A 72089-nucleotide genomic window follows, 5' to 3' on the forward strand; every position below is an offset into this window, starting at 1 on the left:
TTCCGCCACGGCGTTGTAAGAGAAGACGTGATTCGTCACTAAACTAGGCGCGCCTCCAGTTTCTGAGGGTCCATATCCGAACGTTGGTGCACCACCTGAGTCGTTGGCGTCGATGTTCGTGGCGTAAAACAGGTCCAATAAGTGGTCTTCTTGCACGTAGACCGGCCTCTCGTAGACGGTTCCTAATTGTTTGTGTGGACACTCTTCTCAAACCTGGCACCTGTGTTGCAGTGACGGTAGGTGTGGCTAGCCGATTACGTAGGTGGGTGACCCGGATGAGTCGATCCTGAGGTGGTGTGGTAACCCTTGGCCTACCACTTCGTGGGCGATCTTCAGTTGCATGAAACTGGGTGTATTGGCTCCAAAGTCGGGAAATCGTTGTTTTATGAACATTGAGTTGCCGGGCAACGTTTCGAAAGCTTTGTCAGGCCTCAATACGACCAATGGCGATATTTCGATCTGAAGCACGCAACCGTGGCATATTCGACCTTGTCTTTCGGTGAAAATGAAAGAGTGAATCGCTAATCAACACGTGCTTTTATAAACCAATACTTCTACTGCTCTTTCCATGAATTGCTTGTGCATGAGGCTTTTGGTATGGGCCACGAGAAAATTTTGCTCACTATGATAAAAGTAACAATAAAATGCCCTTGTGCACGAAAATTGGTGTGTTTGGGCGCTTACGTTAATAAACAGTGAGTGAGTGAATGAGTATGGTTTTACGCCGCTTTTTGCAATATTCCAGCAATATCACGGCGGGGGACACCAGAAATGGTTTTCACACATTGTACCCATGTCGGGAATCGAACCCGGGTCTTCGGCGAACGCGAACGCTTTAACCACTAGGCTGCCCGACCGCCCCTAATAAACAGTGTACATGGTATAAGTGCATATCAGAAAAATTGTATTTACAATCAATATCTTTCTTCTTGGGGTTTTCTCACATTTTCAGACTGGGGTTGCGTTTCTTTTTTGAGGGAGTGAATGATGCTGCATATTTAATTATAGTCCGAAACTGAAGTGATAGGTTTGAAATAGAGAAAAGTCATACACTTGTCTGTCTCTTCCAAGTAGTACCCCGCTGAGATACGGCGGGATTATTGCTGAAAACGGCGCAAAACCGGCTCACTCACTCATTCACTCACTCACTCACACTTTAGTAATTCGTAAGCACGCTTAAGTAACTCATGAGCACGCTTTAGTAACCCATGGGACCGCTTTAGTATCTCGTGTACACAATACAGTATTTCGTGCGCACCATTGTAGTATATGTCAGCACGTGTCATACATACAACAACGCTTCTATACATACAGTATGTCCCGAGAACACTTATTTCAGTTGCAAAACCTGCGGCAAAATTATTCTTTTCTGAATATTTTTTTTTTTTTAATTCCAAGCCTCCAACACCCAAGAATATTAAATGGCCGACTCATTATTGCCGGCTATACAGAGCATACAACGCACGTGTTGTTTACCTATGTAAACCGACAATGTAAATATTATCACACACCTTCAAATGCTATCTCTTCTGCCGATCCATTGAATATTCAGTGTGACGTCTTATCGTGATGTTCACAATAATAACGTTAGACTTTCGGCGAAAGCTAAACATAAAAAATACAAAACATGCGGCCCACATACATTGTTTGATTTAGGCTATGTGTGGAAATACAACTGCCTACAGATCAACCTTTTTGTCCTGGGCGTTTTTGGAAATGCGATCACACCGAAGTCAATACAGACAAAGGTATTGTAAGAATCTTGTTTATCAGGCCATTTCAGAGTTGGACGTGAGGATTGGATGGTCACAATGGCCAACTTTGATGGAGTCAGTATAGGATGTATGACCAGCAGGGACGACCGATCTGTTTTTCTGCGTCAACGCAGTCTATAAGCGTTACGACTATCCTACGTTAATGTTAAAGAATGCGTGTAATTTACGGTTGACGTAGCGCTAATATTGCTGAGACTATCGTACGTCTGTGTTAAAGAATGGGTGTAAGCTTGACGTAGCGCTAACATTGCTAGGACTATCGTACGTCTGTGTTAACGAATGGGTGTAAGCTTGACGTAGCGCTAACATTGCTAGGACTATCGTACGTCTGTGTTAACGAATGGGTGTAAGCTTGACGTAGCGCTAACATTGCTAGGACTATCGTACGTCTGTGTTAACGAATGGGTGTAAGCTTGACGTAGCGCTAACATTGCTAGGACTATCGTACGTCTGTGTTAAAGAATGGGTGTAAGATTGGCGTAGCGCTAACATTGCTAGGACTATCGTACGTCTGTGTTAACGAATGGGTGTAAGCTTGACGTAGCACCTATATTGCTAGGACTATCGTACGTCTGTGTTAACGAATGGTTGTAAGCTTGACGTAGCACTAATATTGCTAGGACTATCGTGCGTCTGTGTTAACGAATGGGTGTAAGCTTGACGTAGCACTAATATTGCTAGGACTATCGTACGTCTGTGTTAACGAATGGGTGTAAGCTTGACGTAGCGCTAACATTGCTAGGACTATCGTACGTCTGTGTTAAAGAATGGGTGTAAGCTTGACGTAGCGCTAACATTGCTAGGACTATCGTACGTCTGTGTTAAAGAATGGGTGTAAGCTTGACGTAGCGCTAACATTGCTAGGACTATCGTACGTCTGTGTTAAAGAATGGATGTAAGATTGACGTAGCACGAGGTGAACTTTGTCCGTTTCCGTGTCGGAAGGGGACGCCCTGATATTCACGGGCGAAGACAAGCCTGGGTTGGTTAAGACAAATTCTAACCCGGATCTTCACGGGGGAGAAAAGCATGGGTTGCTTAAGATATATTCGAACCCGGATCTTCACGGGAGGAGACAACGCATGGGTTGGTGAAGACAAATTCTAACCCGGATCTTCCCAGGGGAAGACAAGCATGGGTTGGTGAAGGCAAATTCTAAGCCGGATCATCACGGGTCCGATGTGAATCTTTACTCACACTGTCAATCATTGCTTTTACTCTCTTGTACATATGCGACCACTGGCGTGATATATTGCTGATGCACTCCCACTCTTTTCTCCTCTTTGAACACGCTCCAATTCAGTGAGTGAGAGGCTGAAATATTATCTGCACAGCATGTGTGTATATAATACACAATGACGCTGTTTAACAGGAAACATTAACAGTGAAATAAACATTAAAATTCTTTATGCAAAAAACTTCCAAACTAAAGTTTCTCTCCAATTCATAACCCGCCAGCTACCATAACACGTTCTGCATCTGTCGAAGCCATACAATCACGTCAGACAGCGAGGTCAGTTGGAAAACACATCAAGTAAGGGTGAAACATTCGGAACACATCGGACCGTTACGGCAAGTTCTATTCGGGCCGAGTAAAACAAGGTCATACAAACTAGTAAGGATTGAGCGTCAACAGTTTTTGTTAAGAGCATGTGTAGATACTTATTTGCGGGAGTTTGGCGTGTAATGTACACATAATTGGTTTCATGCTCCCAACTCGGGAAGAGGGCTTTGCGGTCACAGGCCTATTTGATGTTTGTATTGACAGAACTGAGCGCAGCAGAGGATGAGTGTTTATGAGATTGACACCCTCATTCAGTTAAACCGCGGATTACCCCAAGCTGTGCTTTCTTCGCCGTATTTGTATGAGAAAGCTGATTTGTCAGGGCATGCGCATAATGCCAATATTCAATAATTGCAAGTAGCCACTGACGCGGGACATGTACCGCAACAGATGGGATGCTTCATCAGGGGAGGAAGAGGATGTAACGTTAGTGAGCAGTGGTACTCAGTCAAGCGTTGTATCTAAAAGAGGATAAGTCTGGACCTTCATCAAGGCGATGCCATTCACTCACTTCATTACTCTACAGATGAACATAGGATGTTGTGTTGGCTTGTGACGGATTATCGTGGGTCGTTGTGAAGATTCTTTGTCAATAAAGGAAGTACGTGTCGTTTTCTTAAAGTGGTAAAGTGGTTCACGGTTCTCACTGCGCGACGTTAAATGATAATGTGATGTGAATAGACGGAGCCCAGTTTGTGTTCGTCGTATAGTGACCTGTCAACCAAACGCCAAATGGACCCAATCAGAGATTGTGATTCGCTGGATATACAATAACTACGTTCTGAAAATACGTTTCTTGTGGTTTCGTGAACAAAGACTTAAACATGCGTTTTCGTCCAAATGGATCAGAGAGCTAACGAATAACGAATACATCAGGGTTTGGATCAGGAATTAGGTTAATATACCAAAAAGGCCATTTTTTCGGAAGACCAAAACGATGATAGATGTGAATTGAAATTTGAAAAAGAGGTTAACATAATTTCTGTGTGATGAATCAAGTACCTTTCTAGTCACCATGTACATGTTTATATTCCTGTTGGCGTCAGCGGTAAACGCTGTGACCTCTGACGTCCATTACGTTGACCTTCTGCGAGGTCATGACTTTAAGTCCGAGGTCGTGTCCAAGTCTGCCCTTCAGACCGCCCAGCTGCAGATCATCGAGCTCAAGAAGCTTGTTGAAAAACAAGGAAGGGTTTTAGCTCAACTGGTCGCAGGTCAGAACAAACTCGTCAAGTATAAATCCCGAGAATTAAAGAAGAACAAACACACACGGAGATACCTCAAGAAAATATACAAGTCATGCACGTGCGAATCTCGTAGCAACCCTGTGAAGTATTACAGCAAGGATGTGAACGATGCGAAGGGAGACAACTCCCGGCGGATCGCAATTTTCAACAGATCGAACTCAAAGGATGTCAGTAAGAGCAAGGATGTCTTGAATATTTTGGTGGAGAGTGGTAATGGTATACCCGACGAAGGAGGTGCGCGTGTTCCTCAAGGAGACAGAAATGACGTTAGTAGAGCACTGAGAGACTCTCAGGTTGTGAAGGCGCCATCTACCGGCGAGGGTAGCGACCCACATGGAGGTCACAAGGCATCGTATGGCCACACCGAGGATGAATTAAGATCGACATCCACTAAGGTGCCGACAACGTCGACGATAGTGTCTTCAAGTACGTCTACAACAGCTAAGCCACCAGTGATGTTTGGAGATGGTTCTGATGACGTTGATGAAGGTGAGCTGCATCCCTTAAACGTAGACTTACGCCACTCCCGTGTAGCCTGTCTGTTGTTTAACACTCAGTATTCCAGCTATATTACAGCAGCTTGTAAGCAGTCGAGTCTGGACCAGATAATCCAGTGACTGACATCATGAGCATCGATCTACACAGTTGGGATACGATGACATGCATCAACCAAGTCAGCGAGCCTGACCACCCAATCACGTTAGTCGCCTCTTACGACAAGCATAGTCGCCTTTGACGGCAAGCATGGGTTGCTGAAGACCTAAAGTACCCCGGATCTTCACGTTTCTGGGGTAAAGTTAAGATACATGTAAAATCAGTTCAACCGTTTTTCTTAATAACTACAGTAAAGTGAGTTAAGAAAGTCGCTTTAAGCAATATTCTGGCAAAATCACGACGGGCGATATCATCAACCAGTCGAACCCGGACTTTTGATTGATATTATTGCAACGACCGACGACAATCATAAAGGTCGCCGAGCCTGACCATCTATTCAATCCCCTCGTGCGCATGCGCAGGATGCTGTGGAATATTACACCATGTATAACTCGGTCTATTGTGCAGAGTTACTTCCCTTATCCCCTGCAAACTGCGGCTCAAGGTCACAATGCACACAATATCAGAATCACGGGGTTTGTTTGTTTAACGCCAAATTCAGCAATAATCCACGTACAAGATGGCTGTCACATAGGACAACCCGGTCTTCTAATGTGATGATTATTTGTTTTGCTGAGTTGTGTCCCTTAACCTTGCCAGCATCCGACCATGTTGGTTCGATTCCCAGATTTGTTCCGATTATTACCCTTGGTCTGTCAGCGCCTTACCCATGCTCGTTGGTTTCAGTGTCCCTTTGAAATCCCCTAATCTAGACCCCGATAGTTTGAAAACCATATCTAAAAGACCATCAAAGTTGTGGATGTTCCTTGTTATCCGAGATCTGGTAATCATGAACCTTTTTAATCCGGACGGTTAAGTTTCCCTCATAACAGTACCATCTGCCATAACGAGGATTGCCGCTATACGTCTGAGCGTCGTTACGAACGCTGCAACACTGTATCACGTTTTAACGTTAAGATTAACCTGGCTGCCGGCAGTCTGAGTGACACTGTTCGCGCACAGTGGTGTAATTTGCTCTCATCAGACCTGGAGCCAGCACCGTGTTCCCACCGAGGCGCGGGGATGCTGATGGATAGTCAGTTCTCAATGAGTCTGTGGCAAGCGGATATCTCGGCCGGCTGTCACAAAAACAACACTGCACATATGCAAGTGTTGTTAAATTTATACAAATATTTTGTTCTGTTTTATCACTTAACTGTACGTACAAATGTTGTGTTAACACTACCGGTTATAGCCTGAACATATGTCTAATCGTTTGCCAATATATCTCAATAGCCACTTTGTCACGCTTCCGTTTAAATTGTTTAAGATGAAAGATTGCATACCCCCCCCCCCCCCCTTCTCTCTCTCTCTCTCTCTCTCACTCTCTCACTCTCTCTCTCTCCATCTCTCTCTCTCCCTCTCTCCCTCTCTATCTGCCTCTCTCTCTCTCTCCCTCTCTCTCTCTCCCTCTCTCTCTCTCCCCCTCTCTCTCTCCCCCTCTCTCTGTCCCTCCCTCTCTCCCTCTCTCTCTCTCCCTCCCTCTCTCTCACTCTCTCTCTCACTCTCTCTCTCTCTCTCTCTCACTCTCTCTCTCTCCCTCTCTCCCTCTCTCTCTCTCATATTAGTTGTGCAAAACATAAAGCACATGCCTTAATTATCGTAACAATTATATAAAATGGATTTACTTCCTTGAACTTCGAGGAAACAAGATCTGGTGTATTTCTGAAAGAACGCTATTATTACTGATTGAGAATGGTCACTTTTACCTAAGGTGCAGCCATGTGACGGTGGATGACATCACAAAGATTTTTCACACACATAAACACGTTGGTATTTGAACCCGGGCTTACGACATGACGAGCGAACACTTGAACACCTCGACTACCCGGAATCCATACAATGCAGCCACTCTACAGTGACATTCCCTTTGGTTTGGACGTCAGGTGGTCCTGTGTTAGCAGTGACAGCTTTTCTCAGCCAAGGAACAGTGTTCGTTTGCAATAGGCGTCAACATGTGTAGCAGAACGTTTCCACCTCATTAACCTTCTAATGGAACATCGGAGAAGCGATAAAGACGCCATTTATGTGGTAAAGGAATTATGTTACATGCAATTCAGCCTAGTGCTCGGCATGAGGGGATAAAACAAGGACTGTTTGGTTTGGACCACTACCCTCATCCCACACACACTACACATACAACACACACGCATATCACACACCACATACTCACACACATATCACACTACACACATATACACACATCACACTACATACACACACTACACACACGCACAGTACACACACACACGCACGCCACACACACACGCATATCACACACCACATACTCACACACATATCACACACCACACCACACTACACACCATACATATACACACATCACACTACATACACACACTACACACGCGCGCACTACACACACACGCGCATATCACACACCACATACTCACACACATATCACACACCACACATATACACATCACACTACATACACACACGCACACTACACACACACACACGCACACTACACACACACGAATATCACACACCACATACTCACACACATATCACACACGACACGACACACACACAAAACCCACACACACACCACACATAACGATCCCATGCTTGTCGTAATTGTATTCTGTTATTGATGATCAGGTGGTGGTACCCTGGCGTGACGCTGTACCCCGACGTTGTAGAATGATGTTCATGCTGTCAACCACTTGTTTGTCTCGCCGTGGCTATCTACGGGTTGACTGCGTAAAACTACATTCTCTCTACATTCTCCCTACAGTCCTTCTACATTCTCTCTTCAGTCTCTCTCACCGATGTCACGTTCATGTGTTACCCAGCAAGGGAAGACGTAGGACATCATCATGGTGTCACCCTCGATTATCCAGCGTATTATATATCCATGTTTATATTTATCATGTGACAACCGACCATAGACGGAATATTATTGAATGTGGCGTTATCTAGAACTAAATCACTTTTTAAAGCACCTGGTATCAGCTAGACGAATACACCTTGACCTTGTGCGACCCGACAAGCCTATCAATGGACGTGTTGACCTGATAAACGGTCGCGTGTCCCCCATCAATCGCAAGGGCGGGGCGTCTAATTGTGGAAACCCATTCCGGCAACACGTGGTCAGTTTGACGTATTCCTAACCTTGAGTAGCGACAGGCAGGAAATATTTACACCCGGAGAGGGAAACACGCCACATGTGTGTATGTTATGTAACAAAGAGTGTTTCAGATGTGGGTCTGCATACAAACTCAGTCGGTTATGTTTCTCCCTCTCTACGGTGCTGTTATCTGATGAGAAGGGAGCTGTACATCAGAGAGGTTGGGTGGTTCTCATTAACGTTCGCTTGAAACAAATTCAATTTAGCAATACCGTTTTGATGGCAGGCGGCTGAGCCAATGAATGTTGTTTAAAGCCACAGTCAGCAATATTTTACCGAATGTGTGTTAAGGTTTTACATATGACATTATGACGACACAAATATTGATGTTGTTCGTCGACTTTGACTACTTTAAATGTTTCATTAAACCTGAAGAAATCGCTGGCATCCTATAGATTCTCACTGCCAAATATTGTGAAGGATCTACCGTCAGTATCAACCTTGTCCTTCCCAGATTCTCACTGTCAAATTTGTCATAGCTTCACTTTCCACATCAGCTGTGGCGTTCCTAGATTCACACCACCAAATAGTGTTAAGGCTCTACAGTCAACATCAACTGTGGCCTTCCTAGATTCACACCATCAAATAGTGTTAAGGCTCTACAGTCAACATCAGCTGTGGCGGGCCTAGATTCACACAATCAAATAGTGTTAAGGCTCCACAGTCAACATCAGCTGTGGCGGGCCTAGATTCACACCATCAAATAGTGTTAAGGCTCCACAGTTAACATCAGCTGTGGCCATCCTAGATTCACACCATCAAATAGTGTTAAGGCTTCACAGTTAACATCAGCTGTGGCCATCCTAGATTCACACCACCAAATAGTGTTAAGGCTCCACAGTCAACATCAACTGTGGCCTTCCTAGATTCACTCAATCAAATAGTGTTAAGGCTCTACAGTCAACATCAGCTGTGGCCATCCTAGATTCACATCATCAAATAGTGTTAAGGCTCCACAGTCAACATCAACTGTGGCCTTCCTAGATTCACACCATCAAATAGTGTTAAGGCTCTACAGTCAACATCAGCTGTGGCGGGCCTAGATTCACCCAATCAAATAGTGTTAAGGCTCTACAGTCAACATCAGCTGTGGCCTTCCTAGATTCACACCATCAAATAGTGTTAAGGCTCCACAGTCAACACCAACTGTGACCCTCCTAGATTCACACCATCAGTATAGCTAAAATGGATAGAATTATCAAATTTGTAAAAATGGGTCAGTGACATTTGTGTTGATTGCAGTAAATGTTCCAAAACCAATAATGGTGTTTCCTTTTATTTGATAACAAATTCCATCCATGTTTAGCTACTGCCTTCCTTTATCGGGCAATTAATGGAAGACCTCGGACGTCTGCAAATGATAATGCCCTGAAATATAGCGTTACCGTTATAATATAATTGTGTTGAAACGTTTCATTTTTCGAATAATTTGACCTGGTATGAGAGTGAGTGAGTGAGTGAGTGAGTGAGTGAGTGAGTGAGTGAGTGAGTGTTTATGAGGCTTCAAGCAATAATCCAAAGGTATTACGACAGGGGACACCGGAATTGGGTTTCATGATTCTTCACTGTGTGGAGAATCGAACCCGGGCATTCTGTGTGAAGAGCAAACGCATTTGCCACTAGGCTACCCCACCACAACGCTCTGCTTTGATTTTAATACAAGTTTATGATGTTTTGTTTACAGAATCCTATGATGTCTTCGCTAATCTAGACTCCGGGAGGGTCAAGGGTAACCATAGCGACATCATATGGCTTCATCCGCCCTCAGAGGAGTCGTCGTCTTTGTGTGGTCGTCAGGGATTGGTCCGTTTAGACTTCCGTCAGCCGTCATCCAATCAGCGCCACGAAAAGATCAAGATTGACATGTGGTTTGACACGCCCAGTGGTTGGGTTTTCAACGTCGGCGATTCCAAATCTAACGATGGAGGGTGTAAGTCAATTCATTTGTTTAATGAACTTTAATTATTTAATTAAGATTGATATCCATTACTGCATATTTATCGGATGAAAATTTTACTTTTTGTCTTTTATAACACTGATTTATCCTGTTTCAGCCGGCGATGGCACCACACAAGAGAATGATTGTGAGGCGCAAGGTTTGGGGACTTCTTTCTCAATCCACGGTAGTGATAAGTCTCCAAACCCCTTGAAGAAGTTGTTATATGAGAGAACAGACTTCATCAAGTCACGTGTTACACTGATTGTCAAGGATGAAACAATCATATGGAACAACTATTATGAAAATTTTAACTTCTTGCATAGCCCCACCCTATTTGCTCTCAATAACCAATCAGACAGCCAGGGCCCTGTCAATCACGACGTATATCTTTCATTCAACAGGGTCATAGCGGGGACCTACAGAAGTGGGCGTGGTTTATGTAAAGTTGCACTTAAGTGGTTGGAATAAATGTGCAAATTTCGCATAATTTATAAGTGTAATGTGCATATTTGTTGAATATAAACGTCAGTCAGCAGCATATTCAACCCCAAAATAGCTGGGATTCATGCAACAACCTATCGCCAGTCCGGATTTAACCACGCCCCCAACAAGCTAGGGAGATATCACATATGTGATATTTTATCTGTAAACCTCTAGAAACCTGATATATTACATACTTCAGTGTGAAAGGCTGATTTCTTCGAAGTGAAAAAGTGATATTTTCATTGCAGTGAACTTAAGACTTTGACGAAACTTTTGTCATACAAGAGTTACCTCCCCTCACATTGTCTCCTCACAGTGTCTAGCCCGTACACAAACCGTTGACTTCCTTTTTAAGTTAGTTCCACATTGACAAGGCAAAATAATGACAGATGGCCATTTATGGAGTTAATATCGCTTCATGCCGTTTATTTTCTTGAAACATTTTCTTTACAAATTGTAAATTTCTCATTTGACTCGTCAATCGAAACTCAATGTTTCGCAAAGCGCCATTTTTGTTACTTGACGAGCGTGTATTCTTTCGCTTCCAACAGGGGGGTCTCGTAGTCTTAAAGAATATGTTTTTTAAAGTTGATTCAATACATAATCATATCCATATGTATGATACAGAATTTTCGTGACCCTTATAGTTTTTTGTTACTTTTGTATATATGTTTTAAGATTTTGCAAACACGAACTACTTAACACGTATTCGCCCAGATTACCTTTCTAATGGTGGTCAGTGTCCTCTACTGGCATCACTCTTGGCTTGCTTGCAGCATCATGGTAGCCCATCGAGATGCCACGGCGACACTGCACACAGCGAGGTTAAACCCAACTCCGGGTAGTAGTCGGCATTCACAACAAACAACAGCTGGAGTCCTTCACTGCACGTTTCAAACCTTATTCAGTTTGCGAATGAGTGAGGTGGGTTTTACACCGCTTTCAGCAATATTCCAGCAGTATAACGGCATGACCCTAGAAATGGGCTTCGCGCATGAGGGGAATCGAACCCGGGTCTTCGGTCTGACGAGCAAACGCTTTAACCACTAAACCAACAATAGTTAATGAAGGAGGTAGCGTTGTACTTGAATACCAATTAAATGCTTTAAGTCCTGTCTCTTGATTATATATATAATTAACATGTTGCCCTGTTGGAGACAGACGTCGGGCACTCCGAGTGACTCCGGGCGATGCTGGTCAATACGATAGACAGGAATGAACCCTTAAATGTTGGTTAAGCTGCAAATAGTATAACCCTGTGAACAAACACACTATATACCGTTACCCATTGTTTTTTTTAGGGTTTGAATGATAGATCCTCACCAACCAATGTTTATCTGGTCCTGAGCCATGACTGTGGAATATATATATATATACAATGTATATACATACTTTCTAAAAGCCTAGGAATATCTAGATCAAATTAAAGTAGTGTCCTTGATTCCACAAAACAGAGGAAAGGTTATTTTGAATAAAGAAAAATACAATTATTTTAAGAAATGTTTTCATAGACCTAGTGTTAGTCTAATGCCTACCGTATGAAGCTATTTCTGGCTTGAGTGCATGGTCAGGATTGGTGTCATTACGTGTCGTCGTGCCACGACGGCGTGGGCGGTGCTCATAATATCAACCCCTGGGTTGTCCATTTATATGGTCCAGACTAGACTGTCTCGAGGCCTCCGTTATATGGCTGAAATATTGCAGAATGCCGTGTTAAACAACAAACACACTCACCTAGCTAGCCTTGCTGCTGACGTCAGTGAGCTCGACGGTGGTGACTGGATATACGACCCGTGAAGATCCAGGGTTGAATAGGTCTTCAGCAACCCATGACTATGCTTGCCGTAAAAGGCGACTATGCCTGTCGTAAGAGGCGACTAACGGGATCGGGTGGTCAGGCTCGCTGACTTGGTTGATGCATGTCGTCGTATCCCGATTGCGTAGATCGATGTTCATGATATCAATCACTGGATTGTCTGGTCCAGACTCGATTATTTTACAGAAGACCGTCATATAGCTGGAATATTGCTGAGTGCGGCGTTAAACAACAAACACGGAAAAGAAAAGGCTGGGTACTCACAGACGAGTCAGTAGTCATGTGAACTGCATTTACTTCTCAAGCGACAAGCTAGGTGTCACTGTTTCTTAATGTTCTGAGGGGCACGGGTGGCCCAGTCGTCTAAGGCGCCGCAATTCGCTGTGCAGAGTTGCGTCAGTTGGGCACGCCAGAAAGTTATGATTGTGGGTTCGAATCCTTCGAATTGTTTCTAGGTTTGTCAGCACCCTACCCGTGCTCGTGGGTTTCACCGAAGTGGTTAACGTCTGAGACCTGTATCATTTCCTCCCACATTAAGCTGACACATCGTGATATAACTGGAATACTGTTAAAAGCGGCGTTAAACCCAACTTACTCACTCACTCTAACTGTTCTGACTCTGTTGACTGTGTATGTGTTGTGGTTACTAAGAGGTACATGTTGGTGGTGAATAGGCAACTGGTTGGTTGATATGAAGAGCTGGAGATGTTTGAATATGGCAAGTCGTTTGTTTCAGTTAATAAAAATTCACGGTGAAATATGTTTGTTGAAAAAGCTGTGACGATCCGTGTGGCTTGTATAACACTCTACAACCTACAGGAAGACGATGTGACGATCCATCTTGTATAACGCTCTACAACCTACAGGAAGACGATGTGACGATCCATCTTGTATAACGCTCTACAACCTACAGGAAGACGATGTGACGGTCCATCTTGTATAACGCTCTACAACCTACAGGAAGACGATGTGACGATCCATCTTGTATAACGCTCTACAACCTACAGGAAGACGATGTGACGGTCCATCTTGTATAACGCTCTACAACCTACAGGAAGACGATGTGACGATCCATCTTGTATAACGCTCTACAACCTACAGGAAGACGGTGTGACGGTCCATCTTGTATAACGCTCTACAACCTACAGGAAGACGATGTGACGATCCATCTTGTATAACGCTCTACAACCTACAGGAAGACGATGTGACGGTCCATCTTGTATAACGCTCTACAACCTACAGGAAGACGATGTGACGATCCATCTTGTATAACGCTCTACAACCTACAGGAAGACGATGTGACGATCCATCTTGTATAACGCTCTACAACCTACAGGAAGACGATGTGACGATCCATCTTGTATAACACTACAACCTACAGGAAGACGATGTGACGATCCATCTTGTATAACGCTCTACAACCTACAGGAAGACGATGTGACGATCCATCTTGTATAACGCTCTACATCCTACAGGAAGACGATGTGACGATCCATCTTGTATAACGCTCTACAACCTACAGGAAGACGATGTGACGATCCATCTTGTATAACGCTCTACAACCTATAGGAAGAAGCGCTTCCAATTTTAGATTAAGTTTCAACAAATTTCCAAAAGGAGACAATTCGGAAGCACCCTGCCGGCACTGAGACACAAGGCACGTGCATCACCTTCACAAAAAGTGAACGCCTTATCCGCTGGACCATCCGGTCGCCAATGTATCACGGTCGTGCAGTTATAATCGTTTTACCCATCAGGGGCGTTGGGTAGCACAGTGGTTAAAGCGTTCGCTCGTCACGCCGAAGACCCGGGGTCGATTCCCCACATGGGTCAGAATGTGAAGCCCATTTCTGGTGTCGTGCCGTGATATTGCTGGATTATTGCTAAATGAGACGTAAAACCATTCTTACTCATTCACTCACTTTTACCCATCAATGACAAAATACCTTTATCTTATATTTTTGTCGTGTTTTTTTAAAGATTTCCACACGAACGGTCGCATCAGAATAATTATGTTTAGGTATTAGGTACTACTTATTAGTATATGCACAGAATGAATAGGGGCGATCGGGTAGCCTAGTGGTTAGAGCGTTCGCTCGTCACGCCGAAGACCCGGATTCGATTCCCCACATGGGTACAAATGTGAAGCCCATTTCTGGTGTCGTGCCGTGATATTGCTGAATTATTGCTAAATGAGACGTAAAACCATTCTCACTTATTCACTCATTTTACCCATCAATGACAAAATACCTTTATCTTATATTTTTGTCGTGTTTTTTTTAAAGATTTCCACAGGAACGGTCGCATCAGAATAATTATGTTTAGGTATTAGGTACTACTTATTAGTATATGCACAGAATGAATAGGGGCGATCGGGTAGCCTAGTGGTTAAAGCGTTCGCTCGTCACGCCGAAGACCCGGGTTCGATTCCCCACATGGGTACAAAATGTGAAGCCCATTTCTGGTGTCGTGCCGTGATATTGCTGGAATATTGCTAAAAGCGGCGTAAAACCATTCTCACTCACTCACAGAATGAATTAGTTCTGTCTCACAGGACGCAAGGATACAATGACAATGATCACGTGCTTCGCATCCTGCGTACCATTAGGAATCATTTTAAAGTGTGGCTTCTATGTATCTCTAAAATGTCTCAGTTCTATTAATGGAGACCGTTTCGGTGGATATAGAGGACATAGCGACAGCCTGGGGTACGGTAGGTCGGTGGTTGTCTCCCCTGACACGGGTGGTCCAGTCGCCTGGGGCGCTGTAATTAGTTATACAGAGTCGCGTCCCAAGGCGTGCCAGAAATCTGTCATTGTGGGTTCGAATCCCGGATCACCCCGATTATGTTTCTAGGTTTGTCAGCACCATACCAATGTTTGTGGGATTCACAAAAATGGTAACGTCTGAGACCTGCATCACTTCAGGATTTTCTCCCACATTAAGCTGACACGCCGTCAGATAGCTGGAACAATGTCTAAACCGGCGTTAAACCCAACTCACTCACTCACAGTGACGTCAAACACCCTTCACTCACTTGAGGAGTTAACTTGGTTTTACGCAGGGAGTTAAATGTCAGTTGGGTATCAGTGTCTGTGATGCTGCACACTGGATGTTAGTATTTATGTGGTCACATTTACGAACTGATCACGTGACGCATTGCATGACAGGCGCAGTTCACCTTCGCAAATTTAAGTTCATTCGCTGACCTTACACATATGTTCGGGTTTGGATGGGGCAAGGAAATAGAGTCCACAATTCTTACAATGAGAGGGAGAGGGAGAGGGGGAAAGAGAGAGGGAGACACGCAGAGAAATAGGGGAGAGACAGGATAAGGGAGAGTGGAGAGAGAGGCAGGAGAAAGAGAGAGAGACGTGAGAGAAAGAGAGAGAGAGACACGCAGAGAAAGAGGGGAGAGACAGAGAAAGAGAGTGAGACAGGAGAGAAAGAGAGAGCGGAGACAGAAAGGGAAAGAGAGGGGAGAGAGAGAGACACAGAGGAGAGAGCGAGACACACACACACACACACACACACACACAAAAGAGAGAAAGCGAGTGAGACAGGAGAGAGTGAGTGAGTGAGAGAGAGAGACTAGGGCTGGGACGGGTTAACTCGGGTCGGGTAGGTCCTGAGTAGGTCCCGGGTACCCACGGGACTACCCGGACCCTTGGTTAGTCACGTGATATATTGTTTAATGACAAAAACTCACTATATCCCTCAGTGGTTACTCTACAAGTCGCTAATGTTCGAATTTCTTTCTGGCGATGCACACATTCCTTTTGACTTGTATATGTTTGAGTAAGGATAAAGTTTCAGTCAACTTCAGTGAATGCATGATCTGATTGTTTGATACATGTATCTAAATAGCTTTAGCCACGACTGCGGTAAAACAATTACCAATCAGACATTTTGTTCCCTTCTCTTGAGACTTGCAATGGGTACCCGGGAAGGGTCGGGTAATAGGGGTCGGGTACCCGGGTAGTAAATATAGACTCGCCCCAGCCCTAAGAGAGAGACAAACACACAGGAGAGAGAGAGAGGGAGAGAGAGAGAGAGAGAGAGTGTGTGTGTGTGTGTGTGTGTCTGTGTGTGTGTGTGTGTGTGTGTGTGTGTGTGTGTGTGTGTGTGTGTCTGTGTGTGTGTGTGTGTGTGTGTGTGTGTGTGTGTGTGTGCGTGCGTGCGTGCGTGCGTGCGTGCGTGTGTGTGTGTGTGTGTGTGTGTGTGTGTGTGTGTGTGTGTGTGTGTGTGTGTGTGCGCGTGTGCGTGTGTGTGTGTGTGTGTGGAAGGAGGGGCAGCGAGGGAGAGGGGGAGGTATGCAATCTTTCATCTTAAACAGTTTAAACGGAAGCGTGACAAAGTGACTATTGAGATATATTGTTCAACGATAAAACAGATAATCAGGTTATAACCGGGGCCCTTAACAAAACATGTGTACGTACAGTTAAGTGATGAAACAGAACAACATATTTGTACAAATTTAACAACACTTCCATCTGAGAGTTGTTGTCTTTGGGACACACATGTACAGTCATTAAGTTCAACATCCTGTGCAATGATATACACTAGAATAAAGAGCACAGATGGAAGTAAATACAATACGATCACATTAGCATACACATTGAAACTATATCACACCAAAACCATAGCTGTGCACGCATATTACATTCCTCCGACACATAAATAACCCCACAAAAATACATATTAATAAGCATGTATGCGTGCACACTGCCTACTTATACATACCACACATACAGATCCTTGTGTGTGCATATTATGCATGCCTGCACTTATACATACACGCACATGCACACACCATCATGCACACGCATGAACAACCGATTATGCAGTCGTGTATACTTTGTGGAACATAGATACAAATGTACAAGTACATAAAACGCAAACAATGCCATATGTGACATTTTCGTACATGATAAAACTTACAGTTTTTAGATCAAATTGTAAATGATAATTAAAAATAATTTCTTAAAAATTTATATCACAATTACTGCTGAATTAGTAATCCACAATATAGAATATTTCAACATGGAGTTAGATCAGTCCTTATAAAGAAAGCATGAAGTGTTGCCACGGATATTTCAAATAATAAGTGAATAATTTATTTCATTTGGCTTAAAATGTGATACGAGCTTGCGCCAACGCGTGGAACAGATGGTGAATATGACAACAAACCCTGTCATACCGGTGTTTGCTCAATTAACGCCCCATAGAAAAGGATCCGACAACGCCTGAAAGTCACTTCACTGAAATACTTCGTTTGTTGTGCTAGTATATTTCAGTTTTACATAATAATAATTTCCTATGGTCAAGCTTACTATCAAAATGTGTACTGTATGTGTTGGGTGCGTGAGTTTAACACAGCTTTGAACAGATATTTCTGCATTGAAGAGGTCGTAAATGTGGACACTTCAATAAGCAAAACTTTTCTTTTGATCCGTTTCTCAGCGGACTTTGTTGTTTGTTTGTTGTTTAACACCGCACTCAGCAATTTTCCAGCTATATGACGGCGGTCTGTAAATAGTCGAGTCTGGACCAGAAAATCCAGTGATTGATATCATGAGCTTCAAACCACGCAATTGGGATACGATGACACGCATCAGGTGAGGTGTCGCGTCCAAGATTATTGCACTTATATGCACGTGTGTGTGGCTGCTTGTACTAGTCCGGACTAATGCCGATTTATAGTGCTAGCTCACTGAGATACCATGCCTCAGTTTAACATGAATACCCCACTCAGACACAGTATACTGACTCCGAGCCGATCAGTCCTTGTTTTAAGCCCCTTAATGCCGAGCGCCAGACAGGGTAACAACAAGTACCATCTTTTATCGTCTTTTGGTATGACGCGGCCCGGGATCGAACCCCGGACCTTCCGCTCTCCGGGTGGACGCTCTACCAAGACCATGGAGGCGGTTGACATGCATCAACCAAGTGAGCGAGCCTGACCACCTGATCCCGTTAGTCGCCTCTTACGACAAGCAAGGTCACAATTAATGGCAAGCATGGGTTGCTGAAGACCTGAGGAAAGGCCGAAGTAATGCATGTATTACATGTTTATCAGTTTTGGATTTTGTTTCGATACTTGGTAAATTTTCAGCTACAGCTACAAAACCAGATCTGAGATGAGACTGATTTCTTAAAAGAAGAACACTTCAGAACAATTTCTTTTTTTCAACATTTTTCAAGAATTTTTATTAAATATTTACTAAACCGACCGAAAATCGTCGTGACTGAATTGGATCACTGAGGACACTTTCTCTGGTGTGGCACCTTGGGGATACCTAGCAGCTAATGCATATCGTAACAGTCGTATAATGAGGATCGGGTGGTCACAGTACTAGTGTGCCACAATGTTGCTTGCTCATGCTATCAGACTGCCGAGATGTAAGCTGGGTGGGGCGTTACATAACATGGGAAACACTGAGTAGGAAATTTCAATAAAATGCATATTCAATATTTCGCGTAGATTTTCTCCCGACATTTAAATTAATAAAGGTCTACCTGTCGTAGTTTCACCGATGTCGTAGACGTCTACGATCTGTACTTAATTCGTATGATATTATTATTGAATTCCCTTATTTTGACAAATTATGTGTAGTTAAAAGTAGTATTTCTGTCACCATAAAGTGTGTTTAAAAGAAGCAGTGTTTGCTGACAAATTTTGTTTTGACAGGTTTTATGGAAAACGGGAAATATGACGAGATAATATTCACCAGATCTCTTCGGTGTTTTTATTGTTCAAATAATTGAATTTAGAAAGAAAATGAAGTAATCATGCATATTAAAAGATTTTCACATGTAAATATGTCCTGGTCGGAAGATGTCCACGGAAATGCGGTCATTATTTCAATGGGTTATTATTTCATCTGCACCGTAGAAGAGCGCATGCGCTATGACCTATGTCGGCAAGTGCGGGCTGAAAATGGAGGGATAGATCCTCCACATTCAGCCCACAATGATGTTTACGGTCGGAAAACTGATCTTGAAATTTTGCACGCAAGTATAAAGTTGCCCAACATGAAAGAGATGGTAGGTGGCTGCTGTGTTTGCTCGGATGAGAGAGGCTGGGCCGAAAATCCCCTCGTGTACTGCGATGGCCATGGTTGCAATGTGGCCGTTCACCAAGGTTTGTATCAAAATATTATGCGATCTGACATCAAAACTTAAGAAAATGACACTATTCATTTTTTATTTTCGACTGTCAAATTGTAACTCTTTTCGTTTCAGCTTGTTATGGTATTGTACAAGTCCCCACGGGGCCTTGGTATTGTCGGAAATGCGAAAGTCAAGAGAGACAGGCACGAGTGGTTAGTATCAGCGGCCATTTTGAATGTTTGTTTACAATCAGATCCCGTTATAATGCTGTTTTTGTATGTTTGCGACTTGCATGCGACCTGATAAACACCAGAACATGTCCTTGGTATAACTATTCAAACTTCTGCTGAAGCATATTTCAATCCATTTAGATTATTGAATGAATTAACTTAAAAATGTTTAATTTGAAGGACACGACGGATTTACCTCCCTTACATCCGTTGTAGCATGCGAGGTAACTCTTTCATCATGTTCGAAATGGAAAAATGTTAAAGAAATAATAATGACACTTAATGAAAGCTAAAGCTTATGCATGTGTTCTGTGGCCTGTGATTGGAGTCATGTCATTCTATAGTATTAGTATTTATTTTGTCATTGTTTATTATTGATTCTGATTGAAGAAAAGTTGTAATTACCTTTTTATATTGACACATTTTATATTCTGCACCTTGACCAAATATTTCTTAAAACTATCCTGTGCCATATATGTTTGTGTCATTTAGGAGTGTAACTATTCACCTTAAATTCAGTGCATTACAATACAGTGTATGTTACATGCAGCAGTGTGTGAGGTGGATGTAAAAAACCCCTAGTGTTGTGAAATACTATTTTCTTCTTGTACTTACAAGGAGTCTCGGTACATTGTTTCATTTAATGAGCTGATATCTTCTGAATATGTTTTTGATTGTCTTGGTACATTCTTTCATTCTATACATTCCCTTTGTTGAATCATGGGTGGCTCGTTCTTCTTAGGACCGCAATTTATTGTGCAGAGTTCCATCCCATAAGGATACCAGAAGCCTTCAGTGGTTCTGTTTTTAGACCCGTGAAGATCCGTGGTAGAATAGGTCTTCAGCAACCAATGCATGCCATAAAATGCGGCTATGCTTGTCGTAAGAGGCGACTAACGGAATCGGGTGGTCAGACTCGCTGGCTTGGTTGATGCATGTCATCATATCTCAATTGCGCTGATCGATGCTCATGATGTCAAAGACTGGATTGTCTGGTCCAGACTCAATTATTTACCGACCACCATCATACATGTCATATAGCGAGAATATTGCTGAGTGCTGTGTTAAACAACAAACAAAGAAAGAGAGAAAGAAGTTTTGTCAGCACCATACCCGTGTTTGTTGGTTTCACCACAGTGGCAAACATCTAGACCTGTATTACTTCAGGCGTTCCACCCACATCAAGCTGCAACATTGACGTATAACTGAAATATTGTTCAAAACAATGTTAAACTCACTTATTCCTTTTGGTGACGGACAATGTCCCCTAGTATGGTTGCCAAGTTTTCATGAATTGTGATGCAGTCTTATCATCAAGACATCATGACGTTGTGTAGCATTATAACCCTAAGTTATGTATGTGTTAACATAAAGCCTGATTTGGCCCCAATGATATGATCATCATTATTCATGTCCTAATTGCAAACTGACTTTTTACAGAGAGGTGACATCTGTTTTCAGAGATGTGAGTTGTGCCCTCAAAAGGATGGTGCTCTAAAGCGAACAGATACTCAAGGTAGGTGATGGCCGTAATGAGGTGTAATGACAAAGTAGGACTTAAGATCCGGGGTGAATGGGTCTTCAGCAACCCATGTTTGCCGTAAAAGGCGACAATGCTTGTCGTAAGAGGTGACAAAGGGATCGAGCCTTGCTGACTTTGTTGATGCATATCATCGTATCCGAATTGCATAGATCTATGCTCGTAATGTCAATCACTGGATTGTCTGGACCAGACTTGATTATTTACAGACTGTCGTATATAGCCTAGAAATTACAGACTAGTTCAGCAAGGGTGAAAACGGACTTTTTACAGTCAGTTAACTCCCTTGCCTCGGGAAGGTGTATTTTAATCTGAGGGTTATGACTAGGACTCTTTACTTAATTGCTTACTTTTCGAACACTGCTCCTATTATAAATAACATTGAATAGATGAGCCCAGTTCATTAACAAATGCAGAGCTACAGATAAGCTGCGTATTTGCGTAAAATACCCTCCAAAAATATTCAGAACCCAATTACTTTCAATTAACTTGCGTACAGAAACGCATACATTAAATGAAAAACTCAAATGTATCAAAAACAGCATGCGTAAAAACCCAATGATGCTTTTTCAGCATTTGAACAACAGAGCTAATTTCTGAAACACAATTACGAGCTAAATTACTTTCCGAGTCAAGCATTTAGTTTGAACCCTTACTGGGTATATACATCTAAAATATTATTTTCTTTTCTTATAAATCTCAAAATGTTAGCTCATTTGGGGGAAAACCAAATAGAGTGATGAAAAGATGAGTGAAAAAATATTGGTTACCCAATTAAAATGTAATAACCCAATTAAAATAGGAACCTTTGAGTAAAAACTCAGTTGCTAAATAAGTTTTCTGGAGCTCTGAAATGGGACATCCGGAAACCTTGCAACAACACGATACATTATTGTGTTACACCAGAAATAGAATTAAGATGAACTAATATGATTTAAAAACATTCAATCAAGGGTTTCATAATTGATTCCTATTGAAAAAATGAACCAACAGTCATCGATGAAATTGATCAGTTTGAACGATCCTCTGTGGTGATGGTGGTGGTGCTTCGTGAAGTAGGCGAGCCTTGTTCCATACGTTTCCGTGTCATGAAACAAGTGTTGATGAACATGTCATGCAATTACTGGGTCGTACTGACCTTTTTGATGAGTCACCCGTTGAGGATGGTGATTTATATCAGGAAAGAGGAAGTTAACGAGCGCTTGTCATGACCCTAATGTCGGGGGGACAATATATTCAAAATACGATGACAAAAACTGAGCTATCATGGCATCTTACTTCAGATATTGATACATATCCCAATTCTAAATTTAAGCTCTTTTTGCATTACTCCCCCACATTCCTAGTGACCCAGCTGACATGACGTTGTGATAGGTACCAGTTTGTGCTTAACTTGCATCATTGGTTAATGCAGGCTAGTTCCTTTAGAATTATAAAAGAAGCCCCTAGCATTTGCTTCACGATAGGTAATTAGGTAAACCTGGAATAGATAGCATGCTGGCTTATTGACAAATTTTGAAAATATTCTCCTTGAAAATTGGTACGGAATAAGAACATGAATTGGTACAGGTAACCATGGTAACTGTATAATGTACCATATCATCAGGTGTAAATGTGCGATGTTTCGGTGAATTGTCACCCTTCTAACAAAAAGCCACAAGGAACATGTATCCATATTTATTTTCCTACACTGCAGATGTTATGGTGAGGAGAAGTCAAGGCTTAGGTATTCCATACCACGCAGGTGCCCAGTACTGGTAGTGTTAAAAAGTCAGGGGTTAACACCATTGGTCATGTCCAGCAGCTCCACAGCTTAATTTGAAGTGGTGGTTAATGTAATTCAACTAGATTTTAGGATGAACATACAAAGTCATTTGGAAAGTTGTCAAATGTAATTAATGTTATTTTTGGGATAAAACTTTCTTAGTAAAGTACACATACTAGTACTTTCTTGGGTTGAGAGGGGTACATGATCTAGACTACCAGTTGTCAGACTTTCATTTTGTGGAAGCCTCATTGGCTAAGCGGGTTAGATCGCTGACTTTGTGTGCTGGCGATCAGGTGCCCCTCTCTGGCAGTGGGGGTACGAGACCCGGATGGGACTCCTCCCAAGGAAGTACTACTATTCAGAGCTCCAGATAAGCTTTTGGTGTGGTGGGTATTTTACCCATGCATTTTAAAATCATTGGGTATCAGTAATTTTATCTGCGTATTCAAATTTCTGTTACCCACTAGTTTCTACACATGTGGGTATTTAAGTTAAATATTTAAAAACACTATTCATCTAGTCCCTACAAACTGGTGTCGTGTGGGTTCGAGAGCTTTATAGGACTCACAAATACCACGATACTTCCACAAGAAAGTGTGATGGCAAATGGTCATGATGTAACTGTTGGCAAGGTTGACGGAATTCCCGTTTATAATTTCAAAATAAGTTGCTGATTCGCTAATCGAATACGCAGGGTTACTTCACAATATTTTGATAATACGCACAAGTTTGATTTTTGTAGTGTATCTGTAATGTTCGTTGCGTATTTGATACGCTTAGATTATATTTTACTGTGTATTTCTGCATTTCGTATTTCACGCAGATACGCAGCTTATCTGGAGCTCTGACTATTAGAATCTGTACTTGACTAAGAAAGTGTTATCACAAATATAACGTTTGTTACATAGTTTTTAGGCGAAAACAGCAAGTTCCTCTAGATTTTCTATCCTACAAGAGGTTGCAACTCACCCCAATGTGTGTGTAGATTGTCCACCCTGATGAAGAGTAACTGTATGAGTGACTGTATGGGTAACTTCTGTTTCAGGCTGGTGTCATGTAGTGTGTGCATTGTTTATCCCGGAGGCATGGTTTGCCAATGTGCAGACAATGGAGCCAATAGTATTGAAGAATGTTCCCCCGGAGAGATTCAATAAAGTAAGTCGGGTTGGACCTTGATTTCTTAATCATTAGCACATGTTGGAAGTTTTCATAGTTTTTAAAAAAAATAACTTCATGGGGATGTAGGCTTGGGTCTGAAGCAACCTATTGCTAGTAGGAGGTGGATTCACTGGTCTGACTCGATGACTTGATTGTGCATCATCCTAGCTGATGGCATGGGGCATTGTTCATAGCTGTGATTTTACTGGAGACAAATGATGAAGATGATTGTTATCATTTCATGAGGCCCGTAAAGATCTGAGCTAGAATAGGTCTTCAGCAACCCATTCTTGCCGTAAAAGGCGACAAGGCTTGTCGTAAGGGGCGACTAACGGGATCGGGTGGTCAGGCTCGCTGACTTGGTTGATGCATGTCATCTTATCCCTAATGCGTGGATTGATGCTCGTGATGTCAATCACTGGATTGTCTGGTCCAGACTCGATTAGTTACAGACCACCGTCATATAGCTGGACTATTGCTGCGTGCAGCGTTAAACAACAAACAAAGAAACCATGATCACTGAAGACAATCCAGTACCTGATAAATGGTCAGGATTTGATTATTTACACCGTCATATAGCTTGAATATTGTTGAGTGCGGCATTAAACAACAAACAAACCAACAAATGTTACATGCCACAAGAAGTTATGCAGCTGAATGTTTGCTGACTTCAGCTGAATGTTTGCTGACTGCAGCAAAAAAACCAAGAAACAAACACAACCAATGTGTTGCAGGAAAGCTCAAAGTGATGCAGATCTTGGACGCTTCCAACTTGGGTGAAACTCCCGAGCTTGAGTATGGTGCTGACAAACCAAGGATTGTGTCAGGATAATCAGGGACATTACTGGATTTGAACCCATGATAACTGGATGCTGGCACATCAAAGGGATGCAACTCTGCTCAACAGATTATAGCACGTTGTGCTTTGATGTGACCATTTTAAAATATATATAGAAGTATTACCCCTAGGCTGTTTGATAAAATGTACAGATAATTTTGCCAGTAGTTACTATTTTTGTGATGACAGTTATTTGAAGTGAATGTATTTGTTTCAGACATGTTATATATGCGAGGAGCAGGGCCGGGAGACGAAGTCAACCACCGGCTCCTGTATGACCTGTAACAAAAATGGATGCAAGCAGAACTTTCATGTTACATGGTATGTTGTTGTTTCTGAGGAGATTCCAGGTTACAGTTGCTCCCCAGCAACCATGCTGGTTGTACGAGTTGACATACCATTTGGGTGGTCGGACACTCTGACTTTATTGACTGGGTATCATCATACCCTGGTGGCCTGGATCGTTGCACAATATCAATCACTGGATTGTCTGGTCCAGACAATTATATACATGCGGCCGTCATATAGCTGGAATATTGCTGAGTGTGAAGTAAGAATATTGCTGTGCAATAAAAGGAAAACAGGAATAATTTGTCCAGCGTTAGAAATTTGCCATTTTTAAGGGTTTTGCTATATGTTATCACTATAAGGACTAGTGGACTAAAAATGTTAGTTTCTACTGCTGGTGTCATGAAGACAATCTCAGGGTGTCCTCCAAATATTTGATGAATTAGTTTTATAAAATGCAGACAAAACACTGTTTTCAGGTGCATCAGTTTCAGTGGTAGTATATAGAATATGATTGAACTTTATCTTTTGGGATTTAAAGTTGTTCCAAGCTTCTGCAGGGCTTTCACTGGAGACAGAAGGCAATAAGACAGTCTCATGATTTTATCAAATTTTGAGAAGACATTCAATGTGGGGCAATACGGATGACTCACATTCAATGTGGGACATTGTGGATGACAGTCAGTCAATGTGGGACATTGTGGATGACAGTCAGTCAATGTGGGACATTGTGGATGACAATCAGTCAATGTGGGACATTGTGGATGACAATCAGTCAATGTGGGACATTGTGGATGACAGTCAGTCAATGTGGGACATTGTGGTTGACAATCAGTCAATGTAGGACATTGTGGTTGACAATCAGTCAATGTAGGACATTGTGGATGACAGTCAGTCAATGTGGGACATTGTGGATGACAGTCAGTCAATGTGGGACAGTGTGGAAGGCAGTCAGTCAATGTGGGACATTGTGGTTGACAATCAGTCAATGTGGGACATTGTGGATGACAGTCAGTCACTGTGGGACAGTGTGGAAGGCAGTCAGTCAATGTGGGACATTGTGGGTGACAGTCAGTCAATGTGGGACAGTGTGGAAGGCAGTCAGTCAATGTGGGACATTGTGGTTGACAATCAGTCAATGTGGGACATTGTGGATGACAGTCAGTCAATGTGGGACATTGTGGATGACAGTCAGTCAATGTGGGACATTGTGGATGACAGTCTGTCAATGTGGGACATTGTGGATGACTCACAGTCAATGTGGGACATTGTGGATGACAGTCTGTCAATGTGGGACAGTGTGGTTGACAATCAGTCAATGTGGGACAGTGTGGATGACAGTCAGTCAATGTGGGACATTGTGGATGACAATCAGTCAATGTGGGACATTGTGGATGACAGTCAGTCAATGTGGGACAGTGTGGAAGGCAGTCAGTCAATGTGGGACATTGTGGTTGACAATCAGTCAATGTGGGACATTGTGGATGACTCACAGTCAATGTGGGACATTGTGGATGACAGTCAGTCAATGTGGGACAGTGTGGATGACAATCAGTCAATGTGGGACATTGTGGATGGCAGTCAGTCAATGTGGAACATTGTGGATGACAGTCAGTCAATGTGGGACATTGTGGATGACAATCAGTCAATGACTTTATGGATGACAGTCAGTCAATGTAGGACATTGTGGATGACAGTCAGTCAATGTAGGACATTGTGGATGACAGTCAGTCAATGTAGGACATTGTGGTTGACAATCAGTCAATGTGGGACATTGTGGATGACAATCAGTCAATGTGGGACATTGTGGATGACAGTCAGTCAATGTGGGACATTGTGGATGACAATCAATTATGACTTTATGGATGACAGTCAGTCAATGTGGGACATTGTGGATGACTCACAGTCAATGTGGGACATTGTGGATAACAATCAGTCAATGTAGGACATTGTGGATGACAGTCAGTCAATGTGGGACATTGTGGATGACAATCAGTCAATGTAGGACATTGTGGATGACAGTCAGTCAATGTAGGACATTGTGGTTGACAATCAGTCAATGTGGGACATTGTGGATGACAGTCAGTCAATGTGGGACAGTGTGGATGACAATCAGTCAATGTGGGACATTGTGGATGACAGTCAGTCAATGTGGAACATTGTGGATGACAGTCAGTCAATGTGGGACATTGTGGATGACAATCAGTCAATGACTTTATGGTTGACAGTCAGTCAATGTAGGACATTGTGGTTGACAATCAGTCAATGTGGGACATTGTGGATGACAGTCAGTCAATGTGGGACAGTGTGGAAGGCAGTCAGTCAATGTGGGACATTGTGGTTGACAGTCAGTCAATGTGGGACAGTGTGGTTGACAATCAGTCAATGTGGGACATTGTGGATGACAATCAGTCAATGTGGGACATTGTGGATGACAATCAGTAAATGTGGGACAGTGTGGTTGACAATCAGTCAATGTGGGACAGTGTGGATGACAGTCAGTCAATGTGGGACATTGTGGATGACAATCAGTCAATGTGGGACATTGTGGATGACAGTCAGTCAATGTGGGACAGTGTGGAAGGCAGTCAGTCAATGTGGGACATTGTGGTTGACAATCAGTCAATGTGGGACATTGTGGATGACTCACAGTCAATGTGGACATTGTGGATGACAGTCAGTCAATGTGGGACATTGTGGATGACAATCAGTCAATGACTTTATGGATGACAGTCAGTCAATGTGGGACATTGTGGATGACAGTCAGTCAATGTAGGACATTGTGGATGACAGTCAGTCAATGTAGGACATTGTGGTTGACAATCAGTCAATGTGGGACAGTGTGGATGACAGTCAGTCAATGTGGGACATTATGGATGACAGTCAGTCAATGTAGGACATTGTGGATGACAGTCAGTCAATGTGGGACATTGTGGATGACAATCAGTCAATGTGGGACATTGTGGATGACAGTCAGTCAATGTGGGACATTGTGGATGACAATCAATTATGACTTTATGGATGACAGTCAGTCAATGTGGGACATTGTGGATGACTCACAGTCAATGTGGGACATTGTGGATAACAATCAGTCAATGTAGGACATTGTGGATGACAGTCAGTCAATGTAGGACATTGTGGATGACAATCAGTCAATGTAGGACATTGTGGATGACAGTCAGTCAATGTAGGACATTGTGGTTGACAATCAGTCAATGTGGGACATTGTGGATGACAGTCAGTCAATGTGGGACAGTGTGGATGACAATCAGTCAATGTGGGACATTGTGGATGACAGTCAGTCAATGTGGAACATTGTGGATGACAGTCAGTCAATGTGGGACATTGTGGATGACAATCAGTCAATGACTTTATGGTTGACAGTCAGTCAATGTAGGACATTGTGGATGACAGTCAGTCAATGTAGGACATTGTGGATGACAGTCAGTCAATGTGGGACATTGTGGTTGACAATCAGTCAATGTGGGACATTGTGGATGACAGTCAGTCAATGTGGGACAGTGTGGAAGGCAGTCAGTCAATGTGGGACATTGTGGTTGACAGTCAGTCAATGTGGGACAGTGTGGTTGACAATCAGTCAATGTGGGACATTGTGGATGACAATCAGTCAATGTGGGACATTGTGGATGACAATCAGTCAATGTGGGACATTGTGGATGACAGTCAGTCAATGTGGGACAGTGTGGATGGCAGTCAGTCAATGTGGGACATTGTGGATGACAATCAGTCAATGTGGGACATTGTGGATGACAGTCAGTCAATGTGGGACAGTGTGGATGACAATCAGTCAATGTGGGACATTGTGGATGACAATCGGTCAATGTGGGACATTGTGGATGACAGTCAGTCAATGTGGGACAGTGTGGATGACAGTCAGTCAATGTGGGACAATGTGGATGACAATCAGTCAATGTGGGACAATGTGGATGACAATCAGTCAATGTGGGACATTGTGGATGACAATCAGTCAATGTGGGACATTGTGGATGACAATCAGTCAATGTGGGACAGTGTGGATGACAGTCAGTCAATGACTTTATGGATGACAATCAGTCAATGTGGGACATTGTGGATGACAATCAGTCAATGTCTAGATGAGAAACCAATCTGAAACCATATTCTTGATCATTTTAGTCCAGAATTTACTTAACATATTCATGGGAAACGTATCTTCCTGAATTTGTGTCTGGCTTTTGATACATTGTTATTAGAAACTCATTATTTCAATAAAAATGTTGTTCAAGGTTTAGGCTTAACATACAGGTCTGTGGCTGAATTTGTAAAACTTGGTGCAGAACCCTTGACTTGTGAGTTTGATGTAAACCTGGGATCCCATTATGAGGCTTGACCATTTGTTTGTTTCAGTGCCCAGGCACAAGGTTTGCTGTGCGAAGAAGCTGGTAACTATGGCGACAATGTCAAGTATTGTGGCTACTGTGCTTACCACTACAAGAAACTGGTATGCACCGCTTCTGTGCTCCTTCAACTAGTAACAGATGGTGTCCTTACCATGTTGTAGTATGTCCAGGGATTGATCTGGAATTCCAAACGAAGTGCCCAACATGCCCAAAGCAGGCAAATTGGGAGAAAAATCATTATAGTTTTCAGATCTATTTTCTGTTCATATTTCTATAAAATCTGAGGTTTTGGGAAAGTTTTAGTTCAAATTTGAAAGTTTATTACTGTCATTTGCTTCTGACTGGGGGCCTAAAAACGGCCTTTTGCTGGTCGAGATAAACCCCTTCTGTCACAACTCTGTTGGCGAGTGAAGACCATCCCTGGTTGGTTGATGTTTCATGGTATGGCTGTAGTGTCTCCTCACCATCAACATCAAGGGGGATGCAGCATTACTGAATATGTTAACTCTTTCAACACCGTAGGCCGGTTATCCGGCCAAGAAGCATCGAGTCCCCAGACACCGCAGGCCGGTTATCCGGCCAAGCCATAGTCACGTCAAAATAGTATATATTTTTATGGACCTACCTGTAATGTCATTCATTTATTAAATCTATCACATTTCACAATGTCTGAAATACATATTCCATTTCAATTTAACATTTTTTATCGTTAAATTAAAAAATTATTCACTATTTCTCGCGATGTTATTGAAAATAAAATTCTCGGACACACATTTCGACAACGGGTCCACATCGAACACGTCAAAGAGGAAAATAAAGCCGTTTTAAACAAATCTTTAAATATATAATTCAAAGTAATAAATAAAATCAACAAAAATATATCTAAAAGTAATCAAACTTACATCTAAGTTATTATTTCCATCTTTTCGTGCGATCGCGTGTAATGTAAGTCAAATGACATCTCGGCTTTCGTCGCCTTGAATTCTCGGCTCGGACACGATGTTTAATGCAAAAATATATGCATGAAAAATCTTTGTCACAGCTCGTAACCTAGCACGATACATTCACGAAGTTCCATATTTTTAATATATATCGTGATTTCCTGCTCAAAACGTTCAGAATAACACGATTTAACAAAATTCTTTCGCAAACTTCTGTAATTTATCGAACATGAGCTTGGTATCACAGCTGTAATTTGATTGGCTGCCTTAGGTCACGTGCTCAAAATTGACCAATCACGAAACTTGTAGCAGATTTCAGCAAGAAAGCGTCATTAGAAACCAATTTTAATCCAATGAAATCGCTTGTTATAACTACGAAAAAACAACAGTCGATGTTACGAGCGTGTAGATGAAGGAATAAGCTTTCCAGCGATGTGTCATATGCCATTCTTCGACGAACGTGTTATTCACACGAAACCTCGAAAACGGGGGTATTTCTTCATTTTACTGAGCGGACAGTCGCTGTTATCGGGAAATGGGTGATGACAGAAACTATTTATAATTCTTTTTAAAATGATTTTCCAATTACGTAAACAATGAAAATAAAACAGAAATAGGTACGTGGATATTATGAAATCATATATTTGCCGAAAATCGTCAAGTTTTCGCTTTCTTGGTCCTTAATCTGGATGTTAACAACGTGTTAGCGTACATTTTTTATTTACAACGAATTTAATTATGTTGTAAATGCATTATTTTAAATAATGTGAAAAACATAACTTTCACATTTATCAACCATAGGATCAGACCTTTCAAATGGTGTATAACATGTAGTAGCAAATATATTTTACAAGCAGATATTTTCTTTGATAAATGTTGGCTTCATCTATCACACAAGAGTCTCTGGGAACTCGGTGTCCCAGCAGTAAACACTTCTGGTTGACTGGTGTTGAAAGAGTTAATGTGTGAAGCCCATTTATGGTGTCCCCTGCCGGGATATTGCTGGAATATTGCTTAAAGCAGAGTAAAACCATACTCACTCGCTCACTGAATATGTTATGCTGTTGTCACAATTCACTCTGGTTTTCCATGAATCCAGGGTGGTCTGCTGCTGGTATCAGTCCCAGACAAAGTCTGCAATTCCACGATCACTGAAAGATTTGCAGAAAATTTTACTTACCAAATTTTCTTGAGTATAGAGCGCATTTTTTTCTCCAAAAAACACTGCTGTGTAGAAGGGGGTGCGCATTATACACGAAATAATGAGTTTTTATGTTTTTTCCCCCATGGAAAGACATTACCCTGAGCACGTAACACCGGAAATACCATGTCAACAAATCCATACTGAAGTTCGCAAATTATTCATGTAATTACACTGTCTGGCTAAGAAAAGTGTCCTTTGTATATCTGGACTTATGTTTGTAACTTATTTCATTAATTTTATTCAAAATTCCTTTGAATATTGTATTAATTAATATTGGCGAAATTGTGTGTGAAGCAATCGGAAGATCACACAACTCACCGTTATTAACAGCAACCACGGTCAGATTACCGCTATTGACGCCTTGAAATGAACTTTAGTTGACAGAGAATGGATACATATATCATAAATGCCATACTTTGATTCGTTAAAAGTCATATTTGTTCTATGTCAACACGTAATTCTCGTGATCACGTGTACGGGATCCTTGACGGTGACTGGTCAGACTGGTTCCATGTAAAAAATAATACCCGACAATAGCGATCAGGGTTATTATTTTTTTAAGCTGCATCTAAATTAACAAGATTAACAAGATATTTGAATATATTATTCCTGATAAAAAAATAGTTTCAGATACAACTTTTGCCGATCCTTGCATTAAAATACTGTAAAGTTATATCATTGGGTGTGTCTTGACCGAATCACCGGTAGATTCCAAGAAAACGTGTGTACAGCTGATTGCTGTTTCCGGCTTAGTTTACAAGAAAATACACAAGGTAATCTTAATCCCTGGATATAAAACAATGCCTAGCTGAACAAAAAATACAATTTAAACGGTAAATCAACATGTCTGGTGATTTTTTATCTCAAATTTCGAATTTGTACTGACAAAGTTTCTCATCACCTGTTCGTTTGCCGGACTTTGCTGAAGGGGTACGGTGTAATTTTTTTCTGCACATATTATTCAAATTTCGTTTTTTCCAAAATATTGAACCCGCTAGAGGGGGGTGCGCATTATACATGGGTGCGCACTATACTCAAGAAAATACGGTACCACATAATTGCAGAAAAGTCGCAGAAATTGTTTCTTTTAATCAAGCAATGCACTATTTTTGGTTATTTGTAACCTTTCAGCCAAATTTTGTACTTGAATGATGCCCAAACATTTAACACGCAACTCAAACATGCAAAATATGAATCCTAACATAAAATGAAATTTGAAATGGATAATTCCCACTCTTAAACGTTCTTGTGGTATTATGACTACATAAAGTTGACAGGTTAAACATATGTGTATATTTGACCATGATGGTATAATCTTTGCAATCCTAATGGGTCAACACTGGTCCTTTTGACATGTCTAACTTAACAGTGAAAACAGATGACAATATCCAAGATCATGTGGACTGGATTTTCACAAAATTTGAATTGTCCACTACTTGATATTTATGTGATATTTTTTGTCAACAACTATCTCGTCATGTGTCAAGTCTACAAGATTCACCTTGTTGCACTTTTGGGTTAAGATTGAATGTATTTGTATTACTAGGTTAGCATCAACTGGACCTATCACCATAATCACTAAGGCAACTATGCTTGTTGTAATAGGCGACTAACGGGATCGGGTGGTCAGGCTCGCTGACTTGGTTGATACATGTCATCGTATCCCTATTGCGTGGATCGATGCTCATGTTGTCAATCACTGCACAGTCTGGTCCATTCTCGATTATTTACAGACCGCCGTTATATAGCTGGAATATTGCTGAGTACGGCGTTAAACAACAAACAAACAAACCATGATCACTGAAGACAAGCCAGTACCTGATAAATGTAACTGTTTCTATTAGTTGATAGGAAACCAGTCAAAAATATATTTTTTCTTTAGAAAAAGGATGCCAACATAAAGACCATTCCTGCATTCAAACCGATCCCGTCCGAGAATGCTACCCCTGACTCGACGCCGGAGAAGATAGCTCCGGTAAAGCCAGACAAGGAAAAGGCAAGAAAGGTATGTATGAGTGCTGGTAGGAGCTCCGGACATCTGGCACGGAATTCTGTCAGTTTGGAGTCAAATCAGGGTCACTGGATTCTTTAAACGTCCATATCCTCATCTGCTTAACTGTGATGTTCTTCAGCCACATCTGTGGCAGATGGATACTTGAAGGGTTCACCACGAGGGGGGAGGGGGGCAGTAATGTCTTTCCTTGGCTTCAGTCTCAAGTGCATCAAGTAATGACTATTGCCTAATATGCTCAGCGAAAGAAGTCCTTTGTGTCGCTGATATATACTGAAACTGATGCCAAGATACAGTTTGGGGCAAGATGACTTGAAGGAAATTGACTTTTTGACAACTGTCTCTGTGACATAGTGTAATATTATCTGGAAAGACTCACCATTTGAAATTAAAGTAAATGGTCATCAATGCAATATGTTTCTCAATGCAGAGATAAAAATTAATCAAGAAAGTCTGCAAGTCCCAATAGTGATAACATACAGCGATACCTCCCGAAGTGTTGAAATTCTACAAGCCCTTAGGATACCTTTACCATTAACAAGACTGTTCTAGGCTAGCGAGCCAGTGCTAATTTCCATCCCTGCGACGAGGAAGGCTATTACGTAGAGAGTTCCCATCATGTCCCACCCTTGTGGTGTCCCTGAACCTGTGGAGCTCCCATGGGGCAGCTTTTGTAGCATGCTGTTCTGTTTGAGTAAACACTGATGTGTTGATGTCTGTCTGTCATGTTTATTGTACATGTTGTAAGTAGAAAGCTTTCTTGATCTTTTCACATGACCCCTGGTGTTAGGCCGTGTTGGGACCAAGGGTAAAGTAGGTTGCCAGCTCTACTACATCCGTTATTATGCCCTCAGTGATCACCTCTACTGATCACCTGAAGACCCGGGGTAGAATAGGTCTTCAGCAACCCATGCTAGCCGTAAAAGGCAACTATGCTTGTTGTAAGAGGCGACTTAACGGGATCGGGTGGTCAGGTTCGCTAACTTGGTTGATGCATGTCATCATATTCCAATTGTGTTGATGGATGCTCATGGTGTTAATCACTGGATTGTCTGGTCCAGACTCGATTTTTTACAGACCGCCGTCATATGGCTGGAATACTGCAGCGTTAAACAACAAACAAAGAAACAAATCTTGTGGGCAGACTACTTCATATTCCACACGCCGGGTGGGATTCCGGGTTAGAATAGTCTGCTGGTCAAAAGACAGGACTACGTGGATTGGGTGGGCAGGTTCGATTAGCTGTTAATCAAGACAAGGGGGGGTCATTTGAGATCGCGAGAACCATGGGAATGGATCCAGGGGTTAGTGTTGGTTAATGAAATGCTAGCCTGGAGATATAGTCCATGTCAGACTCACTGGCTTGCTTGTTGCGTCATAGACCCGATGTGTGAATGTCTGTGTCATAATGTCCAGACAACACGCAGATAGTTGCTCATCCAGATTTTGTTGCAATGTCGCTGTTACTTTGCCGACTTTGGCTTAAAACAACATTCACTCACTCTGACAAAGATGATTACATTTATTCTATAGGATTTTTTCATGCTTACAACTGAAGCTTCTGTTATCATATAACTGCCAGCTGCTTAGAACATATTTACCCTGCCACACCTTATTTACTTGTACTGTTTGTGTGCCGGGCCGGGGTAAAACTTAACCCTTCGACTCCTAACCAGTCCTATCTATTGTGCAGTAAGTATTCCTTTTTATTAAAAATCATGTTAAACATTTTCAGTCTCTACTGTTCAGAGCATAAGAAATAGCCGAGTAAACTAAACATTCAAGTTATGTCTACTAAACATCCAAGTCTGGCCTTATTTCAAGTGAAGCTATGCAGTATTCCTCTTCTACATTGTCTGGTGTTGCCATCCATCCCTCTTTACTTAACAGTTTCACAAATCATGTCAAGATACAAAATTTCAGGCATCTCTTTTCGTGTGTACAAATCCAGATAATATTTCCTGGGAAAAAGCACATTTAATTCCTAAAGATGATAGTCATTGAATAGTGTGGACTCCATGAACCTGTGCTGTATCGAAAACACTAACCATGGTAAAATTGTCTGTGCATTTATTCTTGACAAGCTTCACATACTACTCAAATAAAGTTAAGGCTCCCCCCGATTCATTCATCATACTATATATATTTATATGTCATAGCATGATAGATTATCTACAACAGTTTGAAAGATTTGGGTGGACCTAACTATGTTTTTGAGCGGAACAGATTTTTCCAAATCATTGTCAAACATAGTTCTGATTTACCATGTTTACTGCAGTTTAAGTTGGTGGACTGAATGACTGGGTTTATCAAAGCTACAGATAAACACAGTATTTGCGTAAAATACCCCCCCCCCAAAAAAAAAAATATGCCAAACCCAATTACTCCCTATTAACTTGCGTACAGAAACGCATGCATTAATTGAAAAACTCAAATGTATAAAAACAGCATGCGTAAAAACCCAATGATGCTTTTTCAGCATGCCTACAAAGGAGCTAATTTCCGAAACCCAATTACGAGCTAATTTATACTTTCAGAGTCAAGCATTTAGTTAGAACCCTTTTAAACATCTAAAACATTATTTTATTTTAAATCTCAAAATGTTAGCTCATTTTGGGAAAAAACCCATAGAATGATAAATAGATGAGTGAAAAAATATTGGTTACGCAATGAAAAATGTGATAACCCAATTACAATAGAAACCTTCGAGTAAAAACTCAATTGCTCAAAAACTTATCTGGAGCTATGGGCTCATGCTGCAATGATTCGGCTCAATATGCAAAGGAGTGTTAAGGGTTGAAGTTCTACCCTAGAGCTGTTGACAAGCCCCCTTGCTCTGCTATTGTGTGTTAGTTAGTTAGCTACTGATTACTCCAACGCTAAGCCTCTCACTATATTGAGATGTGCTGGTCCTGTAATCAGTATAGAGAATATAATATTTAATTTCCAGATCTTCACAATCTTTTGTGAGCAGAGCAAGGAACGAGCCAAGACAGCGTTGGACCATGCAGTCGTTCAGAGCCAAGCATCGGGAAGTTGTGAAGTGGTTAAGCAGAGACCTCAGGCAACGCCTCCATCTCATAATAATAGTGCTATGTCAGATTCATCGTCGATGATGTCACCAGAATTTGCTGGATTCACGGAGGCGGATCTGAAAAATCATCCTGCGAACTCTCAGATTGTGGAGTCGATTAATAAACCTGAGATGGCTGTGTCATCGTTGAGCAATTCTTCATGTAGTCCGCCAGGACACGACCAAAAACTGATCATGGACGCCCGGTTTACGGTGACAGATTCGAACTGTTTGTTTTCCACAGCCTCGTCGCCCTTTACTAATGCTAGCCCAGCTAGTAGTTCTGGGACTGGCGAGGTGACGAGTCCACACAACCAGGGGTCATTCTCAAACTCATTTGAAAAGTTTCTAAGTGGAAGTGCGCCCAATACTGCTGAGGAGGACAGTGGCGGGAAGGGAAGTGATGGGGAACCGCCCCCTGGGAAACGGTCACGGTCAAGGTCAGTGTGTCTAGAGTCAGATGTAATTTGATTTGTATTATCAACTGTAGTAGAGCCCTGCAAAAACTATCCATACTCAACTCATTCCATGTTTTTTTGTTGCCTTGACTGCTAACATTCCATTTTGTCTTACCTTGCACATGAATGATGGTTTCTGATTAGCTGAGACCCATTCTGTTATTTTCAATGTACCCTGCTAATATGTAAGGTACATTTCTCACATTCCCTGCTTGAATTGCCGAACTGTTGACTTTTTTTTTGTATCTTGAATTAATGGTGTAAGATGGCTTTCTCTTGATAATTACAATATTTTCCTAATGAAATAGATCAAGAGGAACTACATTTAATTTTGTTTTCTGATGTCTGCTATTTTGCCATCTAATGCCTAATTGTGGTATTCTTACTGATTCAGATTCATGCATAAGACCCGGGAAGATCCGGGGTGGAATAGGTCTTCAGCAACCCATTCTTGCCGTAAAAGGCGACTATGCTTGTCATAGGAGGCAACTAATGGGACCGGGTGGTCAGGCTTGCTGACTTGTTTGATGCATGTCATTGTATCCCAATTGCGTGGATCGATGCTCATCTGGTCCAGACTCGATTATTTACAGACCGCCGTCATATGGCTGCAATATTGCTGATTGCGGCGTTAATAAACAATCAAACAAATCATGAAGAAGACATACCTGCAAAGTAATTAGATAAATTTGTTGTCCTCCAGTACCTCTGCTGACATGGGTTGATGAACCCTCAATGTTAATGTACCCTGGACCCAAAGGGAATCTAAACTAACTAACATGGGGGATACACGAACCCTTAACTTACCTCCACGTCACAATGATGAGATCTGATTGGTCCATGTGATATTTATAAAATACTATGCATCCAGCCTGGAAGAGAAATAAATCTCTGAGCGGGAGATAAAATCCCTTATACCCCACCATGAAGAACAGAGACTCACACTGCACATGGATTTCCGAGCACACCCATGCTAATGGGTTTCACGAAAGTGGTAAATGTCTGAGACCTGCATCACGGCTTTTGTCTCACATTAAGCTGACACACTGTGATGTAACTGGAATACTGTTTAAAGCAGAGTTAAACCCAACTCACTCACTCACACAACTCTCATGTTTAGATCTCAGGAGAAGGAGAAGAAAAAGGTTCGGCGAGGGAAGATATCAAGTTGTGTTGGTGGCAAGGGGAAGATGAACAAGGACATGATGCAGACAGGGAAGGCCGTGTTGACGCCCGGGGCCAAGAAACTTTCCTTGCGGAAAAAGTCCAACAGCTCCTCCAATGGACTGCCCCCTGGGATGCCAGGGGGTCCCAACTGCTCCGCAGGGGCTGGCCCAGGGTAAGTGAGAGATAACACAATTTTACCTTGACTTACAAAAGTTTGGTCCGGTGGACCCCTATGATTAACTTTAAGGGTCCTTGCAGGCAATATGAGGTTCCTGTAAAGTATTAAAATGCATGGATAATTCTAGATTAAGACCTTGTGCTTTTAGCCCCTAAATTTGAAAAAAGGTCCACAGTTTCAAATACAATGGGGCATTTTAACATTGTGCTGTAAGGGCAAGTGTGGTTGTACCTCTGGAATATTTGAAATTTTCACATAAAGGTCCCTTGTCAGAAGATTCCTAGAGTGAACCCTGAAAATGGTGTAGTTTAGTTTGGATAATTACTATAATATAATTACTTTAGACCTGGAATCAATCAATGATCATGTGGACAGTGGTCATGGTTGATAGATGAAATGACAGACACCCAGAACTGCTCTTGATGCGCTGTAGGTACAATGATTATTGTGCGTAGTAGTATATTATTTTTCCGCACCCAATCTCAACATTTGTGCGTACTTGATGTATATTTGTGCGTCATGTAAAACCCTGAGATACAGTCCTGAATAATACTAATAGCTTTCTCACAATACATCCTTGTAGATGTTTCTGAGACCAATACCCAGCGCAGGTCTGTTGGTAAACAAATCCCATATTGGAATTAAACATTTCCCATTGCATGATTACATTAACAGTGGTAGAAACTAACAGTTTCAGTCCACTAGTCCTTATAATGATAACATATAGCAAAACCTTTAAAAATGGCTAATTTCTACTAGTCCTTAGGATACCTTTACTATTGGGCAGTTTGGCAAGGACTATAGGACTAGTACCAATTTCTAACCCTGCATTAAGGAAGAGAATTCATGGATGTCAACTTCTTTATTATGAGGACCACAACGTTTCGGAGTAAATGCTTACTTCTTCATCAGGTGAACTTGGGTTCGATTCCCGACATGGGTACAATGTGTGAAGCCCATTTCTGGCATCCCCCGCCGTGATATTGCTGGAATATTGCTAAAAGCAGCATAAAACCACACTCACTCCTTCCTTTGAGTGCAATGCTAGCACTCTCTTAATTCAAGAAACTAAGGAGTTAATCTGGACAAAATAACGCTTTTACATGCCAGGGGCTTTGGTTGAAAGATGCATGTATACATCCCAGATGAATTCTGCAGTAAAATAATCAAAATTCTGCAGTGAAATTATCAAAATTCTGCAGTGAAATTGCTGTAAAATTATTATCATTTCCCCGTCTGAGACTAATACTAACTCAGTATTTTTAATTACAAACTTTAGTCTCTTGCATTTAGACATTTCAGGTTTAGTTTAACATGTTGACTTTATGTAGTCATATTACAACGAGAACATTTTGAAGTGAGAATTATTTATTTCAAATTGCATTCTATTGTAGAATTCATCTTTCGTATGTTTTGGTATCAAACAAGTGGAAAATTTGTTAGAAAAGCTTGAAAATAATGAAAAACAGTGTATTGATTTATAAAAAACAGACAAATTCTTTGATTTTCTGCAATTCTGCAGTAAGTAACATTTTCTGCAAATTTTTCTGTTTTCGTGGAATCAGAGAGTATAGGGAAGATGTGTGTAAGGAAGATGTGTGTACAGGGAAGATGTGTGTAGGGAAGATGTGTGTACAGGGAAGATGTGTGTAGGGAAGATGTGTGTAGGGAAGATGTGTGTACAGGGAAGATGTGTGTAGGGAAGATGTGTGTAGGGAAGATGTGTGTACAGGGAAGATGTGTACAGGAGAGATGTGTGTAGGGAAGATGTGTGTACAGGGAAGATGTGTGTAGGGAAGATGTGTGTACAGGGAAGATGTGTGTACAGGGAAGATGTGTGTAGGGATGATGTGTGTACAGGGATGATGTGTGTACAGGGAAGATGTGTGTACAGGGAAGATGTGTGTACAGGGACGATGTGTGTAGGGAAGATGTGTGTACAGGGAAGATGTGTGTACAGGAAAGATGTGTGTACATGGAAGATGTGTGTACAGGGAAGATGTGTGTACAGGAAAGATGTGTGTAGGGATGATGTGTGTACAGGGATGATGTGTGTACAGGGAAGATGTGTGTAGGAAAGATGTGTGTAAGGGGAAGATGTGTGTAGGGAAGATGTGTGTACAGGGAAGATGTGTTTACAGGGAAGATGTGTGTAGGAAAGATGTGTGTAAGGGGAAGATGTGTGTAGGGAAGATGTGTGTAGGGAAGATGTGTGTACAGGGAAGATGTGTGTAGGGAAGATGTGTACAGGGAAGATGTGTGTACAGGGATGATGTGTGTACAGGGATGATGTGTGTACAGGGAAGATGTGTACAGGGAAGATGTGTGTACAGGGAAGATGTGTGTACAGGGAAGATGTGTACAGGGAAGATGTGTGTACAGGGAAGATGTGTGTACAGGGAAGATGTGTACAGGGAAGATGTGTGTACAGGGAAGATGTGTGTACAGGGAAGATGTGTGTACAGGGAAGATGTGTTTACAGGGAAGATGTGTGTACAGGGAAGATGTGTACAGGGAAGATGTGTGTACAGGGATGATATGTGTACAGGGATGATATGTGTACAGGGAAGATGTGTGTACAGGGAAGATGTGTTTACAGGGAAGATGTGTGTACAGGGAAGATGTGTTTACAGGGAAGATGTGTGTACAGGGATGATATGTGTACAGGGATGATATGTGTACAGGGAAGATGTGTGTACAGGGAAGATGTGTGTACAGGGATGATGTGTGTACAGGGATGATGTGTGTACAGGGATGATGTGTGTACAGGGAAGATGTGTGTAAGGGATGATGTGTTTACAGGGAAGATGTGTGTACAGGGAAGATGTGTGTACAGGGATGATGTGTGTACAGGGATGATGTGTGTACAGGGAAGATGTGTGTAAGGGATGATGTGTGTACAGGGAAGATGTGTACAGGGAAGATGTGTGTACAGGGATGATGTGTGTACAGGGATGATGTGTGTACAGGGAAGATGTGTGTAAGGGATGATGTGTTTACAGGGATGATGTGTGTACAGGGAAGATGTGTGTAAGGGATGATGTGTTTACAGGGATGATGTGTGTACAGGGAAGATGTGTACAGGGAAGATGTGTGTACAGGGATGATGTGTGTACAGGGAAGATGTGTGTACAGGGAAGATGTGTGTACAGGGATGATGTGTGTACAGGGATGATGTGTGTACAGGGATGATGTGTGTACAGGGATGATGTGTGTACAGGGAAGATGTGTGTACAGGGATGATGTGTGTACAGGGATGATGTGTGTACAGGGAAGATGTGTGTAAGGGATGATGTGTTTACAGGGATGATGTGTGTACAGGGAAGATGTGTGTAAGGGATGATGTGTTTACAGGGATGATGTGTGTACAGGGAAGATGTGTACAGGGAAGATGTGTGTACAGGGATGATGTGTGTACAGGGAAGATGTGTGTAAGGGATGATGTGTGTACAGGGAAGATGTGTGTACAGGGATGATGTGTGTACAGGGATGATGTGTTTACAGGGAAGATGTGTGTAAGGGATGATGTGTGTACAGGGAAGATGTGTGTAAGGGATGATGTGTGTACAGGGAAGATGTGTGTACAGGGAAGATGTGTGTACAGGGATGATGTGTGTACAGGGAAGATGTGTGTAAGGGATGATGTGTGTACAGGGATGATGTGTGTACAGGGAAGATGTGTGTACAGGGATGATGTGTTTACAGGGAAGATGTGTGTACAGGGAAGATGTGTGTACAGGGATGATATGTGTACAGGGAAGATGTGTGTAGGAAAGATGTGTACAGGGGAGATGTGTGTATAGCATTGGTATCTGTGTGTTGCAGGCAAAACAGCTTCTGTAACAGTGTGTTTGGTGGATCTCCCTACTTCCAGAGTCTCAGTGCTCCAGGCCCGGTGTCACTACCCAGGTTCGGACAGTCAGGTGAGTCTGGATCATGTCACACTGGGAGATCATGTCACACTAGGAGAAAGTGTCACACTGGGAGAACGTGTTTCACTGGGAGTTTGTGTCACACTGGGATATTGTGTCACACTGGGAGAACGTGTCGCACTGGGTGTTTGTGTCACACTGGGAGTTTGAGTCACACTGGGATATCGTGTCACTGGGAGATCATGTCACATTAGGAGGTAACATTGGGAGATCACACTGGGAGATCATGTCACATCTTGACATCACACTAGGTCACACCACACTAGGAGATCATCCCACACTAGGAGATCATCCCACACATCAATATTTCCTATATTAAATATCTGGAGACCTTGCCTTAAGCACTTATTATCACTCCCAATGTTTCAATTTGTTTATTTTTAGCAGCATAAAACAGCAAACAACCTTTTAATGATAATATCATATGACACACATTTTTAATGTCATCATATATTTCATAACTGTTTGATATTTTATGTCAGATATGTGTGAGCAAGTAACAGGACTAATCCACAAAGTGAATTTGGTGCGTAATCAGTTTTGTTGTATCACTGATGGGGATGTCGTTCTTGGCAGGTTTTGATGGAAGAAGCTCATCTGCATGTGACTCCAGCCGGGGAGGAGGGGATGCGGACAAGGACCCAGTCAATGGTTACCTGTGTCCCCCCAAAATGTTCCCCTCCTTGTCAAGGTGTGGAGAAGGGCCAGGAGGGTGAGTTTCATGGCGGCCATTGCTTGCTTTCAGTTGACTCTGTGCTTGCCGCAAAAGGTGACTGATTGTTGTAATAGGTGACTAACAGGATCGGTTGGACAGGCTTGCTGACTTGGTTGATGCATGTCATCATGTCCCAATTGTGGAGATAGTTGCTCATGATATCAATCACTGGATTGTCTGGTCCAGGCTCAATTATTTACAGACTGCCATCATATAGCTGGAATATTGCTGAGTGCAGCGTTAAACAACAAACAAACAAAGAAACAAACTGAGAGTTCCAGGTTAACCTAGTCTGGGACTTGAGTCACCTGTCAAAAGGGCGGGTAAAGACTGATGCTGTCTATTGTGTAGGACCCTCAGCTGAATCAGAGATTGTTCCGGAATCAAAGAGCAGTTGGATTTGAAAATGATGGTATCAACTTTTGATCAGACATTCATCAATTTAACTCAAACACTCATAACAATATCTATTCAAAACAATCACAATACTGCATTTTAAAGCACTAAATCAGTTAAAGCACTAAATTTGTCAGGCCCTCGTTAACAAACTGCAGCTTATTGAGAAAAATTATTCCAGACATAAATTGACTGCAGACCATAAGGACCAATACAAATTTGAAACTACGGGTCCAACACGTCTGCCTGCCATGGGCCTACAGGCCCAACACATCTGCCTGCCATGGGCCTACAGGCCCAACACGTCTGCCTGCCATGGGCCTACGGGCCCAACACGTCTGCCTGCCATGGGCCTACAGGCCCAACACGTCTGTCTGCCATGGGCCTACTGGCCCAACACGTCTGCCTGCCATGGGCCTACGGGCCCAACACGTCTGCCTGCCATGGGCCTTCTGGCCCAACACGTCTGCCTGCCATGGGCCTACAGGCCCAACACGTCTGCCTGCCATGGGCCTACAGGCCCAACACGTCTGCCTGCCATGGGCCTACTGGCCCAACATGTCTGTCTGCCATGGGCCTACTGGCCCAACACGTCTGTCTGCCATGGGCCTACTGGCCCCAACACATCTGCCTGCCATGGGCCTTCTGGCCCAACACGTCTGCCTGCCATGGGCCTACAGGCCCAACACGTCTGCCTGCCATGGGCCTACTGGCCCAACACGTCTGCCTGCCATGGGCCTACAGGCCCAACACGTCTGCCTGCCATGGGCCTACTGGCCCAACACGTCTGCCTGCCATGGGCCTACTGGCCCAACACGTCTGCCTGCCATGGGCCTACTGGCCCCAACACGTCTGCCTGCCATGGGCCTACAGGCCCAACACGTCTGCCTGCCATGGGCCTACTGGCCCAACACGTCTGCCTGCCATGGGCCTACTGGCCCAACACGTCTGCCTGCCATGGGCCTACTGGCCCAACACGTCTGCCTGCCATGGGCCTACTGGCCCAACACGTCTGTCTGCCATGGGCCTACTGGCCCAACACATCTGCCTGCAATGGGCCTACAGGCCCAGGATGTCTGCCTGCAGGGTTTCCCCTGACGCAGGATTCTTGCGTTTATGACTCACAATTAAGGAAAAATATGTCCAGAAATAAATGACTGACGCAATTTCAAAATATCTATGTTGTTGTTTACCAGCTTTGCAATGAAACTACTCACCTGAACTTAATTTATGACCATTTTCCGAAGACAATATATGCAAACATCTTAAAATATACTGCTAGTTTTTAATTAATCGTCGTTTTTAGAAGTAACATAACTTCGCATAACACCACTGCCACGGGCTAATTTGCATAGCCTGTCACAAGACCAGACTTTTCACTCGTTTTAAAACAAACACTAAAATCAGAACAGCCGGGGGCTTTGCATATTGTTTTGCATAATCATATAGATATGCTTCTAAAACTGTGCGACTGTGAGGTACACGACAAAATATATTTATTCATCAAAGTGAACGTAACTCTCACACTCCGTGTGGCTTCAATGACAGCACGTGATGTAAACAAAGGAAAACTTCGCAAATGGACAAAGTTTTTCACGTTTTGGCATATTTTCTCACTAAAAGTTAACCATGATATATGTTTATCTAGATGTGTAGACTCGTAAAAAATGAAACAGAAGAAAATATTATAATTGTTGCAGTGAATAATGTGATTTGGCGCGGTCACGGTATGTAGTTAAGAGGAACCTAAGGAACGGGGTAAACGGAAGTTGTAAGTATCGGAGGGACACATGTTTTTGCCGAAATTTAGGTAAACATTATTGAATGAAATTTTAAATAAAATTAATAAAATAGATGACAAACATAAGGTCAGATATACAGAGAACACATTTTTATTACCAGATAGTGTAACAACTTGCGTAATTCAGTTCGGATTTGTTATGCTATTTCCGATGACGGATCAAGACAGCCTGAAATGAGACTGAAGAAAAGTCTCTGCGTATTATACATGAAAGACATTTTTTTCAGGATTTAATTGCCCATAATTAGGGGTGCGTATTATACACGAGTGTGTATTATACACAAATAAATATGGTATATACAAAATGTAAAGCTTAGGGCGCGTTTGTTGTTGCTAATAAACTGTATTCAACCAGAAAATGTTACGAGTGTTTACAATTCTTCAGTTCAACTTCACTGTTGATAGATAAAACAAGATAACTAGATAAAAGATGTAAATGAGTTAGTGGTATTAAATTATAATCTGACATGAAATGTATTTTAATATCCATCCATGATTCAAAATTATGTCTCACAGTTGAGACTGATGTTATTTATTCATCCTGTATTAGTGTCACTGTAAATTGTTTCATGAGCTGTGAAGTAATTAAAGATGGTGAAAAAATAAAACCAACAAACTTTGTTTTTCATTCATATATCCTTTATCCTCTGAAGTACAATCAGCTGAGAACATTAATTAGCACTTGTTAACTTAAACTAAAGACATAATATTTAAAAGATACTTAACTTTAAGTGTAACATTAACAGTGAACACTTTAAATTTCATTAATCATACAATAAAACATTTCCTAGGCTGAGTCAAGGTGACTCTCAGATATTGGAGTCTAGGGGGAACCCTGTGCCTGCAATGGGCCTACGGGCCGAACATGTCTCCCTGCTATGGGCCTACGGGCCGAACATGTCTGCCTGCTATGGGCCTACAGGCCGAGCATGTCTGCCTGCTATGGGCCTACGGGCCGAACATGACTGCCTGCTATGGGCCTACGGGCAGGCACTTATTTCGAACACTGCCTGAGGACAATATGGTTAACTGTTTTAAGTTTGAAGTACCATATTTAGTGCTTTAAACTCATTGTCTACTGCGTACTCTCCTGCACAGCAGTACAGTACACATCATACACAAAACATACACAAAACAAAGTTGGCGGGGGATATAGAAACGGGCTCCGTCCGTCCGTCACGTTTCGTTTCCGGAGCATTACTCATAAACCGTTCAATATTTTTTCATCAAACTTTGCAGGTTTGTCAGGTACATGCTGATCTGGTGCCTTTTGCTATTTAGAAATTTTAGAAATTTTTATATTTTTACGTTTCCATGGCAGCAAGATGGACTTAGGTTCCAAACTCTTCTTTTTTTTACAATTTCCATGACAAGTTCCACCTCGGTTAAAAAAGGTTAGGGTTTGTTTAGATTTAATTATGTCATAAATTCTGCAACAGGGGCGGAGGATATAGCCACGTTAGTGGCAAACTCTTGTTATTGTTGAATGTGGCTTAGGAACAAATTCTTTTAATAATGTCACTTTGAGTAAGTTTGTGATTCTATGCCATGATGCCTCCTCCTCCAGATTCCCGACGTCGATGGAGCAGTTGCTGGAGAGACAGTGGGAGCAGGGGTCACAGTTCCTCATGGAGCAGAGCCAGCACTTTGACAGTCAGTACATCACGTAGAGATCCGCAATAGAGTAGGTCGTCAGCAACCCATGCTTGAGGCGACTATGCTTGTCTTAAGAGGCGACTATGCTTATTTCCAGCAATGAAGATATGGGTTAGAATAGGTCTTCAGCAACCCATCCCTTTTGTTAGAGGCGACTATGCTTGTAGTAAGAGGCGACTATGCTTATCTCAACCTGTGAAGATCCAAGTTAGAGTACGTCGTCAGAGACCCCTGCTTATCATAAGAGGCAACTATGCTTATTTCCTGCCATGAAGATACGAGTTAGAATAGGTCTTCAGCAACGCATGCTTATTTCCCGCCATGAAGATACGGGTAAGAATAGGTCCCGTGAAGATTCCGGGGTAGAATAGGTCTTAGGCAACCTATGCTTGTCATAAGAGGGAACAAACGGAATTGGTTGGTCAGACTTGTTGACTTGGTTGATGCATGTCATCGTATCCCAATTGTGGAGATCGATGCTCATGATGTCAATCACTGGATTGTCTGGTCCAGACTCGATTATTTACAGACCGCGGTCGCATAGCTGGTATTTTGCTGAGTGTGGTATTACACAACAAACAAACAACATCCTGTAGAACCAGACACGGTTCAAGGCCAAAGACAGGGTGGGAGTTGTTGTTTTTTATTAAATTTTTCTTTTCTTTGCAATATGGTAAATTGCAGTGTGACTGTCAATGGCAATTAACGTCACCATAATGAAGATAATGACTGGTTAGTTCTTTCAAGTGCAACAAATTGAGGCATAACATATGGTACCGCTATGGTCTTGAGAAAAACAAGAAAAAAGTTGTAGGGTTGGAGGTTCCAGATTTGCTCACTCACTCACTCACTCGCCATTATGAAAAATGCTTAACTTTTGTATCACTTTGGACTTTGCCTACAATAAGATGACACGACTAAAATACTGTTGAAACTATGTTGAAGATGTTTCACGGCAGAATACTGTCACAATGTTAAGTCGTGTTTCCGCATGTCTACTTTCGATGATATACTTTCTACTTCTCTCATTCTAGTAGCGTCGCTGCTGAACTGCCTGCACCAGCTGAAGACTGAGAACACGCGGCTGGAGGAGTATGTGAAGTCCCTGACGGAGAGGCGGAACCAGCTGCTCACCATCAACGCCAGGCTCTCCCTCCCCTTCAACACCGTCAACAACAACTCCATGTCGCATTCACCACCAGACTCACCTCCCGACATCAAGTCACAGGTGGGGGACTCAGGTTGATGTACCTTATGTCAAAGGAATAAACCCCGTGAAGATCCGGGTTGGAATGGGTCTTCAGCAACCCATACTTGTGAGGGGCAACTGACGGGATCGGGTGGTCAGGCTAGCTGACTTGGTTGATACATGTCATCGTATCCCAATTGCGTAGATCAATGCTCATTTCGTCAGTCATTGGATTTTCTGGTCCAAGGTTCATGTCATTGTATCCCAGTTGTGTAGATCGATGTTCATGATGACAATCTTTGGATTGTTTGGTCCAGAATCTAGCTGGCTTATTGCTGAGTCCACTATAAACAAAAGACAACAAAAATCATATTATTTAAGGATGCTCTATGGGGTTTCCTGTTTGAAGTAGGTCCATTCCCAGCAACCTATGCTGGTCATTAAGAAGAGACAATGTATACAGGTGTCAGGCTCGGGGACGTGGTTGGATGCATGTCATCGCACCCTGATGTCATGGATCATTGGTCACAATCGGTTTGGACTCGTATTATTTACAGGCTGCCATTTAATGGCTTGACCCTGGATAATTCTGTACTTATTGTACTGCTTCAGAACAAAACAAAAATGCCAGGGTGCAGGTGAATATTTATCAGTGTAAGAGCCAGATATGAGTATATTTGTGTGAATGTTGACATGTGCAGTGTTTGGTTACAGGTGGCCCAGTCCCCGGTGGACCACTCGTCCTGCCAGAGTCCAGCTCCTCCCATCATCAACCCCATCACACCATCCAACTCCGACGACGCCCCCAGCCCCTGTGGTCAGTACATGTGTTGTAACTGGGACGACGGCCTCAGTTCCTGTGATCAGTTCTCATGTAGTAACTATGACAACGCCCCCAGTTCCTGTGATGGGTTCTCATGTAGTAACTATGACAACGCCCCCAGTTCCTGTGATCAGTTCTCGTGTGGTAACTATGACGACGCCCCCAGTTCCTGTGATCAGTTCTTGTGTAGTAACTATAACGGCACCCCCAGTTCCTGTGATCAGTTTTCGTGTAGTAACTATGATGACGCCCCCAGTTCCTGTGATCAGTTCTCATGTAGTAACTATGACGACGCCCCCAGTTCCTGTGATCAGTTCTCATGTAGTAACTATGACGATGCCCCCAGTTCCTGTGATCAGTTCTCGTGTAGTAACTATGAGGGCGCCTCCAGTTCCTGTGATCAGTTCTCGTGTAGTAACTATGACGGAGCCCCCAGTTCCTGTGATCAGTTCTCGTGTGGTAACTATGACGACGCCCCCAGTTCCTGTGATCAGTTCTCGTGTAGTAACTATGACGAGACCCCCAATCTCTGTTGTCAGTTGTAGTGGACAGTCCACCTATCTGACAGTATCCCATGCTTGCCCTGAGGGAGGATCAGACTTAACTGTGCCATGGTATAGATGGCTGACCATGCATTTAGTCACTGGCTTGTCAAGTCGCCACAATCTCATTAAACTCAGATCTCACTCAGAGAGGAATCCGAGTAAATGACACGATTTTATTGAAACTAAAGTTGCCATGATCATGATGATATTGCTGGAATATTGCTGACTGTGGCTTACAGTAACATTTATTCTGTAATGAGACACCAGACAATACCTGGGACCAGAGGTCATCTTTGGCTTGCCAAACCAGTGCCACCAATGGGGAATAACTTTGCTGTATTTTGACCTGTTGGCATTGTCATCATTGTCCGACCGGGGCAGTATACATTCTTACAGTTAGCACAATTACCACAGATTAACAAGTCTATGTCCCTAAAACATGCTTTGTTTTGTTGACAGAGTGTGTGTCTCCACTAGTTGCAGGGTCAGGGGTGACAGTGAAGACCCTCCCTGACCGGTCACAACCAGGCCAACAGCTGCCCTCTACCTCTCAGGTCAGCAACACACACTGACCGCTTCCTTCAAACTGCAACATTTCTTGAATTAGACCATGTTCATTGAAAAACAAGTTCAAGTGATTCCTTGGCATTTGATTGGATAACCTTGCAATTATTTTGGTGTTTATGTTTCTATCAATAAACAAAGCCAAGCCCACTAACAGATTTATTGTTTCCTGATTGGCTAGATCTGGGGTAGAATAGGTCGTCAGCAACCCATGCTTGCCGTAAAAGGCAACTATGCTTGTTGTAAGAGGAGACTGACGGGATCCGGTGGTCAGGCTAGCTGACTTGGTTGATGCATGTCATCGACCCCAATTGCGTGGATCGATGCTCATGATATCAATCACTGGATTGTCTGGCTCAGACTCGATTATTTACAGACCGCGGTCATATAGCTGTTATAATGCTGAGTGCGGCATTAAGCAACAAACCAACCAACCAATCTGAATGGCTAATAATAGAATGGGGGTGGCTTCATTGCGCTGAATGATGTCACTGATTTCATGTTGCTGTCTACCCTGTGTTATTGATTAAATAAGCAGTCTGTGAAGTTATTGTCATATTTATTACATATTTATTGATAAGAATTGACTTACGTTTTACATTTATGGAGATATATGTAAAAATTGGTGTACACACTTTGTGTAAATCCATTTGGCTTCACACAGTACGCACATGGTTTTTTACTTTTATACCCCTGTGAATACCTAGCATATTGAAGACAAGACCTAAGTATAGAAACCAGCCTTCCCTCACTAACCAGCTGCCTTCAACATTCCCCAGTTGTGACCACCATTTTATACAACCATGTATCAACATTATGATGCCACTACTCTCTCCTAGTGTTTACGTGCTCTGGGCGGTCGGGTAGCCTAGTGGTTAAAGCGTTCGCTCGTCACTCGTCTGAGGAACCCAGCAAGTGTTTGTACGAATGATGCCTCAGATGGCATCACAAAATCAGCAATATTTCTCCTGCAATATGTACCACAGCTGTACAGCTATCTGCTGTACATACTGCTTTAACATCTCGCAATGGCAAAGTGTGCACAATGTTCATGAGGCACGTTCATGAGTTTTGTTTGTTTGTTTGTTGTTTAATGCTGCACTCAGCAATATTCAAGCTATATGACAGCAGTCTGTAAATAATCGTGTCTGAACCAGACAATCTAGTGATTGACATCATGAGCATCGATCTCCACGATAGGGATACGATGACATGCATCAACCGAGTCAGCAAGCTTGACCACCCGATCCCGTTAGTCGCCCCTTACATAGTCGCTTCTTATGGCAAGCATGGGTTGCTGCAGACCACTACACAGATCTTCACGGGCCACCTTCATGAGTATAGCTCTTAGGACTTCCATGAGTCATAGGGGCGGTCGGGTAGCCTAGTGGTTAAAGCCTTCGCTTGTCACACTGAAGACCTGGGTTCGATTCCCGACATGGGTACAAATTGTGAAGCCCATTTCTGGTGACCCCGCCGTGATATTGCTGGAATATTGCTAAAAGCGGCGTAAAACCATACTTACTCACTCACTCACTGTTTACGTGCTCAAGGCAGTGACATTCTAAGACAATAGTGAGGAACAGGATCCAGAAATGGATGTATCACAAGCCTGCTAGCCCAAATAGCCCTGAAAATAGGACTATCTTGTGTACATTACTTTGGTTCTACCACTTACACACTGGTTCTTCAGTAGAAAAATCAAGGGATGGGATTTCCCTGGTGCACAGTGAGGTTGCACAAAATGTCAATGACTCGGAGTCTGTTGTTATTTTGTTGTTTTCGTCACACCTTAGTCTTTATTTGGTCAGTGGAGCGGTCAGGTAGCCTAGTGGTTAAAGCGTTCGCTCGTCACGCCGAAGACCCAGGTTCAATTCCCGACATGGTTACAATGTGTGAAGCCCATTTCTGGTGTCCCCTGCCGTGATATTGCTGGAATATTGCTAAAAGCGGCGTAAAACCACACTCACTCACTCACTCACTCACTTATTTGGCCAGCAGTGGTAAGATGTTATAGACAATTGGAAATAAGTCTTGACAAAACATTTATGGATTACAACTTCTTTATTATACTGTAATAGCCATGTTTCGTTATAGATCCTTACACTGTCTTTATACTGGATCTATAAGGATCATATGATCTATATATGATCATACATATTTTATTCCGTCGACTCAATAAGAATCTTGTTTTCTGTTCACAGGATCAAAAACCACAGCCTGGCTTCACCATTAGTCAGTCATTAGCATCATCATCATCGGTTCCCATGGCAACCGGTTTACCGTATCCTCTCCCTCTCCCTCTCCAGACTCATGGGGGCTGTCATCGAGTCCCGGATGGGAAACCGAAGGACAAGACTTGAAGCTGTGTCCTGGAAGTCCAATGAGCCCCAACATCCCTTGTTACAACAGGGCCCCAGAACACATCAGTACGTGCCACACACTGGACACAACGGAAGCCAGGATTGGGCAACTTCCCATGGAGCTTATCCCCCATTTGTGCAATGATACAGGTGCTGTGATTGGATGACTGAGGCAGTGATGGAGATTTTGGACCTTCTTTTAGAATCAAGTCTCCATGGCAATGGGTGACATATTTCTCTTGCATGCCATGGATGAAATGACGTGTATTTACTATGGAATAACGCTGGATTCATGGTTGGACCATGAGAAGGACTTGGTTTAGGGCTGATGATTGGCTGCAAGATGTCAGCTCGATAATTACCATATTTAATGTAATGTTTTGTAAAGAATATGAGGAAAGTGAACTCTTTCTGACATTTTTAAAAACTATATGCAAATATCCTGTTATGATTTAACACCAGTTTATAATATAACACCAGTGATAGTGCTGGTTGTTGTTTCAGCTTTGTAGGCATTTGGAACTGACCGGAATGTGGTAGACACGGTCAATCAAACACCTTGAAAACAGAGCTCTAATACATGTGTTCCAACCAGATCAATTATCGTCATGACAACAAATGTGTTCATCAGTGGTTATTTCACATTCTAAAGAGTTTTTTCTATCCTTGAAGTGGTTTTTTTTTTTTCAAGATTATGTGAATTATTAGAAACAGGCATGGAATTTCAGTTGACTGTATTTGCCGTAATAAGTGCCCAGGCGCTTATAAAATTGACAAATGGGTCCACTTATTAAAAGCAAGCTAACTTTGTCTCCAGAAATTGTGTTGTACTCAACAAACTTAGTTCAAACGATCTAACGTAAACATTCTCAATTATAGTTATTGTTATGTAAATGTTTGGTCTTAGTAGGGGCAGGTTATGAAGACTTCTTGTATTTTGATCCAGAAGTTTGTCAGAGGGGGGAGCAGGGCGCTTAATACGGCTAATACGGTACTTACGGTATTGACACTACTCAAAGGAAGTTACAAAAGACCTGATTCTTTTCATATGACTATAGTTAATCATGTCATGTCATATGAAATATTAGGGTGCTCTGTTACTTCTTTTGAGTAGTATATATAACTCCTGGGCCCACTTGCACAAAGCCATCTTAGCGCTATGACTATTGTAAGCCTATGAGAGTTACCATCATCTTAGCGCTTAGATCGCTTTGTGCAAGTGGGCCCTGGTCACTATTGAAATCAGCACACCAACATTGTGTATTATCGTCATATTTTCATGCAGTGATTTTCAAGATGTCTATATGCCTAAAGATGGCGGTGAGGATGAGAGTCGTATGGATTAGGGAGTATGTGATGAGGTTACAGCGGCACAATGTTCCAGTCATCAATAATCATGTCATCCTCATGTACCAGACAAAGGGTTTCATTGTCATAGCTGTATATAATTTATTTTGAGAATGAAAATCGTCATGCATCTTCAAATGTCACTACACTATTTTCAATTCCATGTTTATTGATGGAACTCTGGATAGTTTCCATGGATTTTACACTGATTCTTACTGATGGGTATGGGAGTGAGATTTTAGTGTGTAGGAGTAGAGTGATGTAGACGAACGTGACAAGGCTGGTGGGCTACTTGAAGTAGTAGGATCAGTGATGAGTGCTGTGTGAGAGAGACATTGGACGTACGTCTGTGTGAAACCAAACTGGCTACTTGAAGTAGAAGGATCAGTGATGAGTGCTGTGTGAGAGTGACATTGGACGTACGTCTGTGTGAAACCAAACTTTCTAGTATGATAACGTTCATAACATCTCTTACTCCCTGTAATCAATTGCTGTGATATGGCTGAAATATTGCTGACTGCGGCAATATTTTCACTTTATTGTAGATGTATGGTGGCTTACTCTGCCAACAACTAATTGATCAATTGTTTGTTTGAATAATATACTTGTGTTAGAATAAAACGATGATCTTTAAATAGTGAGGGAAATGTTTACTGCTGCTGATCAGGCCGATACTCAGCCCCAAGCCTGCAGCAACTGTCAGTACAACTGTCGGTACAACTGTCAGTACAACTGTCGGTACAACTGTCAGTACAACTGTCGGTACAACTGTCGGTACAACTGTCCGTACAACTGTCGGTACAACTGTCCGTACAACTGTCCGTACAACTGTCGGTACAACTGCCGGTACAACTGTCGGTACAACTGTCGGTACAACTGTCAGTACAACTCAGTACAAATCCTACATTGGAATTAACATTCCCCATGTCGTGTTATGAATTCACTGAGGTGAGATCCTGATAACCTTGACCATGAAAGAGAGTCAAAGAGATTTAGATGCTTACTTGTTCACTATGGCACTGAATGCAATGTTAGATACCACTTAGTTTAAGAAAATCCAAATTTTGAATTCTATAAGAATTTTTTCCCAGTTTGCCTACCATCCCTTAATCTATGAACGCCTCTGTGAAGGAGGGCTACCATACCTTAATCTATGAACGCCTCTGTGAAGGAGGGCTACCATACCTTAATCTATGAACACCTCTGTGAAGGAGGGCTACCATGCCTTAATCTATGAACGCCTCTGTGAAGGAGGGCTACCATACCTTAATCTATGAACGCCTCTGTGAAGGAGGGCTACCATACCTTAATCTATGAACGCCTCTGTGAAGGAGGGCTACCATACCTTAATCCATGAACACCTCTGTGAAGGAGGGCTACCATACCTTAATCTATGAACATGATAGGCTCTCCTCTATATAACTTCTGTTCATGATGTAGCCTTGTGGGTAAGGTGGGTTTGCTCTTTAAGCAGAAGGTCTGGTTTGATTCCTCTTATGGTTACTATGATGTAAGCCCAATTTTGGTGTCCGCCAGAAATAAAGATTTGATTTTCACTACTTTTAGGATCGTAGATTATCACAAAAATAAATAAATAAGACATCAGAATTTTTAAAACATCTTTTGTCATCCTCTTCTACTTTTGACCAATTATTTGACAAGCAGTTGATTAATTTGTTGTGGCCATGATATATTTTATAACTATCTCAACCATTTTACATGTTTTAAGCATGTTGGATCTTAACATCACCTGTACATCATGTATGGTGTGAAGTCTAGCGTTACGTACAACTTCCCATCCCACACTTTTACTGCTTTCCCTCCGATGGAATTAGAGGTTTGATATCAGACCCTGGTCAAAGTTTAGATTTAACAATATTTTAATATGTAGGAGTTCTACCTATTTCAGAAATTAATTTTAGCTGAACAAGATGTGTGTATGTGGTTAAGTATTTGTTTGAACCGTATATGGTATAATGATCATCAAGCTTTAGTTAGGTTCACTGGTTGGTCACAGGGACCAATATTTGACACTGGAGAAATCTGTATTCAATTCACTGCCCAACTCGTCCTTTTGCGACACATATCAGTTCAATCTATCGACAAGGTAAAGCAATGCAGGCAAGAGTAATGGACTAAACCTCAAATCATCAAGGACAGGGTGTTATACATCACACAAGCTGTGAGTTAATTGTTACTTTACAACAGGTTGTGAACTGCTTACAGCCAAGGGAAATGAGATGAGGACTGTTTAGTAAGCTAAGGTCCCTTCACTGTAACTTTGTGTTGAGACGTCATAGCACTGTATAACGTCGTCAATGGAATGTCGATGTACGTTAGAAATTGAGGGAAATATATTAATTCATTCTTAATTATCTTAATTATCTTATGGTTGAAATGTTTTCAGAAGTTGAATACCATTAACTATCCTTTTATGAAACACTGTAAAGTGACGGTGAGTGATTTCTATTTTTAGGATTACGGATTTTTCAACCCAAAGTCCAGGGTTGGAGGAGGGGGAAAAAAAAAAGCCAGATGCATTTTTTTTTAATGCAGAATGGCTCTGGCATACTTTATGAACATATTCTGTGCTCAAAAGACCGCCATTTGTGATGATGAAGCCCCTTGTAACAATAAAAATTCTACCACTTACAACACAGACAATTGTCAAGGGAGGCTATTCATGTTCGGCTTCGAGATCAACAAAGATCGATTATGTATCTCTTTGCTAGTAAAGGAAATCTTTTTTTTTTTTCTTTTTTTCATTTTCTCAAAAATTAGTCTGTGGGTCCGTAATCCAAAAAGTAGAAAACGCCTGGTCCTATGTCTCTACAGTAAAGTATGAAATCGTCACAGTAGTTAATAAGTGCATCCAGGTCATGACAATGTACACTAACCACATTTTTTCAAATGGAAATAAGGTTAAGTCGTCTGGATTTTAAAAATACTTATCTCAGAGAAAGTGAAATTCTCTGAATTCAGACGAGTGGGCATTCTTACTAATTCAGGCAACCGTGCTGGGAGTCGAAGATGTTGGGATGTGAGTCATCCTGAACATTATCATTGGAGAAGGAAAAGGACGCGTTGGCTGTAGCCTTTCTCATGTACTGTCATGACAATCTCGTTAGCTACAACTGAGATCTGATTTTTTTGAGATCGTGGTAATGAGAGACCTGTGTGAAATTGAGACGAGACTGGATCATTAAGTTTGAGTTAATGCAATAGGTGGGGCTGACTGTTTCTGGGTGAGTTTAGCTAATGTTTACTGATGTACTGGGGGAAACTGCCTCGTCTGATAGAGTATCCGTTCCATTGTTAATTCAGGTATGTGATAGGGTCCCCAAGTCCTTAATCATTAAGAGCATATTATTAGAAAATATTCTTATGTATTTCAGACCCATGATTTCAGACATTAGTTAATAGATTAATACAGTTTCCCTAACAAGTTTGTTGAACTTTATTGATTGAAAAATACCTTCGAAGGGGAAGTTAAGCTAGTGGGTTTGAATCCTGGTTCGCCCTGATCATGTTTCTAGGTTTGTCAGCACCATATCTGTGCTCGTGGGTTGCACCAAAGTGGTAAACGTCTGAGACCTGCATCACTTCTGGCTTTCCTCCCACATTAAGCTGACTCACTGTGACGTAACTGGAATAATGTTGAAAGCGGTGTAAACCAAAGTCACTAACCCAATTTTACTGACTACTGACTTGTGAACCACTATATCAGGACCCTCAAATTGATTTTAAAATATGCCAAGTATACTAAGTAATGACCAATTAAGACTTCGCTCTGTCAGCATTGTTCACAATCACAAGTTTCCCAGGGAGAAGGTCAGTTCCAAAGAATGTCGCTGGAGATGCCAAATGTATGATATAGCATTTATCAAATGAATGGACTTGTTGGTTATACCCGTTGCTGTGAGGCAGGGAGAATCAGTATTCATTGCAGCCTCCAGTGCTGGAGGTAGGACCACTGTTGTGATTGAAGGATACTCAGATGTTACCTGTTGTTGGAGTTACTGATGCTGTTGGAATCTCATTGGCACAGGCACTGCTACTGTGCGTGCTTGCTGCCTGGGTCCTTTTGTGTACCTTGGTACCTGGTACAATGGTGTCAACTGAGCTATGTACCATGGTACATGGGGTATACTCAAGTGAACTACGTACCTGGTACAATGGTGTCAACTGACCTATGTACCATGGTACCTGGAGTTTACTCAAGTGAGCTATGTACCAGATACTGGTATCTGCTGAGCTAGGAGTTTAGAAAGCCTTAGTGCTTGGATACCCTGCTATGCCCAGGTACATGTAGGGTCTTTTGTGTATACTCCTATACTACTCACAAATGTTAAGGATCACCCAATTCCTTCATATTACTGTAGCTAATCTGACATGACGCTATAGCAATTGGAAAGAAGCGATGGTCCTTAACTTGGTTTGAGTAGTATACTTGGGAACGTGGTGGTTCTTGTTCCAACAGCCATCATTATTAATGCGAGTCTATCAGGGAAGGATGGTGCCAAAACTAAAGAAATCTGCATGTACAAAGCTGGATGTTGTTGCTATGGTTACATAACTTTTAACTATGGCCCCCTCTGTGGTGCTGCCATATTTGGTCATGAAACAGTCTGTTGGTATTGGATAAATATATTGCTTGCCATATGTTGATGTGAGACTTATGTCACTGTGGGAGTATTGCTTGTCTCAACTGGATGGCATTCATTGCTTGTATACCATGACAAGTCTTGTTGACCATATATGACCGGGATGTACAGCCTGGCCATATATGGTCACAGTGACCATATATGGTGATCATGGCATGTTCTGACCTTATATGGCAATGATGAACATTTTTGTCATATATACTGATGGAAGAAAATAAAGGAACATGAAAGAAAGCTTGCTTTTATTCTGTACGAACACTTATGTCAAAATAAGGCGGAGAGATGTTATTTAGGAATGTTACCACATTACCAAAACAGTACTGGGAGTTGGACTGACATTTAGACCCAGAAATAGTTCTCTTGTTTAAAAAATCTATTTCTACAAAATATAAGATAAAATCCAAATGGATCCTTAATTTCAGGCCTAAGGCAATCTAGACTTGGCTATTTTAATTTTTCTCTAGGTCTTGTTTCCATTGTTTGTTCTATCAGTACTTGGTCGTCATGGCAATAGGTTGACTATATATGGTTATGGTGGATATATCTTGACCATATATGGTTATGGTGGATATATCTTGTCCATATTTGGTCATGAAAGAAAATATCCATAATGGCTCATGTTGACCGGATGTTATCATGATGATATTAATTGGCCATATATGGTCACAATATCACACACTGACTATACAGGTCATGGTTGCATCTGTTGACATATATATGGTCATAGTGTGACTGTCATGTGTGGACCAAGTTTGGTTGAAACAATTTTGTACATGTGACCTAAATTATATGAATGTGCCAGATAGTTACGACTGATGTCTGTCAGTAGAAGCAGCGAGTGTTCCGAAGGGGCACCTGTTCCTTGTGGCATGTGTGTTTGTGATGCAGAGAACACCTCCGGCGTTGCAAGTAAAACTGGTTATTTATTTTATTTATGGAAATATTGGATCAAGTATACTTTTTTGTTCTGGTGGGAGTTTATCATTCCCTACAGGTATTTCTCAGTAAATTGGACAGACAGATAAATAACACATACTCAGAGGCAAAAGTAAATGTTCATGTTCCTATATATCAGTCATGTATCAATGATATGGGGATTTATTAACAAGAGGGCAAAGCCAAAAAATCTCATTTTCTTTGAAGATAAAAAGTGCACTGGTGTTTACTTGAGAAGAAAACAGGTTTTCTTATAAAAAGAATCATTTTATAAGTTTAAGTTATAAATTCAAATTCTACCTTGTTGTGGTGAAAAATCTAGACTTGACTTTCTCTCGTACCCCAGTATTTATTAAACGGCATCACACTGCCTTTGTCACGACAAGTGGTTTGTTGTGCACACAGCAGTCTGTGAAGCCATACATTTGTTATAAATTTTCATTTTCAATAAATTTACTTCACTGATCCCAGCTACTTTTGTCTTTGATAATGCTTTCATTTCATCAATTCTTAATGTCATCCCACAAGTGTAGTGGTTAAGCTCGGTGATGCTGCTTCAGTTCCGCTTCCTTCGTCCTCAGTTATCCATCTATTATTTAGAACTGACTTCAATATTTTATGTGTTTATTGAAGGATACCTGTAAACACTGGTGCGCATAATGTATACCGTATTTCCTCTAATAGACTCCGGGTCAATTGTTCAGTGCAAAAAATAGAAGCCGAGCCTCTAATAGACGCCGGGTCGATCAATTGATACAATTAATGATCCCTTTTTGGGACCTAAATTACATAATGAGGACTCCCTTTCTCTTCCATTTCGTGACGATTCGGGACATTCATGGTCATAGTGAAATGGGGGTATTAATAGAAGCCGGGCCTCTAATTGACGCCGGGTCAAAGGCTTGTCCGAAATAAATAGAAGCCCGGGCGTCTAATAGAGGAAATACGGTACATCTACATAGCGGATTTATGCAAAGTTTGCACACCATTTGCTTTGTTAATTACTACATAAATGCAACACTATTAGTCAGTACTCCTATATAAATATACCAACTACGATCACTTCACAGACTGCTTATTTAATCATTAACACACAAAAAAATGTAGACAACAGAACGAAATCGGTGACATCGTTCAGGGCAATAATTCAACACACAATAAAGTGCAAAGCCTCGCCCATTCTGTTATCAGTCAATCTGGAAACGGTAGTCTGTTAGTGTGGCCTAATTTATTTCTTGGTTATTGAAACAACGCGAAATACAGTGCTTGGTCAACCAATCACATGCAGTATTACTATTGGTAAACAAATCATTTCATTGCCACCATAGCTTCATACTGAAATCTATTGAATGACACAATGCTATAAACAGCCTGTCAAACCCAATACTCCAACATGCAATCAATGTTCTGTTGGAAGTTATTGGTTAGAGATGTGACATCACTTTTGAAACAAACGTGGAAGGCAAATGGGTGGAGAGTATTTATCATAATAACGAAAATATAATACCCAGGATTATTGAGGATGACCTTTCTAACACATGATTGCTACTACTTGAAGGTCAGATGTTACTCCAGAGAGTTACTTTACCACTCAACATTTAAGAGGGATACTCGGCCGTCATACTGTTGTTACCCGGTTTGCCCCGATTATGTTTCTAGGTTTGTCAGCACCATACCCGTGCTCATGGGTTTCACCGAAAGTGGTAAACGTCTGAGACCTGCATCACATTGGGCTTTCCTCCCACATTAAGCTGACACACCGTGATAAAACTGGAATACTGTTAAAAGTGGCGTTAAACCCGAGTTACTCACGCTGTTACGTAACTAGAAAACAACTTCTGGTGCACTTGAGTTGTGTATTTACTTTTAGTAACTTTAATTGATGCTGAACATGTCCCAGTCGGGTAACCTGGTGGTTAAACATTCTCTCGTCACTCCGAAGACCTAGGTTTGATTCCCGACATAGGTACAATGTGTGAAGCCCATTTCTGGTGACCCCAGCCATGGAATATTGCTAAAAGCGGCATAAAACCATACTCGCTCACTCACTCACTCACTCAGAATATCCCTATCAAATGTTGAGTGGTATATCATGTTTCACAAGCTGCTTGAACTTAAGGCTTAAATAAATATAAGAATTGGTTCTCATACAGTGGCTTTTGAAAATAAAGTGCAGGCGGGTGGTGTTTATTGTGTGTGTGGGAGCGGGGGGGTTCAAGCTAGTACGTAACCAAATTTTGTTCACAATAATTTCTGCAAAATTATGTTCTTAAGTTTTTGAGTATTGTGGCGTTTCACTGCTGCTGGGGTTGTGTGAGACATGGAATGCTTAAAGATTTAAAGAAGGGAATGGAAATAAAAACGAAACATACAGCGGACTTTGTGATGATGCAGACAGCGCCTGGGAACCAAGACTATTATTTATTTAGCCTTAGCATTAACTTTGTATAGTCTTAGCATGTCTTATATTTGCTCCTGCAAACTTGTACAGACTGGCATGTCCTGTTCACAGGATTTTTCTTCTACCTGTGTCCATACTGGGTTATAATTTTGTGTGTTACTTTTACATCTTCTCCAGAATCTTTGTCAGCAGTTATAAGTCAGACTGAGGTCAGCTAATCTGTAGTTTCGTCTATAAGCAGGGTATGAAACTCCCAAAAATTTCAGCCAGACCACAGGACTGGCTAGCTGAAATACTTGCCCGCCCTGACCAAAACCTGCCTGCCCACTATAATCATATGTTTCTCAGGGTAAGCTAACGGGGTTTCTTTTTGGTTACATTTCATCATTCATCTTTACATGTGAATTAATGATTATCATCGGGAAATATTTAGAATATTGTCACATATGAAATATAACCCGACCGTCGGGCAGGGGGATTTGAAAATCTGGCAGCCCGAGTTGAAATCAACCCGTCTCGGACGGTTGGGCAGGCAGGTATTTCGAACACTGCTATAAGGTGGCTTTACATTCTCACATTGTGTTGTGGTGAGACTCGAACATTCCCGACAACTGCATTAGGTTGGAGAGATCTCAACCCGGCTGTTTCTGGAGTACGGTAAGACAGGGTTAACATTGTCAATACTTCACAGGTCTGTACCCATTTCATGCCTCCATCAACGTGAATACATGTCACCGATTTGCAGAGTCGTCGCTGTTTGTAAACAAGTCAAGACACGGCCTGGTTTGAGAGAGAGGGAAACCGGGGAGCGCTCAGACCAAAGAGCAGTCAGATTACATGACATAAACAGCAATATCTCTTGTATAACATGTACATGTCATCGATCCCAATTGCGCGGGTTGATGCTCATGATATCAATCACTGGATTTTCTGGTCCAGACTGGATTATTTACAGACTGCCATCATATAGCTGGAATATTGCTGAGTGCGGCGTTTAACAACAAACCAACCAACTTTGCAAAATGTTCACGCACTGAGAAGGCTTATAGTTTTCCATGGTTAATACACAGATTCATTTCATCAGCTGATTAGGGGGCACGGGTGGCCCAGTCGTCTAAGGCGCCGCGATTCGCTGTGCAGAGTTGCGTCCCCTGGACACGCCAGAAACCTAGGATTGTGGGTTCGAATCCCGGTTTGCCCCAATTATGTTTCTAGGTTTGTCAGCACCATACCCGTGCTCGTGGGTTTCACCGAAGTGGTAAACGTCTGAGACCTGCATCACTTCGGGCTTTCCTCCCACATTAAGCTGACACGCCGTGATATAACTGGAATAATGTTAAAAGCGGTGTTAAACCCAACTCACACACACACATTAGCTGATTAAATATGAACACACACCACCTCTCCACCATATAGCGGCCACACCACGGGATGGATGGACATCGTGTACGTGGTAAAGCCTGTGAAGTACTGACTATGGCAGATGTTTAACTGAACTTCATTAAAACCGGGCGGTCGGGTAGCCTAGTGGTTAAAGCGTTCGCTCGTCACGCCGAAGACCCGGGTTCGATTCCCGACATGGGTACAATGTGTGAAGCCCATTTCTGGTGTCCCCAGCCGTGATATTGCTGGAATATTGCTAAAAGCGGCGTAAAACCATACTTACTCACTCATTAAAACCAGAAGTGGTTCTGTTCTGACGACACTGAAACTTCAAAGTCACTATGGCCGCCATTAGAGAGAGTTTGTACTACAAGTTTAGAGGCTATTTTCTGTCCAGGTCGACCAACTCCCGGAACAATCTGAAAGTAATTTTAAGCGAAAATGTACAAGACAGTCCATAGTTTCTTGTGTATATTACAGATGGGTTTTTTGTGTGCAGAAAACAGCATAATTATGATTTCAGTGAGGTGTAGTCAGGGATTAACAGGAAATGGTTACCAGCTGAGATTGTCGTAACATTCCTTAAACATGAATTTTAGCACAAGATTGATGAGAAAGTCGAAAACGACCAAGCTTTTCATGGAATCATTTGTAATAATGACTTCTTATATATATACTCAATGCAATTCTTGACCTGTGTGTACAGTGATTGCGAATAGGTCTCTCCTCCTCCTCACGGGGCAGAGTGGCCATGAAGTTAGCGGTGGTGCTTCTCTGTTTCAGTGATCTTGTATTGGTGATGACTTGGAGGTATCGCCATTTAGTGTTCTTGTGCTGGTAAATAAAAGATGTTTGGCTTTTCTTGTCAGACACTATGTTGTTACATCAAGTGACCTGACAAAACTTGATATTTTCATGAGTGGTGCAGATAATTTATTTTATTTCATCCCTCCATACCTAATAACAAGGTGCATCATGTTGGCTATTTTGGAACAAATATCTTGGTTCTCTGACCAAAATCAGGATTCAAATTATGCCTACTGTATCACAATGTTTCAGTCTGAAAAGAAGCCATTCTGAAACCAATATACTCAAAAGTAATTTTCCTCAGTAAAAAATGTTTTTCTCTTTTATGAAACTATCCCGTGCAGTGCTCGAGTTGTGTTCAACGTACTGTTACTGTGAATACACACAGCAGGTTTATGAAATTTATATCAAGGCTGACCAGTTTTTGTTTTACATTTTTTATACCATTGCTTTTGACAAAATTACTTCAAATCTTGAGACAAAATGTCCAAACATCAATGCACAAAAAACACAATTTACTTTGTCAGATTTGGAAGTAGAGTTCCTGTTGAATTTAAATTTCTGTTCTTTGAATAAATAAATTCATATTAGATCATAAACTTTATAAGCAAACACGTGTGGGCATTCTGTACTTGATTTGTTTAGTTTTGGAAGATATAATGATTTTTAGTGATACAGTAGTTGCAAAGCAATGTAAAAATAGATAAATTTTGTAAATATTATTCAAATTTGTAAATTATACAGGTGAATACGGAAGGATCTCACAAATTAAGAATTGCAGAAATATAAAATGAAATTTCAGTTAATGAGGAGAGAACACAATTTTAATTAACTTTTTTCGCTCAGCAGAGTTTTTCAGTTATTTCCCTGAGTGAACTTCTTGTGTTGAACTCATTCTACTACATGTGTTCCAATGCTGACAACATAGAAGTGTTGCATATAACATACTTTACATATTTGTGTTAATGGCTAACAATTATATACTTCTCCAAAAAAGTTAAACACCCAATTCTTTTAAAATACTATTGTTAATCTGTCATGGCTTGGCAGATTAACAATTTCAAGTAATATAAAATAATTTGGTGTTCTTTCACTTCTTTAAATTCGTATATACCATATTCAAGTAACGTTTTCTTGAATGAATTGAGGGGGCACGGGTGGCCCAGACGTCTAAGGCGCCGGGATTCGCTGTGCAGAGCTGCGTCCCCTCTCAGCATGCCAGAAACCTATGATTGTGGGTTCGCCCAGATTATGTTTCTAGGTTTGTCAGCACCATACCCGGGCTCGTGGGTTTCACTGAAGAGGTAAACATCTGAGACCTGCATCACTTCGGGCTTTCCTCCCACGCTGTAGTATAACCGGAATACTGTTAAAAGCGGCGTTAAACCCAACTCACTCACTCACTTGAATGAATTGATTTTTCTTGGGTCTTTGCGAGAACCTTCCATGGAATTCAGTATTATATATATAACTGTTGTATTTTTGTAATGGAATGTTGAGTTGAAGATAGAATATTTTGTAAGTTATCAAACTGGTGTGAAGCATCAGTTATGGTATTTTTGTATCATATCACCATGAGGTACTAATTCTGTTGTATATGATGTTCTTAGAGTCTAAGTCAGGTCTACTGAAAGACCCAAGTTCAGGACTACCCGGTTTTTGTAAAATATTATCACAATGTTGTTGCTGTAGGTTTTACCACTGACTGGTAGAACCATATTAATTACTCAGATGGGTTCTTGAGTTGAATAGTTGACTGAATAATTGTTTTGCATCATCATCTGAAATTCAGGGTCTGGTTTTGTACTAGGAGTACACTAGTCTATGAAACGGAGAATGATAACAGAGTGGACTTTGGATTTCAACGTCTTTATTCATGCAGTGTTTCAGTACAAGTACTGGTCCCTTAGGGAAGAGAATTATGGATGTCAACTTCTTTATTATGATGAACACAACGTTTCAGAGTATATACCTACTCCTTCATCAGGTGATTAAATGCCATGAAGCAGAGATAATTTGAATCCTGGTTCCAATTGTCCATCCCTATCAGCTAATTTACTGTTAAGTGTTGGCTTCCAATTGTCCATTGCTAGTCATCTATCAGCGCCAATTAACTGTTGGCTTCCCTTGTTATGCCCCCCTTTCACTACGACCACGAATATCTCGGGCGTGGTAGATATTCATCATGAGAAGAATTAACAGAATCTGAATCGTCTTTGTATTGAAGTTAAATAAGTTCCTTGACTGTTAGAATGTATGAAATAGTTTTAGATTCATGATTAAATTGGGAACCTGATGAAATGTTTTGTACCTTTCAACATTTTGTAATGATCTGCCCTGGCTTTAGCCTGGCCTTGTGGAAAGCTGAGGGTCTGGCTTTGTGTCTTGTATCACATGCACAGGGGAGAAGTGTAACACCATCTCGTATCAACTGTCCACAATAGCTCTCAGCTGAGAAGTAGACGATCCATCTGACGGTCCATCTGACTTAGGTTCCTCATTTTAGGATTGTCAACTGTTTAATATCTTTGTAATTCCAGCAAGTCACAAGAATTTTATTCAATTTTGGCTTCTGATCATGAACGTTTTTTTCTGAAAGAATGTGACATGTTTTGTCATGCAATGTTTGTTTAAATTGACACAAATTTGCAGTTACTATTTGAAGTTGTTGAGTCCTGCTGTAGGTTTCAGGACTTCCTGAGTTGTATGTGTTGTCATTTGATTCCCGACCGCAATATTGCGATGGTTGCCACAGTCGTTCAGGCTGTTCATCTTGGATGTTCATCTTGTACATTCATCTTTCATTCTGTCACCATTCAGTCTCATCATTTTCTACTTGTTAATGCATATTCAATAAAATGTCAACTATTTGTCAGACTTTGTGTCAGATTTCAGAGTTCATCTTCCCAAGGCAAGGGAGTTAACTGACTATAAAAGTCCAGTTTCCAACCTTGCCAACCTAGGCTGGAATAATGGAGCCATGTTTATGCATTGTCATGGGACAAGAGCACAGGTAGCTAATCGCAAACTCAGTGAGAGACAAGTTTCATAACAAGCTCTAGCCGACTAGTGAAGATTCAGGTTAGAATTGGTCTTCAGCAACCCATGCTTGTTGTAGGAAGCGACTAATGGGATCGAGTGGTCAGGATCGCTGACTTGGTTGATGCATGTCATCGTATTGCTATTGCATATATCACTGCTCATGTCAATCATTGAATGGTCTGGTCCAGACTTGATTATTTACAGACAGACTTCATATAGCTGGAATATTGCTGTGTATGACATTGAATAATAAATTTCGGGTCAAAAACATATCTACAGCAACCGATGCTAGTCTAGACCGTGGGGATTCCAGGTTAGAACAGATCTACAGCAACCTGTGCTGGTCTAGACCGTGGGGATTCCAGGTTAGAACAGATCTACATCAACCGATGCTGGTCTACACTGTGGGGATTCCAGGTTAGAACAGATCTACAGCAACCTGTCCTGGTCTACACCGTAGGGATTCCAGGTTAGAACAGATCTACAGCAACCTGTGCTGGTGTAGACCATGGGGATTCCAGGTTAGAACAGATCTACAGCAACCTGTGCTGGTCTAGACCATGGGGATTCCAGGTTAAAACAGATCTAGAGCAACCTGTGCTGGTCTACACTGTGGGGATTACAGATTAGATCAGATCTACAGCAACCTGTGCTGGTCTACACCGTGGGGATTCCAGGTTAGAACAGATCTACAGCAACGGATGCTAGTCTAGACCGTGGGGATTCCAGGTTAGAACAGATCTAGAGCAACCTGTGCTGGTCTACACTGGGGATTCCAGGTTAGAACAGATCTACAGCAAGCTGTGCTGGTCTAGACCATGGGGATTCCAGGTTATAACAGATCTAGAGCAACCTGTGCTGGTCTACACTGTGGGGATTACAGATTAGATCAGATCTACAGCAACCTGTGCTGGTCTACACTGTGGGGATTCCAGGTTAGAACCGATCTACATCAACGGATGCTAGTCTAGACCGTGGGGATTCCAGGTTAGAACAGATCTAGAGCAACCTGTGCTGGTCTACACTGGGGATTCCAGGTTAGAACAGATCTACAGCAAGCTGTGCTGGTCTACACGGTGGGGAATCCAGGTTAGAACAGATCTACAGCAACCTCTGCTGGTCTAGACTGTGGGGATTCTAGGTTAAAACCGATCTACAGCAACCAGTGCTGGTCTAGACCGTGGGGATTCCAGGTTAGAACCGATCTACAGCAACCTGTGCTGGTCTACACCGTGGGGATTCCAGGTTAGAACAGATCTTCAGCAACCTGTGCTGGTGTAGACTGTGGGGATTCCAGGTTAGAACAGATCTACAGCAACCTGTGCTGGTCTAGACCGTGGGGATTCCAGGTTAGAACAGATCTACAGAAACCTCTGCTGGTCTACACCGTGGGGATTCCAGGTTAGAACAGATCTTCAGCAACCTGTGCTGGTGTAGACTGTGGGGATTCCAGGTTAGAACAGATCTACAGCAACCTGTGCTGGTCCAGACCGTGGGGATTCCAGGTTACAACCGATCTACAGCAACCTGTGCTGGTTGAGACCGTCGGGATTCCAGGTTAGAACAGATCTACATCAACCGATACTGGTCTACACTGTGGGGATTCCAGGTTAGAACAGATCTACAGCAACCTGTGCTGGTCTACACCGTGGGGATTCCAGGTTAGAACAGATCTACAGCAACCTGTGCTGGTGTAGACCATGGGGATTCCAGGTTAGAACAGATCTAGAGCAACCTGTGCTGGTCTAGACCATGGGGATTCCAGGTTAGATCAGATCTACAGCAACCTGTGCTGGTCTACACTGTGGGGATTCCAGGTTAGAACAGATCTAGAGCAACCAGTGCTGGTCTACACTGGGGATTCCAGGTTACAACCGATCTACAGAAACCTGTGCACGTCTAGACCGTGGGGATTCCAGGTTAGAATCGATCTACAGCAACCAATGCAGGTCTACACTGTGGGGATTCCAGGTTACAACCGATCTACAGCATCCTGTGCTGGTCTACACCGTGGGGATTCCAGGTTAGAACAGATCTACTGCAACCTGTGCAGGTCTAGACCGTGAGGATTCCAGGTTAGAACCTATCTACAGCAACCTGTGCTGGTCTAGACCGTGGGTATTCCAGGTTATAACCGATCTACAACAACCTGTGCTGGTCTAGACCGTGAGGATTCCAGGTTAGAATCGATCTATAGCAACCTGTGCTGGTCTACACTGTGGGGATTCCAGGTTAGAACCGATCTACAGAAACCTGTGCAGGTCTAGACCGTGAGGATTCCAGGTTAGAATCGATCTACAGCAACCAATGCTGGTCTACACTGTGGGGATTCCAGGTTAGAACAGATCTACAGCATCCTGTGCTGGTCTACACCGTGGGGATTCCAGGTTAGAACAGATCTACTGCAACCTGTGCAGGTCTAGACCGTGAGGATTCCAGGTTAGAATCGATCTACAGCAACCTGTGCTGGTCTAGACCATGGGGATTCCAGGTTACATCCGATCTACAGCAACCTGTGCTGGTTAAGACGATTAGGATTCCAGGTTAAAATCGATCTACAACAACCTGAGCTGGTCTAGACCGTGGGAATTCCAGGTTAGAACCTATCTACAGCAACCTGTGCTGGTCTAGACCGTGGGTATTCCAGGTTATAACCGATCTACAACAACCTGTGCTGGTCTAGACCGTGAGGATTCCAGGTTAGAATCGATCTAAAGCAACCTGTGCTGGTCTACACTGTGGGGATTCCAGGTTAGAACCGATCTACAGAAACCTGTGCAGGTCTCGACCGTGAGGATTCCAGGTTAGAAGCGATCTACAGAAACCTGTGGTGGTTAAGACCGTGGGAATTCCAGGTTAGAACCGATCTACAGTAACCTGTGCTGGTCTAGACTGTGGGATTCCAGGTTAGAACATATCTACAGCAACCTGTGCTCGTCTAGACCGTGGGGATTCCAAGTTAGGACTGATCTACAGCATACTGTGCTGGTCTACACCATGGGGATTCCATGTTAGAACCGATCTACATCAACCGATGCTGGTCAACACTGTGAAGATTCCAGATTAGAACCGATCTACAGCAACCTGTGCTGGTCTACACCGTGGGGATTCCAGGTTAGAACCGATCTACAGCAACCTGTGCTGGTCTACACTGTGGGGATTCCAGGTTAGAATCGATCTACATGAACCTGTGCTGGTCTAGACCGTGGGGATTCCAGGTTACGTCCGATCTACAGAAACCTGTGGTGGTTAAGACCGTGGGAATTCCATGTTAGAACTGATCTACAGCAACCGATGCTGGTCTACACCGTGGGGATTCCAGGTTACAACCGATCTACAACAACCAATGCTGGTCTACACTGTGGGGATTCCAGGTTAGAACAGATCTACAGCAATCTGTGCTGGTCTAGACTGTGGTGATTCCAGGTTAGAACCGATCTACAGCAAGCTGTGCTGGTCTAGACCGTGAGGATTCCAGTTTAGAACCGATCTACAGTAACCTGTGCTGGTCTAGACTGTGGGATTCCAGGTTAGAACAGATCTACAGCAACCTGTGCTGGTCTAGACCGTGGGGATTCCAAGTTAGGACTGATCTACAGCATACTGTGCTGGTCTACACCATGGGGATTCCATGTTAGAACCGATCTACATCAACGAATGCTGGTCTACACTGTGAAGATTCCATATAAGAACCGATCTACAGCAACCTGTGCTGGTCTACACCGTGGGGATTCCAGGTTAGAACCGATCTACAGCAACCTGTGCTGGTCTACACTGTGGGGATTCCAGGTTAAAATCGATCTACAGCCTGTGCTGGTCTAGACCGTGGGAATTCCAGGTTAGAACCTATCTACAGCAACCTGTGCTGGTCTAGACCGTGGGTATTCCAGGTTATAACCGATCTACAACAACCTGTGCTGGTCTAGACCGTGGGGATTCCAGATTAGAACCGATCTACAGCAACCTGTGCTGGTCTACACTGTGGGGATTCCAGGTTGGAACCGATCTACAGAAACCTGTGCAGGTCTAGACCGTGAGGACTCCAGGTTAGAATCGATTTACAGCAACCTGTGCTGGTCTAGACCGTGGGAATTCCAGGTTAGAACTGATCTACAGCAACCGATGCTGGTCTACACCGTGGGGATTCCAGGGTACAACCGATTTACAGCAACCAATGCTGGTCTACACTGTGGGGATTCCAGGTTCGAACAGATCTACAGCAATCTGTGCTGGTCTAGACTGTGGGGATTCCAGGTTAGAACCGATCTACAGCAATCTGTGCTGGTCTACACTGTGGGGATTCCAGGTTAGAACAGATCTTCAGCAACCTGTGCTGGTCTACACTGTGGGGATTCCAGGTTAGAACAGATCTACAGCAACCTGTGCTGGTCTACACTGTGGGGATTCCAGGTTAGAACCGATCTACACCACCTGTGCTGGTCTACACTGTGGGGATTCCATGTTAGAACAGATCTACATCAACCGATGCTGGTCTAGACCATGGGGATTCCAGGTTGGAACAGATCTACAGCAACCTGTGCTGGTCTAGA

At 42.2% G+C, this 72089-nt stretch overlaps 2 protein-coding genes across 5 annotated transcripts; both read left to right on the forward strand.

The window, feature by feature from the left end:
• Positions 1 to 3315: 3315 nt before the first annotated feature.
• LOC124119334 lies at positions 3316 to 12733 on the forward strand. The gene is made up of 3 exons (XM_046481822.2): positions 3316 to 5075; positions 10076 to 10321; positions 10446 to 12733. The coding sequence occupies exons 1-3, from the start codon at positions 4355 to 4357 to the stop codon at positions 10796 to 10798; spliced, it is 1320 nt and encodes a 439-aa protein (XP_046337778.2). The 5' UTR covers positions 3316 to 4354; the 3' UTR covers positions 10799 to 12733.
• A 6814-nt stretch (positions 12734 to 19547) lies between these two features.
• Positions 19548 to 60676, forward strand: LOC124119324 (protein AF-10-like). Of its 4 annotated transcripts, none has more exons than XM_048383201.1 (16): positions 19548 to 19773; positions 19875 to 19954; positions 21413 to 21488; positions 24326 to 24435; positions 25494 to 25597; positions 29951 to 30044; positions 33971 to 34093; positions 37050 to 37612; positions 38751 to 38969; positions 42801 to 42898; positions 43484 to 43619; positions 47387 to 47472; positions 48510 to 48703; positions 49379 to 49481; positions 50492 to 50586; positions 52801 to 60676. In XM_048383201.1, the coding sequence occupies exons 1-16, from the start codon at positions 19665 to 19667 to the stop codon at positions 52957 to 52959; spliced, it is 2349 nt and encodes a 782-aa protein (XP_048239158.1). In that variant the 5' UTR covers positions 19548 to 19664; the 3' UTR covers positions 52960 to 60676. The 4 variants fall into 4 exon arrangements, with proteins under 4 accessions (XP_048239158.1, XP_048239159.1, XP_048239161.1 ...); XM_048383202.1 differs by having other exon boundaries at positions 48513 to 48703; XM_048383204.1 differs by having other exon boundaries at positions 37074 to 37612.
• Positions 60677 to 72089: the final 11413 nt, after the last annotated feature.

The sequence above is a fragment of the Haliotis rufescens genome, unplaced genomic scaffold (assembly GCF_023055435.1).
Source record: "Haliotis rufescens isolate VD_foot unplaced genomic scaffold, xgHalRufe1.0.p SCAF_46, whole genome shotgun sequence".
In the NCBI taxonomy this organism is placed as follows: domain Eukaryota; kingdom Metazoa; phylum Mollusca; class Gastropoda; order Lepetellida; family Haliotidae; genus Haliotis; species Haliotis rufescens.

What these genes read in the sequence shown, in the direction of transcription:
- LOC124119324 (XM_048383201.1), top strand. Translation starts at nt 19,665, where the DNA reads ATGAAAGAGATGGTAGGTGGCTGCTGTGTTTGCTCGGATGAGAGAGGC. An exon ending in AAAGCGAACAGATACTCAAG is followed by an intron (nt 21,489 to 24,325) that starts GTAGGTGATGGC and finishes CTTCTGTTTCAG; the next exon opens with GCTGGTGTCATGTAGTGTGT. An exon ending in CTCCCGACATCAAGTCACAG is followed by an intron (nt 48,704 to 49,378) that starts GTGGGGGACTCA and finishes GTTTGGTTACAG; the next exon opens with GTGGCCCAGTCCCCGGTGGA.
- LOC124119334 (XM_046481822.2), top strand. Translation starts at nt 4,355, where the DNA reads ATGTACATGTTTATATTCCTGTTGGCGTCAGCGGTAAACGCTGTGACC. An exon ending in TTCTGATGACGTTGATGAAG is followed by an intron (nt 5,076 to 10,075) that starts GTGAGCTGCATC and finishes TTTTGTTTACAG; the next exon opens with AATCCTATGATGTCTTCGCT. An exon ending in CAAATCTAACGATGGAGGGT is followed by an intron (nt 10,322 to 10,445) that starts GTAAGTCAATTC and finishes ATCCTGTTTCAG; the next exon opens with CCGGCGATGGCACCACACAA.